The sequence below is a fragment of the Manis pentadactyla genome, chromosome 17, assembly GCF_030020395.1.
Source record: "Manis pentadactyla isolate mManPen7 chromosome 17, mManPen7.hap1, whole genome shotgun sequence".
Lineage (NCBI taxonomy): Eukaryota > Metazoa > Chordata > Mammalia > Pholidota > Manidae > Manis > Manis pentadactyla.
In genome coordinates this window covers 31,951,530-32,023,618 of record NC_080035.1, presented here as the reverse complement: position 1 = coordinate 32,023,618, position 72,089 = coordinate 31,951,530, and positions in this window count along the sequence as shown.

The following is a 72,089-nucleotide window of genomic DNA, read 5'->3' as shown; positions in this document are numbered from 1 at the left end:
AAGTGTTAGTGCAAAGTAATAATAATAGTAGGAGATACTATTGATTGAGGGTAAATTAAATGCTTGCTTGCATGTTTTTGCTACAGCACCATGTTTTGAATTGACTGTGTTATCAAGTTCTCAAAACAGTCTTATAAAATAAGTTTTATTCTTAGTCTAACTTGAGAGATGAGAAATCTGAAGCACAAAATGTTTATATAAGTCATCCTGGGACACACAGAGCTGTGGTGCCAAGGGTAGATAGCAAAAATCAAGCACAATCCTTCTATGGAGACATGACCAGTGATAACATGTAGGCTAATTCTATGCTTAGATTAAAATAAAATGGTAAGTATTTTGAAATAGTATGTAAATGGCCTGTTCTGACAGAAGCTCTTCTGTGTTTTTTTCAACAGTATTTCCCCAAATAACTTTAACTTAATTACAAGTACACATCCTTAGTTTAGTATTTGAATAATATTCCATTGTACACATCACTCATTTATTTAACCAGTTTCCTGATAATGTAAAGTAATTTATAAATTTTCACTTTTGTAGAAAACACTGAAGTTAATACTCTAATATCAATATTTTTTCCTCTACTGTTTCTGAGTGAAATAGATTTGTTGAATCAAGGGTTTGAATTTATTGATACATACCACCAAATATTCTCTAGAGCACTGGAACTGATTTATAAGAGCTTTTCAAATATCCATTTCCTGTATCTTGGTTGAATCTCATTATTATAATAATTATTTGTGCTTATAAATCTTAATGTCGATAAAGAAGAGATGCTGGACTTATATCTCTTTGGTATTAGAGACTTTAAACATTTTCCCATATGATAAAACATTTTTTTTTTCATTTGCAGTAGCTCTTGGTTTATTAGAGACTAAACCATATCTCTAGAAATTACTTGGCAAATATATTTTATTCTTTCTATTTTCAACATGTTTGTACAGATGTTTTAAATGTATGATAAAATATATCAGTATTTACTTTTATGACTTCTAGTTTCCATGCCATAATAGAAAAGACTTTCCTTAAAATGTTATGATAAAAGTTGACCCATGCTTTATTTTAGTGCCTTTAGCTTATTTACTAGATTCACATATTTGATAAATCTGGCATTTATTTACTTTGGTAAAATATATGAAGTCGTAATTCACATTTATTAAATCATCATGTTTTCCTCACTGATTAAAAACTGACAATTCTGTTTACTACATTTTTACCTGTATGTGGAATAGACTTTGATTCCATTTCCTTAATATGTCTATCTATTCCCAATTCTGTTAATTAAGAAAACTCTACCCCTAACACCCAGGTCACCATTACTCTTCATTTTATTAGGGATATTTTGACTGTATTTTTCAGGTGAGCTCTTCCTCTCTATTTCTCTTTCTATACACATATTTTTTACCACATACAAAAATATTGCTTTTAAAGACAAATTCTTTATGTAGAAATATCATATTTAAAATATTGAATATTCTCCAGTAACATTGGTGGAATTTTTCAAATTTATTCATCATTTCTTTGATACTATTCAATAGAGTTTTATCTTTTTGAAATAGAGATCTTACACATTTCTTGTAAGTTTTATAACCAGGTATTTTTATACCAGGCCAGGAAGGAGGGTAGGTTTAGAAAGTGACAAAGAAAACATTCTAAACTGAAGAAACAAATATGCAGAACCATGTGCAAATACATAGAAACAAAAATATTATGGGGCAGTATGGGACCTTCAAATTGATAAGCGTGATTGCTGGACTGGTCAGTTGAAGGACACACTTACTTTTTTCCCTGGCCGTGACAGGCCAATAAGGAATGTGATATGTGATCTTCGTTGCAGTTTAGGTGCACAGAGTGCCTGAAAACCTTGGAATTTCCTAAGTGATGAGAGCTTAATGGTGTCTTGCTATGTTAATAAGGTAGCTTTTAAGAACACCTAAGGATGGGGGCTGGTTGCCAGGGGACCCAACCTTGTCATTATAAGGTTGGAATTTTTAGTCCTGTCCCATTGATCCTTGGGGAGGAGAGAGGAGCTGGAGATTGAATCAATTGCCAATGGTCAATGATGAAATCCACCATGCCTATGTAATGTAGCCTCTATCAAAACCCAAAACGACAGGTTCTCAGAGGTCCTGAGTTGGTGAATGTAGGAAGCGGTGCTGGGAGAGTGGTGCCCTGGAGAAGGAAAGGAAACTCCATGCACTTTCCCCACACTTTTTCCATGCATCTCTTCCACCAGGCTATTCCTGAATTATGTCCTTCCATCTAGTAAATAAAATGTTTCTGAATTCTGTGAGCCACTCTAGCAAATGAATTGAACCCAGGGAAGAGGTTGTTGGAACTTAGTCAGAAGTACAGGTTAACAACCTGAACTTGCACCTGGCATCTGAAGTGGAGGTTGAGGGGCAGTCTTGTGGGAACTGAGCCTTAAACCTGTGGGCTCTGGCTCTGTCTCCAGGTAGATGGTGTCAGAACTGACTTGGGGGGCACCCAGCTGGTGTCCGGAGAATTGCTTCCTGGTGTGGAAGAAGCAGCCTCTCCCCACCACACACACACATCAGAATTGGGTGCAGAACGCACATAGGGAACTTTTAAAAATTTTCCATCAGAGCAATCCAATTTTGCTCAGGTAATTATGTACTTCTGTATTAAACAGGCTGATTGAATTGTTGATGTTTGAACACTGACAGTTTTTAGATCCCCACCCCCCCATTTCCAGACTGCCCTACAACCAAGAAGGCCCTCACCACTGACCCTGCGAGAGGGCGGGAATGTCAAGTACAGCAGCGGCTGCCCGCAGACGGGAAATCCCACTCTGGCTCCAGCCCAGAGCCAAAATAAAAGCCCCAAACTACCCCACCCTTTTCTCCCTTCTTCCTGCTCCTAACTCCCTGCTTGAGCCCTTCCCTTTCTGGGACTGCCTGTAGGTTCTAAGTCCTAAGTACAATTTTGTAGTAGTTACTGGGTAATATTTGTGGCATCTGCCTGGACAACTAAGATAATTAAATTTATGGTAGTTAAAAGTATGCTTTAACTGAAAATTATTATTGTTTTTTTTCTTTAAAAATGTATTGTGGTAAATTCCCTTGGAGTTAAGCTCAGGTGGAGTAGAGGTATACTCTCATTTCTCTTTACTGTTACACGACTTTGGGATTATTTCCTGAAAGGGGAGTGAGCAAGTCATAAAGAGTTTATATTCAAAATTTGCTTAGTCTCACATCAGTAATTGTAATAGAACTTCACTTTTAAGAAAGGAAATTTGAAAAATAAACAGTTCAAATCAAGGGAGAAAAATGTGGTAATGAGGTTTGTGCTGGCCACAAAATGTTGGAAGAGTTTGTCTTTGACTTGCCCCAGTCTGGCCATTTTACAAATTGCACTTTTAACCCCCCTGTTCCTTCTCTATCTAAAGAGCCTCTTTTAGTTCTAAGGTTCTATGGTGCCTCAGATAATCTTAACTAACAAAAATAAATGAATAAACATAGAAAAAAATGTTACTGGCTTTCACAGTTCACTTTCATCTTTTCTTCTTTAGTATTTCTTGAGTTGTGAAGCAAAGAATATTTTTAAATGGCCATTGTAAAGATGATAGTATACACAATGAAACTGAATTTTAAGGAAACTAGATGCCTGGCTTTTAAAAATAAGCACTTAAAAGATTTTTGAAATGGCAACTAAGGTTGTCTGTGACTATGCATAAAATCTGAGCATTATGTTCCCGTATCTTTTGTGCAAAGAGACTTCTATGTGCATGACAGCTCTTGGTAATAAATTCTGGGATATATATAATTCTGGTTACTTTTATTTTTATCTTGCCAAAGTCAACAAAAAACGATGTAATACTCCATAGGAAGGCATTTCTAATTGTTTCCAAAAATCCCTTATGCAGAAATAAATCACTGTCAGAGTGTTAAATAAAAAGGCTTTTTAATTTTTAAAATATAAGACTGTATTGAAATCAAGAAAAAAATATGATAAACAAAGCAATTCTGACCCCAAATCGGTCTAAACCTATTTCTCATCCAAAAGACTTTGCTTATTTTTTCAAGGTTAGCATTAATATGCATGAAAAATGCAAAAGACCTTGATATTTCACAGGTTTTGACCTTTTTGAGTGTGCCTCATGAATTTATTCCCACATCTTACCATTTAGGTTCACTTTCTCATATCTTGAGTCCACATATTTACTGACCATCTAAGCTACCAACACCTTTCTCCGTGAGAGAGTATTTGTGTCTTTGCTTCTGTCTATAACTGACTTTACCATTTTTTTTCCCCATTCTAAGAATAAATTATTGGCAATTCTCTGAGCATGATTTCCTACCTGGATCATACTGGAAACAAGTTCCTAAAACTTCATTCAGGCTCTGGAGTATAGCAGCCTTTCCTATTCTCTAATATTACCCTAAAGTTGTAGAGCTTTTGTTTTTTTTTTATTTTGGCTTTTTGTTTGTTTTACCAAGCACCTTAGATTCAGAAAATTATGTTTAATTTAGGCCCTGCCAACTTATCATTGTATGAAATCGGGGACTTAGAGGCTTTGAGAATTTCACAACAGCTTTACTTAGATGTCAGCATAGCAAATGAAATGACAGTATGTGAGTAGATTTCTGCTATAAAAATTAGCCATCATTATTATTAGTCACAGGGTCCAGTGATGTTCTCATTAAAATTATTTCCCAGTCAATAAATAAGTTCATCACTAGGATCATTAACAAAAACTAAAAGACAGTAACACTGTAGTTTTAGGATGGGCTTGCAACAGAAAACTGAAAAATTGTACTCAGAATCCAATGATTGCAACCATGGTAGACTCTTTGAAATAACCGGGGACTCTGGAAGAAGGCAAATTTCTATAATCCTTCAGAAAATTAATATAAATGTGATTTTATTATTTCGGTCACTGGCTGGTAAACCTGACCATTATGTTTAAGTGCTAATGCTATCAATTTTATCCTTTTCCAAATAATATTAATACTGCCATTATTGTAATTGCAAGAGGTAAACATCAGTTTGAAGACACACTCTTACTAAAAGCACCAAAAAGGGTACTTTCTTATTAAGAAGCAATAAATATGATTTTGTCACTGAGGACAGAACTAAAGAAGGAAAGGAGAGAAATTAACACATAAGAGAGTTTTTTCTGTTCTGCTCGGCACTTTCAACTATACAACATCATTCTCTCAGCAAGCCTTTTTCCCATGGTTATAATACATACTGACTTCACAATAACCCTGCAAGGCTTCAGAATAACGTTTCAGATGGTGAAATCACAAGGGTGTCTTGCCTCATAAAGCTGGTTTGTTATGGAGCCAAGTTCCTCTAATTGTAAAGCCAGTGCCATTTCCATCCTACCATGTTGACAGGGGCACCTTGCCCCATCAGTCTTGTTTATTTCTGAAAATAACTTTAAGGTGAATGTCAGTTATTACACGAGGTTATTCTTTCCATGAAACTACTGTGGATGAAATTGTCATAATAATGCAATACATTTATCCCTGTGTAGTTAGTATTTCCTTAGATCAGTATGATGTACAGTTTTTAAAATTTTTGTGAATTCAGTAATGTATTTTTCAAAGTTATGAAAGACCCTCATATATGATTTTCAAAATTGTAACAAAACACTTCATTAGTGTTTTAAGATTACCTCACTGAGATATTATCATTTAGAAATTATTTAATTAGTAGACTTTCTTGAAAAGACCTAGGACATTTTGATAATTTGTGAGAAAGAACACCAGACTAAGATGGTAAAATTTCATTGATTTACTTTTTTCAGGCATTTAAAAAGCCTGGAAGTTTTAAATTACTCATAACCTATCTTTTCTCTTTATTTTGAAATATCAGAGAAACAGCTGTTGTCTGCATGGGAGAATTACATGAGATCACCTGTGTTTTGCTCTGACACCTTTCCTTCAAATTTCATTTTAATCATTAGCAATATTTTTCTGCATGTGATTTTTTGTGTTATCAGATAAAATATCATTTTACTCTTGAATCAAGAAGTATGTAATTAAATCTAAGATACTTGATAATAAAACAGATGTGTTTTGATTCTATGTGTATATATCAAGGAATGCACATCACATGTTATCAGATTGATAACTCAGAAGATAACAATACATTAATATAAAATTATTTATTTCATCTAACAAATTTTAGTTTAGCACTATTATATGCCAGTTACTAGATTCATTGCAGAGGTCATAAACAGTGAATTAGAGTCTTTGCTCTGTGACTTCTAAAAATCTAGCCTGCAAAAGTGGCAGCATGAGAGGAGAGACAGAGGCTTCCTCCTAAAAATGATACAATTAGAAAATATAGTTGGTGCAACTAATCCAGAGAGAGCAACAGGAAAGAGGATGGCATCAGACTACACATACCTGGAGAAAAGAGCAGACCTCAGTGAACGGGGCACCAGTACCGCTCCCCTGTGACCCCCGACATTGCTTCAGGGACTGAGAAGCTCCAGAGACTAGTTTCTGGACACTAGAGGGCTCCATATACAAACATGAAACGCCAAAGGAACCTTATGCAGAGTAAAATTGTTAATACAACTCCCGAGAAAGATTTAAATGATATGGACCTCGTGACTCTTTCTGAAAGGGAGTTCAAAATAAAAATCATCAATATTCTAATGGAGGTACAGAAAGACATCCAAGAACTCAGGAATGAATTCAGGTCGGAGATCCAATCATTGAAGAGCATGATGGAGGGTATTAAAAGCAGGTTGGATATGGTGGAGGAGACAGTAAATGAAATAGAAACTAGAGAAGAGGAATACAAAGAAGCTGAGACACAGAGAGAAAAAAGGATCTCTAAGAATGAAAGAATATTGAGAGAACTGTGTGACCAATCCAAGCAGAACAATATTTGCATTATAGGGGTACCAGAAGAAGAAGAGAGAGAGAAAGGGATAGAAAGTGTCTTTGAGGAGGTAGTTGCTGAAAATTTCCCCAATCTGGGGAAGGACATAGTCTCTCAGGCCATGGAGATCCACAGATCTCCCAACACAAGGGACCCAAGGAAGACAACACCAAGACACATAGTAATTAAAATGGGAAAGATCAAGGATAAGGACAGACTGGTAAAAGAAGACAGAGACAGAAATAAAATCACATACAAAGGAAAGCCCATCAGGCTAACATTAGACTTCTCAGCAGAAACCCTACAGGCAAGAAAGGAGTGGCATGATGCATTACATGCCATGAAGCAGAAAGGCCTGGAACCAAGATTACTTTATCTGGCAAGATTATCATTAAATTAGAAGGAGGGATTAAATGATTTCCAGATAAGCAAAAGCTGAGAGAATTTACCTCCCACAAACCATCTCTACAGTCTATTTTGGGGGGACTGCTATAGATGGAAGTGTTACTAAGGTAGAATAGCTGTCACCAGAGGTAATAAAACCACAGTAAAGAAAGTAGAACAGCTAATTATGAAGCAAATGCAAAATTAAATTAACTAGCCTCAAAGTCAATCAAGGGATAGACAAAAAGTGCAGAATTTAAAAGCTAATATATAAACAATAAAGGAGGAAGAAAAAGGAGGAGAAATAGAAAAGAACCTTTAGAATATATTTGTAAGACCATACTAAGTGAGTTAAGTTAGACTCTTAGATCGTAAGGAAAGTAACCTGGAACCTTTGGTAACCACAAATCTAAAGCCTGCAATGACAATAAGTACATACCTATCGATAATCACCCTAAATGTAAATAGACTGAATGCACCAATCAAAAGACATAGAGTCACTGAATGGATAAAAAAACAAGACCGACCTATATACTGCTTACAAGAGACTCACATTAAACCCAAAGACATGCACAGACTAAAAGTCAAGGGATGGAAAAGGATACTTCATGCAAACAATAGGGAAAAAAACCATGTGTTGCAGTACTAGTATCAGACAAAATAGACTTCAAAACAAAGAAAGTCACAAGAGATAAAGAAGGACATTACATAATGATAAAGGGCTCAGTCCAACAAGAGGATATAACCATTATAAATATATATGCACCCAACACAGGAGCACCTACATATGTGAAACAAATACTAACAGTACTAAAGGAGGAAATAGAATGCAATGCATTCATTTTAGGAGACTTCAACACAACATTCACTCCAAAGGACAGATCCACCAGACAGAAAATAGGTAAGGACACAGAGGCACTGAACAATACAATAGAACAGATGGACCTAATAGACATGTATAGAACTCTACACCCAAAAGCAACAGGATACGCATTCTTCTCAAGTGCACATGGAACATTCTCCATAATAGACCACATACTAGGACACAACAAGAGCCTCAGTAAATTCAAAAACACTGAAATTCTACCAACCAACTTTTCAGACCACAAAGGTATAAAACTAGAAATAAAGTGTACAAAGAAAGCAAAAAGACTCACAAACACATGGAGGCTCCTAAATAATCAATGTATCAATGACCAAATTAAAACGGAGATCCAGCAATATATGGAAATAAATGACAACAACAACACAAAGCCCCAACTTCTGTGGGATGCAGCGAAAGCAGTCTTAAGAAGAAAGTATACAGCAATCCAGGCATATTTAAAGAAGGAAGAACAAACCCAAATGAATAGTCTATGGTCACAATTATCAAAATTGGAAAAAGAAGAACAAATGAGGCCTAAAGTCAGCAGAAGGAGGGACATAATAAAGATCAGAGAAGAAATAAATGAAATTGAGAAGAATAAAACAATAGAAAAAATCAATGAAATCAAGAGCTCGTTCTTTGACAAAATAAACAAAATAGATAAGTCTCTAGCCAGACTTATTAAGAGAAAAAGAGAATCAACACACATCAACAGAATCAGAAAGGAGAAAGGAAACATCACGACAGAAATACAAAGAATTACTAGAAAATACTATGAAAACCTGTATGCTAAGAAGCTGGAAAACCTAGAAGAAATGGACAACTTCCTAGAAAAATACAACCTTCCAAGACAGACCAAGAAAAAAAAACACAAAATCTAAACTAACCAATTACCAGCAAAGAAATTGAAGTGGTAATCAAAAAATTACCCAAGAACAAAACCCCTGGGCCAGATGGATTTACCTCAGAATTTAATCAGACATACAGAGAAGATATAATTCCCATTCTCCTTAAAGTTTTCCAAAAAATAGAAGAGGAGGAATACTCCCAAACTCATTCTATGAAGCCAACATCACCCTAATACCAAAACCAGGCAAAGACCCCACCAAAAAAGAAAATTACAGACCAATATCCCTGATGAATGTAGATGCAAAAATACTCAACAAAATATTAGCAAACAGAATTCAAAAATACATCAAGAGGATCATACACCATGACCAAGTGGGATTCATCCCATGGATGCAAGGATGGTACAACATCCGAAAATCCATCAACATCATCCACCACATCAACAAAAAGAAGGAAGAAAACCACATGATCATGTCCATAGATGCTCAAAAAGCATTCGACAAAATTCAACATCCATTCATGATAAAAACTCTCAACAATATGGGTATAGAGGGCAGGTACCTCAACATAATAAAGGCTATATATGATAAACCCACAGCCAGTATCACACTGAGCAGCGAAATGCTGAGAGCTTTTCCTCTGAGATCGGGAACAAGACAGGGATGCCCACTCTCCCCACTGTTATTCAACATAGTACTGGAGGTCCTAGACATGGCAATTAGACAAAACAAAGAAATTCAAGGAATCCAAATTGGTAAAGAAGAAGTTAAACTGTCACTATTTGCAGATGACATCATATTGTACATAAAAATCCCTAAATACTCCACTCCCAAACCACTAGAACTGATACTGGAATACAGCAAAGTTGCAGGATACAAAATAAACACACAGAAATCTGTGGCTTTCCTATGCACTAATAATGAACTAATAGAAAGAGAAATCAGTAAAACAATTCCATTCACAATAGCATCAAAAAGAATAAAATACTTAGGGATAAACCCTACCAAGGAAGTGAAAGACCTATACCTTGAAAACTATAAGACACTCTTAAGAGAAATTAAAGAGGACACTAACAAATGGAAACTCATCCCATGCTCTTATCAAGGAAGAATTAATATAATCAAAATGGCCATCCTGCCCAAAGCAATATACAGATTTGATGCAATCCCTATCAAATTACCAACAACATTCTTCAACTAACTAGAACAAATAGTTCAAAAATTCATATGGAAACACCAAAGACCCCGAATAGTCAAAGCAATCCTGAGAAAGAAGAATAAAGTGGGGGTATCTTGCTCCCCAACTTCAAGTTCTACTACAAAGCCACAGTAATCAAGACAGTTTGGTACTGGCACAAAAACAGACCCACACAACACTGGAAAAAAATAGAGACCTCAGATATTAATCCAAACATTTATGGTCAATTAATATACGATAAAGGAGCCATGGACATACAATGGGGAAAGGACAGTCTGTTCAATAGATGGTGCTGGCTAAACTGGACAGCTACATGTAGGAGAATGAAACTGGACCACTGTCTAACCCCATACACAAAAGTGAATTCTAAATGGATCAAAGACCTGAATGTAAGTCATGAAACCATAAAACTTTTAGAGAAAACATAGGCTAAAATCTCTTGGACATAAACATGAGTGACTTCTTCATGAACATATCTCCCCAGGCAAGGGAAACAAAAGCAAAAATGAACAAATGGGACTATATCAAGCTGAAAAGCTTCTGTACAGCAAAGGACACCATCAATAGAACAAAAAGGTACCCTATAGTATGGGAGAATGACAGATCTGATAAAGAGTTGACATCCAAAATATATAAAGAGCTCATGCACTTCAACAAACAAAAGGCAAATAATCCAATTAAAAAATGGGCAGAGGAGCTCAACAGACAGTTCTCCAAAGAAGAAATTCAGATGGACAACAGACACATGAAAAGATGCTCCACATCGCTTGTCATCAGAGAAATGCAAATTAAAACCACAATGAGATATCACCTCACACCAGTAAGGATCACCACCATCCAAAAGACAAAGAACAACAAATGTTGGCAAGGTTGTGGAGAAAGGGGAACCCTCCTACACTGCTGGTGGGAATGCAAATTAGTTCAACCATTGTGGAAAGCAGTATGGAGGTTCCTCAAAAAGCTCAAAATAGAAATACCATTTGAGCCTGGAATTCCACTTCTAGGAATTTACCCCAAGAATGCAGCACTCCAGTTTGAAAACGACAGGTGCACCCCTATGTTTATCGTAGCACTATTTATAATAGCCAAGAAATGGAAGCAATCTAAATGTCCATCAGTAGCTGAATGGATAAAGAAGATGTGGTAGATATATACAATGGCATATCATTCAGCCATAAGATAAAAAACAGATCCTACCATTTGCAACAACATGGATGGAGCTAGAGGGTATTATGCTCAGTGAAATAAGCCAGTCAGAGAAAGACAAACACCAAATGATTTCACTCATATGTGGAGTATAAGAACAAAGAAAAACTGAAGGAACAGAACAGCAGCAGAATCACAGAACCCAAGAATGGACTAACGGTTACCAAAGGGAAAGGGACTGGGGAGGATGGGTGGGAAGGGTGGGATAAGGGCAGGAAAAAAAAAGGGGGCCTTACGATTAGCATGTATAATGGCGGGGGGTGCTTAGGGAGGGCTGTGCAACACAGAGAAGACAAGTAGTGAGTCTTCAGCATCTTACTATGCTGATGTACAGTGACTGTAATGGGGTTTGTGGGGTGGACTTGATGAAGAGGGGAGCCTAGTAAACATAATGTTCTTCATGTAATTGTAGATTAATGATAATAAAATGAATTAAAAAAAAATCTAGCCTGGAATCTAGTGGTGAAAGAAAAACTGTAGCGATCAAATACAATTACACATTTTTATACATTGTAAGTACCGTCATGAAAAATTAGCTACTAGTTTGCTCAAAATAGACCTGGCTTATTCCTCTTGTGCTGACAGAGACTTTTTTTTAAATGACGTTTTGTAGTTTATTGGAAAAATACCTAATTTGCTACGTACATAGAGAAGAAATAAATTCTGGATGGTTTGCTGGTCTAAATCTTAAAGTTAAATAATGATTTATAATATAACAAAGGAGAATTTCTTGATACAGGTATAACTTATGTAGTATATAAATATAATAATATATAATATAATATAATGCATGTACAAATGGAAAAGTAACTCATTTTAAAAGTCTTGGTTTGAAAACTGTGTAATAGCCACTGTAGTTAATGTTGAAACACCTTCACTGGAATCAATCTCATTTAATCATGGTATGTTTTTGTTGATGGGATCTTGTCTTCTGTTTGTTAGTATTTTTTTTAATTTTACATAAGAGAAGTGAATGCTAAAAATGATTCTTTGTGCCATCTTGGTATCAGCAATTCCTCTGCTATTCCTAAATAGTGCACTTTGCTAGTAAAATAACTGGCCATTTTATTTTTGAGGATGATACTTCTCTTTCTCTTAATATTGGCTCTCATAGAGCAGAAGTTGTTGTACTTGCTTTCTCCAACCTTTCTGTACCCTTTTGATTATTTGGGTTTTACATTTAGCAATATTTAGCTGTAAAATAATTTTGAGTTGGGGGCTGCTCTTTGACAACATCACCTGTTTGTTTTCTATGGAAATACCTTAGTTTCCTTGTGGGTGGGGTAATATTTAGTAAATTATAGTTTCCTAAGACATTACCAATGTATCCAGATTTTCAAAAATATTTATATAAATGTATAGAAAAATATCCTTATAGTTTTGTTTTTCTTTTTTGATAGCTATTTTATTCTTATCATTTCATGTTTTCTGAATTCTCTTTTTCTTAACAGTTTGTTATTTATTATTTCTGAGTGCTTTGTTTCCTTTTCCTAAAATATAGATTTTATATTCATATAGTGATATTTTTCATATATTCTTTTTATATATTCCACATTTTTATAGCACTGTTATGTAATCTGATTTTTTGCTTTTAAAGTGTAAAAATTCAAATGTGTCATGAATCAAATAATTGATTTCCCTCAACAAAGCAAGAGTCTACTTCACTCTTTAGAAGTTCTCTTTTGCAGGTGACATTGGGAATGTAACAAGATTTTACTACGATGAATTTAAGTACCAAGAAAATCCATAATGTAATTCAGCAGCAGTGCTCAATATATAGGAAACAGTATTTCCAACAAGACACTAAAAGTAAAACTTGCTTTTTTAAATTAAAGTACATTTAAGTCTAAAAAAGTAGGTAAAATGTGATCCACTATATCACGGTTCCCATTTTGATTTTAGTTGTTTATTCCTCCAGTCTTTCATAATCTATGCAATTAATCAAAACAATAACATAAAAGCCAATTTTGGTGATTCATCCTTTTTAGGCATCAACATACATTTTATCATGAAAAACTTCTACTTCTAGCCTCTCATCAAATTTAGAGTAAATACACATGACTTTGCCGCTAACGTCATCATCCTCGTGTGTTACCATCAGTTCTGGCCTGTGGAGTTGTAATAGATCCTTGGTTTGTATCCCTGAATTAATGTTTTTAGTGCTCACAACGTTCTTGCACAGTAGCCAGTATGATCTTTATAAACGTAAATCTGATAATGTCACTCCAATGTAAAACATCCCAATGGAAAAACTCCTAGACAATCACATCGGGGAAGACCTAAATGACCTTGGGTGTGACTGTTGAGAAACAGCACAAAAGCCAGGATCCATGAAAAACATAACTGATAAGCTGGACTTCATTAAAATTAAAAACTTCTGCTCTGTAAGAGACAACAGCAAGAGACTGAGAAGCATCATCCTTAAAAATAAAATGGCCAGTTATTTCACTAGCAAAATGGGTTATTTAGGAACAGCAGAGGAATTACAGTTGAGGACAAGTAAACTATGGCCAACCACAAGGCAAGTTCAAAGAGTCAAAGGGAGGGTCAGCTTTTACTAGGTTTTGGGAGGAAACTGGGGAGTTTTTTGAACAGAAGCTCATTGGAGAACAGTAAGAGTTTGAGGTTTTGCCAGTTTCTCTCTGTCTACAATCAGGGGGTAGTGCTTCGTTGCTAAGGCAAGGAGGGATCTTGCTTCTTTTTCCTAAAAGCAGGAGATAAAATTCCTAAGTGGAAAATGTACTTCCTTGTCAAGATAATTCTTACCTTCCTTCTGCCTGCTAGTTGTACAGGCTGCAAAGAGTGATATGACCCTTATCAGGGCTTCCCAACTCCACTATAAATGAGGTTTCCTCTATTTTCACAGAAGGAAAGCCATAGACTGGGAAAAAATTGTTTGCAAAAGATAGAGAACCATCATCCAGAATATACAAGGCACTATTAAAACTCCGAAATAAGAAAACAAACAACCTGACTGAAAAATGGACCAAAGATCTTGACAGGCACGTCACCAAAGAAGACATACACCACTTTTTGCTTAACTTTGGTAATTTTATCAGTGTCCATACATGGCAAGCTCTTTTTCCATGTGTCAGTCTTGCGCATGTGGTTCAGTTAGCCTAGAATATTCACACCTTTATCTCTTTCTCCTTTACCAGGTATCAAACTTTGTGTCATTTTTTTCTTGGAGAGGATATTGTAGCCATTCAATCACTTTATTTTCCTTTCATATGATTTATCACAACTTGTAATTAGATATTTAGTGATATATTTACATTTCCTTCACTGTTGGTCACAGTTGGAGAGTACTATGTCTGTCTGTCTACCAGTGTATACCCAGCACATCCTAGTATGATCACTAACCCATAGTCACCAAAAATGCTTTTGATTGACTGACTCTTACTTTACTGTTAGTAAATTTCTTTCAGATCATTACCTTAGTATCCTCATAGCAATCCTGGTTGGCAGGTTATCATTATTTATATGCTGCAGATAAAGAAGGTGAATATTAAAAAGCATTCTAAATCTCAAAGTAATATGAATTCAGGAAGCAAACCATATTTAAATTCCCCTTAACTTCAATGGTATTTGTTTATTTGTATTTTAGTGAAGAGCTGTTGAATTGGACAAATCAAGAGGCCCATGGCATTCAGTGGTTGGGCTGTCCAAAAAAAGGATTTATTTTTAAGAATAATAGGTCCTAATTTTTATTATGAGTGGCATAAAGACTAAATTTTGAAAGCTCTTCATATTATAATTGCTATTTATTTATTAGTTATACTTTAGTTATACTGCCATCTATGCCATAATTCTTTCAATATAAATTTTTGAAAGCATATAAAAGATTTAAGTGTACATAGTTGTGCAAAGAAAATAAGAATATGGAGAATAGGAAAACAATAGAATATTTATAGATTAAATATCAAGTAATATGCAAAATATATCCTAGAAGTTACCTTTAGATTAAACAAAATTCATAAGAAATGCAGTGCTTTATGAGAGAAATGGCTGTTACAGGTCACAGAGTGAGGACACTATTCCAGTTAATGAGTGACATACTTAACAACAGTGCTACGGTAAATACAACGAAGAGTTTCGTGGGGATGGTATTTAGTATCCTTCAATATAAGCTGATGGAATAAAAGCTAAGGATGTGTTCTATGTGGATCAAAAATGATGTGGCTGCAATAAACTCTCTGATGCAGAGTCACTACTGGGGTTTTAGTTAAATCGTCTTATTTAAACAAATGTTGAGTGCCAAGTTAAATAACAAGCTTAAGATGATCTTTCCAGCTACATTATCCCAAGCAATAGATCTCTTCTTCTCTGAGAGGAAGTCTCAAATATCAAATTGAAGTAATTATTTCTGCTTTGAAGATAATGATTTTTGTTCATTGTATATAGTATAGTGTCAAGAACAGCTAACAAAAATAGACCAAAATTACCCTTAGGAGGTTCATACAGCAAATATAAGATTCTCTCAGAGCCAGTCATACCATAGCTGCTTCAGTTTTAAGATGTTGAAATTCCTTCATAGGTGGTTTTCACCCTTAGTTATAGCCTGCCATGTTTAACCCAGTCCCAGTAAACTACAATTCTAAAAAGCTATTTCAAAATCTGATATTTTCATTTAGCATTAACCTTGTGTTGAAATGACCCTTTGGTTTTCTGATAAGGAAGTTATATTATACTGTAAGGTCAAAACTACAGTTTTTAACCTGAAGCATTGTAGCCTCATTTTTTCCCTGAACTCTCAAACATTTTTACAGAATCCTGCAACATATGTAACAGCAGCTAAATTCTTAGACTCAATTTCGAGTCAGATACAATTTTATAAAGTGACTAGGTTGAAAAGTGACTAGAGTAATGAATTGAATAGATAATACTAGATGATATCATGCACTATCTGAAAAAGCTATAAATTAAATGACTCAGTAGCTTCATCAGTCTCCCTATTAAGGCCTCAGAGGCTAATGATCTCACGCAGACCTAGAAGATAAGGCAGAGAAAGGAAGAAATGTTCTTTACAGTGCTGTCACCCTGAAGCAATGTATATTATTATTAAATAGTTATTTATTGACAAGAAATGTTAAAAGATAAAAACTTTACTCTAGTTTTAGAGTAAAACCTTACCTCTGAGAGTCAGATTGCTAAAACTTGAGGTGTTTGGGTTTGAATTGTATAAAAACATCCCACAACTATTATAATACAGAATGAAAGCTGTTTCTGGTAAGTTATATTTTTTAGAATATTTGGCTAGAACTTGTCATAGTGGATTAAATGTAGTTTAAATTGAATGTTGAAAAAGCCTTTAATAAAGATGTGAATGAAAATCATTTAGGAATAAGGAAAATAGGAAACTAAGCTAAGGTTAATTTTAGCTTCCACCCATCATTTTAAATTATTTTTTCCTGGAATGAGAACTATCCAACAAGTAAGGCTTTTCTGATGTCTTGTGCAAATGACAAATAGCAACGTTTCCAAATGTGTTTGCAAACAGTGACAAACAATAAAGACAACTTCCTGTAATCCTAAAGCCAACAAAGAAGAAAAATTATTTGGCAGCATATGGCAGAAGTAGATTTTTTTCTGTCACAGACAAAAAAAAAGATGATTGACAATAGATCCAATTTATGAACATATGCATGGAAAATGTGTGATAACTCAGTAATTAAATTATAGACAAAAGTACATTCCCAAGAGGAAGGTAGCACATAATGTTATGAACAGCTCAGTGAAATCATCCAGCTCGACATATCATCGGGAATATGATAAAATAGGTAAGGATAAATTAATTTTTTCAAGCTGCATAAACAGAGGATAAGGAGCAAAATAAGAGAATATCATTATTCAATAATTACTGATATTTTTCATTTTTAATTAAACAATTTAGTTGCCCATTCTTTCTAAGAATAACAAATAAATGGAGAACTCACTATCAAAATAATATTTTTTTTCTGGTTATCTATGTGGGCAGAATACTTCCATGGCTGGAAAATTAATTTGTTTAATTAGCCAAGATTACTCAAAGAAGGTTTCACAGTGGACACGCTAAATGTGGAGCTCCACTGGCTTTGGCTATTGATTCTACCGTTTATTATCAGAGGAAACTGGAAGAATTGACTTAAGTCTCTGGATTCCATCAATAGTTTTCTCATCTTAATATGGAGATCAAATGTGTCAACAAAATATATCAACAAAAACAGACATAGGGTTGTTGTGAAAACTAAGACACTAAACCTTTGTTATACACTATTTGCTCATTAAATATTAAATCCATCTTCTTCTATTCCTACATGCGCAAATAATAAGCCTGTGAAAAAGTTACGCTTAATTTGTTGTAAAAATGACCAGTTTGTTTAGTCTATCTGTTCAGGCTAGTTTCTGTGTAATTACATTAGTAGGTCTCTGATAAAATCAAAGAATGCAAAAGAAACAACACCAAAGTTAAATTGGAGACCATTCTTATTATGACATCATTCATGCATGTGTTTTCTGTAGCCCAGAAGATCAGCTGCCTGTAGTTCTGGTCTTTTTTTTTTTTTTGTCAGAGTGGTATTTTTTTGGTCCTTTGGTGCCACTGTAGTTGAATTTTTTTCTCAATGGGATTCTTTAACTTGAAATCTTGGAAAAAGTAGAATTAGTTCATAAAAATCTAGACCATGATGTATAAGTGATTTACATGCAAAAGGATTATGATTATTTTTTGAAACACAAATTTATTCTAATTATACTGTAATTGTACTTCACACTTGACAGTGAATATAACCTCATCGTTAGAATTGCATCTACACATGAACAGCTACTGTCCTAGTATTACACTCTTAGCTTTCACACTTAGATTTAACCAGCTGAGTGTCTTTTGATATACACAAATTACAGAGAGTTTCTGCATTAACAGTTTCTCATGTACAAACATTTTTTACTTAAATTTGCTTATTACATATCCCTTTAGACATCTGTCTTTCTTTACATGTAGAAATTGTCTTTTTTTCATATTGCTAGGCCAAGATGACTTCTTGTTAATAGGGTATATAACACATATCTCTATTGCCTAAGAGTTTCTTTATCACATTGATCTATGTTAACTTTATCTCCTTTTTTTTGCCAACAACAAGCTCATCAGCAAATCCTATGACTGTTTTCTTGAAATACACGCAGAATCTTACCAATGTTGCCACCCCCACATTTGTCAGATCAGCCATCACCTCTGAAAATTGCCTCCTGACTGTATTCCTTGCTACAAAATGGCCTGAGTGATCCTTTTTAAGTGTAATTTACATTATGCCACTTTTCTGCTTAACATACTTCAATGGCTTCCTTTTTTTTTTTTCTGAATGAAAGTCAAACTCTTTACTAGTCACTAAAGAAAATTGTCCCAACTTTTGGGCAAATTCTTTCGATCCTGGTTCTCCCTTTGATTGATCAAATGAGGTACTTTATGAAGTTACATTTCTTTTGTTTTTAACAAAACCATTAGAAAGAAAATCCAACGATATTAATGGGAGGTAGCAAAATAAGCACATAAAACTACTAATTAGTTCTATAGCATATACTCAACTTGTCAGTGCAAAAAATAACCAAATATAGATCCCATCATGCCATTTTTTAGTTATTGTGAATATTAAAAAAGATAATTTTTGAATTCCAATTAACACTTTTGGCCCTATTTTCCTTGTGCTTAAGACATGGTAATTTCTAGATGATTTCTAAATTTCCTTCATAGGCCACTCTTCTACATCTCTCTATGTATGTGGAATATTTTAGGTAGTCCTCTATTTACTAAAAATAAAAATAGAGCAATTTTATAAAAATACTAGAGGCAGAATGACTGAATAAAAAATCATTTTCAAATATTTTACAGAAAACACAAGAGGGAGATAAAAAAAATGGAGTCCTATGTGTGAAAGTAAATATGGACCTTTAAATATAAACATCAGGTGCTTCCAAAAATCTAGCACCAAGTTTGGAGTTTACGTGTAACCCTACTGTGTTTTTCAACATTAAGGATGAAACTCTTATGTCAACATAGTGAGGTCAACTAACCCAAAATAAATATGCATGAGCATCCAAAATAAATAAGCATGAATATCTTGGATGCTCATGCATAGCAGAAAATAGAACATTAAAGAAAATATGAACATAAGAAAGTGTTTTCTAATTTGCATAAATGCGAAGTGCTATAGAGCAGTATTTTCCAAGTACTGAAGCTCTGTCTACTTCTAGCTAGAACCATTTTTCAACTCAAACCCCTTTGTCAGTATTGAAATACATCATGTCAAATAATTCTCCTTTAAAAGGGACTTATTAAATATTCATATTCTTACACCATAGGAAACTTTTTTTTCTATTTGCATTTATTAAATCACATATTCAAGTAAAACTCCCATATTCAAATAAAATCTGAATATTTTTATCTTTTTTTTCTTTAGTATGTATGGGGAGACAGGAGATTTGCAAAGGTAATGCTGTTGCTTACAGAATATATATATCATTCCTGATTCTCTCAATAGATTTAAATTCTTTCTGACATGCAAATCCCTGAGGTTAAAATCCTATTTAAAGTTCACATTTGAGTTTATAATGGTTCTGCTTCTGTGCTGATGTAGATTTAATCACAAGGTAAGTAAAAAGAACACATGACCTTTCACATCTAAAGCAGATTACATAATATTTGTAATTAATAAGGATCACTCCATGGACAAAATGGCATTCTGAATGACAATTTATAGCACCATTAATACCAATGGCAAATGTCAAAGTACCCAAATGTCAAAGCATTTTCTTTACCTTACAAATACTCTTCTTAAAACAAATGGTGTGGCACCTGTGAATTGATGATAAGTCATCTTTGGATTTGAGAAATAATTCACATATATATGATGAAGAGGCTAAATCACCACCCTTACTTTCATGGGTCTTTCCTGAATAATGTGTCTCAGAAAGTTGAATATTCAGCCTAGTCAGTAATGTCATTTTAGGGGCAATTAGGGTATTGTAATGTTTAAATATTTTTTTGCTAGTTAAAAAGAGGACTGACCTAACAAGCTGCTGAGGATGGGTTCAAGACAAGCTGCCAGGTGTGACGGTGTAGCTGATAGTTTTGTGGAATGAATGCTCAGTTGGAAAAGAGACAGAGTTAATCACCCCATGTTTAGAACTTCCATCATTTTACATTATTTCACTTCAATAACTGAAACTTGATTTCTCTAATGGATGTCTCTTTGTATATTCTCTAACATTGGCTATTTCTGTCATCCTTTTCAGATAGTCCTGCCAAGAGAAAACATTAGTGTTTTCCATGCCACCCTCTCCTCAGTCTCAAAACTTGTGCTGCTGCTCCCACTTAATAACCAGTCTCTCTTTTGAAGATCTGTCAGGACATACCCAGCCCTACCTACCATTGCAAGGAACTTTATAGTCTTCCAACCACCTTCCCTCCTCCTTTCCTTCCTTCCTTTTCCTGCCTTCTTCCTTTCCTTCATTCGTTCTGACTTTTTGTCTTTCCGGACTTTTTAAATTATTGCTGTGTGTTAGGCATAGTGACAGATAAGAAGGCATTCAATGAGGTATAGTTTGTATTTTCAAGATTTTAACCTTCACCCCGCTCCATGTCACTGTTTTTAGAAGATTCCTCATTCACACTAGAGTGTCTTCCGTGATCCTGGTTTCCCATTTTCTTGGTCACTTCTCTTGCCATTTCATATCCACTTTGGTTTTTCATGCCCACTGTCCACATCCATCAGAATCTCATCTTCTGCTTAAGTCTTCAAAGTTTATGTCAGATACTCCTTTTCCGTAAAAAGTTGTTGAATCTCAACTCTTAAACTCTGCAGCATTTTCTACCTATTTTATCAAAACCTACATACCTAAATTAAGTATCAATTAGTACCTACTTTGTACCAGTAAAAAAACCTACTTTGTACCAGTAAAAAAAAAAACTTGCTTTCATTATTGGCTTATATACTCACCATGAATTCTTCATATGCAGATTCACCTCAACGGTCCTTGAATCTGCAGTTCTGCTTAGCTGAGTATCTTGTTAGCTGTTCAATTAGTATTTCCTGAAATATACTTATCTTGCTTAAACTAATACAAGTGGTGGTGTGGATATTATCACCCATTCAGTTTGTTAATATGCTTAGCATGGTTCAAATTATCCTAAAACAAGGCTTTATCACTCACATCAAGCAAAGTAGATATCTAAAGTCCCACAAAAAATCAATATTATTTTTGTCACAAACATTCATATAATGAAATAATATGCAACCTAATAGCATATCTGTCACAGTTATTTATAGTCACCAAGAGCGATAGCCTTATCATGTTGGAAAGGTGATATTTGATTTGTAAATTTCTGCTGCCATATGTTCCAGATCAATTAACTTTGGCTGTGACAGATTGCTAAGGTTGGAGTAACTTTTGTCTCTCACAGGCTTCTGTAGAACTTCAAATCTATGACAAAATTGTAGTAGATCTTACTCTGGTTCTCTTTTCATGAAGCTTTCTTTGATGATGGCTTATCAGCCCTGAAAAATCACAAGCCTTCTTTCTTTATTCTTCAAAATAGATAAAATAAACTACTCACAAAGAAAACAATAAAGTATTTAAAAAGTATGTTCCTAAGAAATCAAGTAGCTACCATCAAAATTCAAGAAATGGAAAATAGATACTCTTAAATTGCTACTTCAAGTGGGCACATTCTTAAAAACTTGACAATCAGTACCAAGAATTGTGCTATATTTTCCTTGTAGAAGTCATAGGAAATAGGTTGCTGCAAGTAGAAAACAAATTCATTTCTAAGGTAAAAAAAAAAAACGTAAGGAAAACGATAGGCCTAATTCTAGGTCTTTCGCTATGGACATATTTAATCATAATATTTAAATGCAAGTTTTATTTTTCTATGTTTAAATTTATTACTGTTTATATGTTACAAGTTAATATGGGCTCATTTTCTTCTCTCTGCATTTACATTTCATTTTCTCACACAGTGAATTATTAAGTTATTTGTCCATGGTCGTGCAACAAAAAGATTCTACATTTGGCATGTATTTTAAAATACCTACATCCAAGCTTCTCCTGGTTCACCCTTTCCTTTGAGAAAGGGTGTCACAAGCAAAATCAAGCTATTCTCCTCAAGCCGTCCCTGGCGTCCGTAAGACCAACACTCTGCCCTGTGCTGTCTGATTCCTTTGACTGGAATCCCAGATACTGCTTTCCTTTATTATGGTATCAAGGAGGCTTTGAAGTGATGTGGGCGGTGTAGAAGGTAAAAACTGTATGTCTTTGGCATGTGAGTTATCTAACTAGAAGGACAGAATGTTAGTTCCTTTACTAGAGGGGTAGATAACTCTAAATTGATAGGATTTTGTTGACTAATTTCATAGTAGCATTGATTATGTGAGAAAACATAGCCTGGGTTCCAGGCCACTGATTATTACTGGCGACTGCTAAGTAATAAGCAAATGTGAAGTGTTGTAAATTGGAGAGTGTCTGGGCATAATGATAGATTTTAAAAACTCCTGAAAATATAACGTTTATTGGGTATTAGTAATACATAGTAACACTTTTTGAAAAGTTAAAACTTAAAGGTAGATTTTCATTTTCATGTTCTTTGAAGACACTCTGCCAGTGGGATAGAGTATATGTAGATTTAAATGGACCAATGGCTTTTTGAACAATCTGAAGTAACTGGATATGAAGTTTCTACTGAGTTTCATCACTGAACTGGAAAGACTGTGTTCCCACCCTTATAATAACAGCAAAACAGCCATAACATCTGGGAGTTCACAGACTTTCTTCAGCTTATCAGAGAGATAAGTTGCAGGGCAGCCGACTAGCGTGTAGACTGAGAGGCAGTCAGGGGAGGGGAGATGCAGGATGCGGACACGTGCTGACTAGGGGCTGAAACAGTCAAAGCCGAATCAGTAAGGAAAAGCAGCAAGAATAGCTAAGAAGTGTATGGAAACTGCTTGGAGGCTAAGGGAAGAGTGTGGAAACCCTGGAGGCTGCAAATATAAAGGGTGTTTGTAATTTTTTGCAGGCTTTTTGGCCACAGATCTGCAGGCAAGATCTGCCTTAGCAAGATTCCCGAGAAAGCTCCCTTCATGGGTAAGGAACTGCAGCTGCAGGGAAAGAGAAACTAAATTATGTCCAAAAACTTTCTCTTTTCTCTCCCTATTGATGAGAAGCAGTTTTCCAGAGGCTCGTTCTTTTCATGCATTTTGCTAGAAGAGACACAGAAAGCCTTTTGTTCTAGACTATTTTTCTAATATCTGCATAGTGAACAGCCTTGGAAGATAGTCTCCCTCAAGAGTAGAAGGCAGATACGTTTGCTGTCAGCTTAACAGAGATACAAGTTCTAATGGGACAAAGGTTAGGGTGGGTTGCTTGCAGCCCCTTATAAATCACTGTAGCTCCCAAGGCTTCAAGTTCCTTGCCTAGCCCAACACTGTTGCCCCATGGGACCCAGGAGCGAGGAAGGCGAAAGGAATTAATGTGGCCATGAAGCTCAGGCTCCCTGCTCTGTCGTGAGCAAAGGTCTCTTGTCCTTGGCCCAGGATTCGCGCATTTTCTGCCAGCATCCATAGAAGTGAAGCAGTGTAACATGTTCGCTTTCAGCAAGGTACAGTTTCTGATTTTCCCCAGTTTTTGACACATCTCTAGGGAAAAAAATCCTTAATCTACAGAGTAAAAGAAACATACCTTGTTGCCTTTAGGAGTCTGGTGAAAACACATTGCAGCTGAAGGAAACAAATGAAAGTAACTTCAGCCCTGAGGAGGATCAGGAATACATGCAGGGCCCAGAACTTTAGCTCAGGAGGGTTCAGGGCCACTGAGAAGGTCACACCCCTGATACTCAGGATCACAGCACCTACCTAAGCTTGTGGTTTAACCGTAACAACAGAGATTTACTCCCCACACTAAGCTAGCAAACACCAAATCAAAGGTAAGAGTGGAACACTGCCAAGAGAGCTGCATGAGCATAAAACCTCCTTAATGCTGAAAACAAAGCAGTTAAAGCTGAAGATGAAGGTGACTGAGAAAACTCCACTGGCAAATGCACCCGTATCCTAAATTCATGGTAAGTGGAGGAACTTCAAATTTGTGCTTCACTGAGGTTCACCATACAGCAATAAACCTAAAACCCAGCCACATTTCTTACCAGATGAACTCCAATCCTCACACTAAAAGCCCTAAGGGAGGAATGATATGCCTCCTATTGAGCTTAAAATCAATTTACCTCTTGATACACAGTGGAAAAAAAAAAAAACACATTACAACTAAGCAAAGATAATAATTACCATAGACCCATAGCCTTCTCATCAAAAAAAAGCATGCAAGCCATGAAATGGCATGATATCTTTAAACTGCTGAAAGAGAAAAAAAATAACCTATTAATCCAGAATATCCAATCAAAATATCTTTCAAAAATGAAAGAGAACTTAAGACTGTCTTGGACCATCAAAACCTGAGAAAATTCATTGCTAACAAGTTCTACTACAAGAACATTTACAGTTTTTCATGAAAAGGTAATGTGAAATCAGGACAGAATTTTGGATTAACATGAAGAAATAAAAAGCACTGAAATGACATACATAAAGATAAAATCAAAGTCTTTTTTATTTAAATCTCTCTTAAAGGTAAGTGACTATCTAAAGTAAGATTATCAAAAATTTATTACAAGTTTATAGCATTTATAGAAGTAAGCATATATGATAAAAGTGTTAACACTCATGCAAGGTAGGAATTGGGACTATAGTGTAAAGTCTTTATACTGTGTGTCAAAGGTTATAATATTATTTTATGATAGACACTGATTGAGTAAAAATGTACATTCTAAATCCTAGAGCAATCATTAAAACATTTTTTGAAAAGAGTATAAAATGTAAGTCTACAGTGGAGATAAAATTGAATCATAAAAAATGTTCAAACTATGAAAAGGCATAAAACGACAAGAAAATATATAAAGAACAGATGTAACTAATAAAAACAACCAGCAAGATGGTAAATTTCAATACAATCGTATCAATATGCACAGTAAATTAGAATTATATAAACACACCGATTAAAACACACAGATTGTCAAATTTGATTTTTAAAAAATGCAAGACCTGATTATACACTGTCTAAACCATCTAAAAAAAACTGATTAAGATGTAAAGATAGGTAAAAATAAAAGGATGGTATGAGACATATAAAGTTGTCAAAATCACAGAGACAAAGTAGAATGGTGGTTGTCAGAAGGTAGGAGAGGGGAGAATGGGGTTCATTGTTTAATGGGTATAGAGTTTCAGTTTTACAAAATGAGGAGAATTACGGAGGTGGATGGTGGTGATGCAATATTATGAATGTATTAATATCAATGAACTAACTGTTCACTGAAAATGATGATGGCAAATTTTATGTTACATATATATGTTTGTATGTGTGTGTGTGTATTCCACAATAAAAATATTTTAAAAAATGAAAAGAAAGCTGACGTATCTACATTAATATCAGAAAAAGTAGACTTCAGAGCAATGAGAATTATTAGGGGTGAAAACAAGTATTAAATAACAATATAGGGGTCAAATGTCAAAGAAGATATAACAGCTCTTAACAGGCCTTTATCTATCAATAGAACTTACCTGAAGCAAAACTGTTAGAACTGGAAGGTAAAATAGCCAAATCCCAGTTTTAACTAGGGACTTCAACACTGTTCTTTCAGAAATTAACTGAAAAAGAAGACAGAAAATTGGTGTATAAATAGAAGATCTACACAATACAATCAAACACTATAATCTAATTGCTATGTACAGATGACTTCATATGACAGCGTTATTTTCAAGAACATATTAAACACTCTATGAGGACACATAAAACATACACAAGGATAGATCATATTAAAAAAATATTTAAAGGCATCAGAGAATAAAAAACATGCAAAGGATATTTTCTGAAAATAATAGAATTAAACTCAGAATCTTTAACAGATACCTGGAAACTCCTAAAATATTTGGAAATTTAACAATTCTAAATAAACAATGGGTCAAAAAGGAAAAGTCAAGGGAAATTTTTTAAAAACCATGTCGAGCCAAGTGAAAATAAAAATACACAGTATCAAAATTGGTAAGATGCAACTGTATCATGGCTCAGGATTAAATTTATAGCATAAATGCTAAAATCAGAAAAGATAAGGATCTTAATTAGTAATCTGAACTTTTAAGAAAGTAGAAGGAAAAACTAATTTAGCCAAAAGCAAAGGTAGTTCAAGATTTGAAAATTGACTGTTGGGATCATATTAACAGACTAAATAAGAAAATATGATTAATCATCTTCAAAGATATAATAAAAATAATTTAACAAAACTGAGCATCCATTCATGATAAAATCCCTAGCAATTTGGAATAGAAGGGAATCTACATTTAATAAAATGCTTAATCGTAAAGATGGAATGCTTTCTCAATAAGATAGGGAACAAGACAAGAAAGTTCTCCTTTATCACATGGATTCAACATCACACTGGAATTCGTAGTCGATGCAGTAAAACAAGGTAGACCAAAGGCATACAGATTGGACATGGAAAAAATAAATCTGTGTCTATTCACAGAAAGCATGAATACCAGAATAGCCCTCTATGTACCTTGACATTATCAAGGCCCAGAGATTCCCCTAAATGAAGCTGTCACTAAAAAAAAAAAAAGAGTACATTTAATTATTTTTGTTATTTATCTCATGGCCTAAACTATGATTGGTTTTGCATTCAAAAATCAAAATAATCCACTGAGCACAAAGAAAAATATGAAGAAATATCTCTGAGGACACTTCTCTATTAGAATCTAACTTCTATTAGAATCTACTAGAAGTTAGATTTGATTGCTATTCCTATAATGCAAGATATCCAGATTTTTATGCTAATCTTCTCCTAGAATCCTTGATAAGAGCATGATCTTGGCTTGACTATTTATATACATATGTATTTTTATTTCTCCCTACACACACCCTGATGAACATGGAGATTTGAATTGGCATTGCTTTCCAAGAATCATCACCGAAGTGACACTCCATCCCTATGTGAAAACTGGATAACAAGATTCCACTTTGTTTCTGAAAAACAAATGTTATATATAAACTGTGAAAAGCACAATCCATCATTTGAGTTGTGAAGTGGAGTAAAACAAGAAAATTCTTGAAAACACCAATGAGAAGGGAAGATGTCATCTTTTCACGGGCTTTGATTATTGCCACTTCTGAGTAATGCCAACAGCCTCAGCAACACCTGTGAAGTGTGTGCCATAGTCCAGGCCAAGCTTGCACAAATGGAATATTTTTATGATTAGAAACTTGACTGACACTTTTACTATGCTTTGAGTTGTCTAGCAGAGCTTTGACTTAAGATATAATGAGCAAAATGGCTGTAAGGTGTCAGCAATTGAAAGGTGTTATATAAGGGAGGACTTTTCTTACACATCCATTTTAAAGGCATATTTGCAAGAGGAATTTAAAAATAGATTCATGTCACTTTTGTGTGCTGAGATTCGATCCTGTTACAGTCAAGAGAAGCAGATAAACCTTATAGAAAGCATACCATAAACTGTTACCAAATCTTTAGATTTGACATAATACCAGCAACAATAATCAATACATAAGTCAGCTTAATGGATTAGATTTTAATCATGGTGAAATACACCTAATTCAGAAGCACATGCAAAAATCAAGAAAATATAAATTCTCATTTAGTTATTGTCTTTTAGGTTAGACCACGTTTGTTCATACTCGGCTATTTTGAGACAGAATAGTGAAGCCCACAAGGAGATATTTATTTTATTTAGTCATTCATGTTGAGTTTTTGTATCTAGAACACATGAATGATCATGGTAAGTATCATTTACTATTTGAATTAGATAGGTAGTGGATAATGAGAAAGGAAAGGAAAAATATTGAGTTTTAAGTGAGGAATATACATAAGCGAATTTTAAAGGGCCTTTTAACAGTTCTTTTAGACTCACTGGCTTAGAGAAAACAAAGTAAAGGCTCCAGTCACCTGTCCAGCCCTATGCACATGCACATGCACCCATGCTATCTTAAATGCACCCACATGAAAACACATGCAGTGAGTCTTTCTGATTTATTCCACTGAGTGTGCATGTTTGCCTCATCTTCCATGCTTGCCTTCCTCTAGTCATGTGCCTTGCTGCCTCACAAGTTTCATCATAACCTTTCTCCCATCTTTACCTCGCTAGGGCTCAACAATTCAAAGCGGCATCTTCAACTTCCTGATTTAAATTATGATACTGTCCTCCAGTTATTTCTTCTTACCATAGTTGCCTATTACTTATTCACTAACCTGTTATTAAATACCAGTAGCTGTCTCTAGATTGTAAGTGCCATCCGATAAAATTATTGTGTGTGTTTGGTTAACCATTTTGTGTGTGGGGTCAGGCGGCATTGCTGGCACATCGGAGATGCTATCCTCAACACCCGCTTCTTGCCTAATCTTCCTCATTTTAGGAAAGAGAATCAGGCCAAAGAATGTGCCTCCTCCCTTTCTTTTTTATTTCTTAGCTAAACCATTGACAATTCCTGCCTTAAAATACGCATTATAAATTATGCATCTGAATACTTTTCACTCCCTTTATCACTAATTAAACCCTTTATTATTTACTGCCTGGGTTATTGCAGCTACTCTCTAAATGTACTAGCTGCTTCCCCTTGTCTGCATCTCTAGAAACTTCTTCCAGGAACCAGAGTGATCCTTTAAAAATAGAAATATAATCACATTGCTCCTCTACTGAAATCTTTTCAGTGTCTGCCCATCACACTTGGAGCACATCCAACATCCTTCCAAAGGTTAATAGATCTCTCAGTGGTCGGCTTGCTAATCTGGTTCACCTCTTAGAACTCTTCCTTTTGCTGTCCACTCTGGCATGCTTCTCAAACAGACAAACGGACCCCCTTGTCAGGGCTTTTGCAGTTACTGTTCCACATGCTGTGCAGCAAGACTCATGTACTGGTTAGGTCTTTGCTGCAATGTGACATCATCAGAGAAGTCTTGCTTGTCCATCCTTTCCAAATGAGTTCCTCCTCCCACAATTGTTTTTTTTTCCAGTTTATTGAGATATTTATGACACATAACATATGTAAGCTGAAGGTGTGCAGTATGACCGCTTGATTTTCCATGATCATTTTCTAGCTGCAGACTGCATCTTTTCTTTTTAGGTCATCCAACTTCATAGCATCTGCCATATGAGTATTGTTCTGTTTTTGTGTCTTTTCACTAGAGTATAAGCTTGTTAAGAGTATGGACTTTTTGTTTGTTTTAATTCACATCTAATTTCTAAGCAACCATTATGTTCTCAGTGAAGGTATGGATAAATAAATGTTCAAACAGATAGTTTTTTGAAATGTGAATAAATAAATTAATGAACTAATGAATGCATGAATGATCAAATTAAAACTGACAAGTGAGGTTATGCAAATAGTTATTCTCTTTTGCAGGCAATAAGCTCTACTCAAGTAAAACGTATTTCCAGGTTGACTGTTCAATTGTTTTAAATATGCATCTATACTTCAAGTTTAACTCATAAGGCCATAATGTTTGTTTTATTAGTCAGTATGTTTTTTTATGATATCATTTGTCTGCTTCATTAAAAAAGACCTGGACATTTTATAGGTCATAATTCCCTGTCCGATATCTTTTGCCAAGCATTCAAGATCTCCTGTAATCTGGCATAATCTGCTTTTTCCATCTTAATATAAATATAATTCAATATGAAAATCTCTCAGATCTCTTTTGAATCATCCAAAATATTAAAAAGCATGCTGACAACAAGCCCCTACATCTTGGTTTCTAGTATTCTTCTGCAGTAAAAAGAAATTGGAGCCCTTTTGATATGACTAATCCTAAAACTGGAGCAGGGACTAAATAAAATGATCCTGGAGCATCTTGTAAGTTCATAAAGCAAGAAAATATTCAATAGAAAAAGCACTGCAATAATAGGAATATGTCAAAGGGGCACAGAAACCAACTAAAATATCCCCAATGGCCAAAGTTGGAACAATTTTTGCAACAAAACAGATTAGGTAGAATTGGATTATAACCCAAAGTATAAAATAAATATCCTTGAGTCCATATGTTGATAAGAAATGAAGGAATAAACAAACAAATGGGGAAGAAGAGACAAATCCCCTAGGGCAGAAGAATTCCAAAACATTTATGTATCTACTCTACCCTCAAGAAGGTAGAACATAACTTCACTACTTATTAAGACTAGGCTTTACATAGGGATTTATTTCCAAAGAATGCAGGGTAGGAAAGGGGGAAAGACTAACTTTACAGTGGAAAAACCTGGCAGACACTGCCTCAGCCAGGTTAAGGTCGACATCAGCAGCATAAGGCATGTTACAATTACGCACCCGTCATGTGATGTGATAACAATGACATTTCACATCTGCGCCTTCTTTCCCAAAACCCATAACCTCAGTCTAATCATGAAGAAACATAAGACAAAGGGAAATTGTCTACAAAATACTCCTCAAAACTGGTCTCATGGTCATGAAAAAAGGGAAGTCTGAGAAAGCGCCATAGTACAAAGGAAGCTAAGGAGACATGGCAATGTGTTTTTCTAGGGGTTACTTAATTAATAAAAATGTATCAGAACTTTTTCATTAGTTGTGACAAATGTACTATAAGATATTAATAATAGAAAATTGGGTGTGAGTATATGAGAACTATACCATCTTCATGGCTTTTCTGTAAGTCTAATAGAAAAACACATTGAAAACAAACTATCTGATATCACTGGTACATGATAAAATGTTAGGACTTTGGGGCTAGTCGTGGATTTAGAGCCAATGATTTTATTCATAAAGAAACTGAGGCCAAAAACACTTCCTCAGCTACCTGGAAATTTTTGATAAATCTTTTATTTCTAAGCATTTCTATGTAATGTAAGCAATTTACTTTGACTTGTATTTATCTATGTCAGTTCAAAGGATGTTCCCTAGTAAAAGAATACTAGGTAACAGTCACATTATATGATGCTTGAAAGGTTAGAAAATTGATCTTTGAGTAGTTCAGGCTTGGGGAAATATACCTAAGGTACTGCCTTGGTGGTATTTATGTGTTGAATCTTTCTTAATCAAATAATATTCCTCCTCCTGCCACAGTTTTACTCACACAATAATCTTTGAAAGATCCATTAATGTTTCTTATTACTTTGAAGTAGAATATCCTACTTTGTTCTGGAGGAGCTTGGTTATTATTCAAACTATACATAGAGCAGAAACTTACTTTGTGTCTAAAGTCCAATATCTTTTACTGCTGAACTCTCTGTCATTCATGTCACTGGAATGAGCTCTTAGAAAATTATCTTTGTCCTTCACAGCTTTGTATCAACTGTTTGTTTTACTTTGACCATGGAGACCCAGTGACAATGTAATGTTTGACCAAGGAAACAACTTGGTTATTTTTATTCCTTCTTTAGAGAACTGCTTTGTTTCTTGTACTGGCAAGAGAGGAGAATGCTGACAATATAGTATTGAATCAGACTCAAAGCCAGACAGTTTGGGTCATTAGCTAACGTGCCAAGCAATAGCTTCACATTTGGCCTGAAAAAAATTTCTTTAACCTCCCACTGCGAAATTTATTTAATAATTTATTCTCCTCCCTTATCATCATCACTTAACCACTGAAGAGATGCCACTTTAATGGGCCTTCAATTTCATATTATACTTGAAAAAGTTTGGCTCTAAATAGCAATCTTAATCATGCTAAACATAACTAAATTCAAGAGGTATGATATCTAAGAATTTTTACAGTTAGCTCCTTTTAATAAGGTTTATGTGATCTAGGGCTTAAAGTGTGTTTTGAATGTATTATTTATAAGTACCTATTGAATTATTGAAAATTATTCATATATATAAAATTATTGAAAATATATTTATAGAATTATTAAACAGGAAACAATTTCTAAGTGATATTCACAAGATTCATATAAACACTTGTGTTTCCCTAAAGATGTTTCTAGATAGAGTTACACATTTATTTAATGTACCAAATTACATCCAAATCTCCCTGCCAGAATGTTAATGCTTTTATGCTTCTAGTGATCTCTTTTAATTTGTCATAATAGCAGAAACAAATGTGTTAGCATGTAATGGTTCTTTACTATGTAACAAGCAGCAACGTTCTAACTTTTTCTTATCTGCTGAACCATTGATAGCTACTCATTCATTCTGACAAGTTTCATTGTTTTTACAGTTTACATTATGATGTTTTTCTATACAGGAATGCACATTGCAAGATCACTTTTAATGTTAACTGAAATTTTCAATATTCATTTCCCTATAGTTGTCAGTAGCTAATCCTCTGGATTATAATTGATTTGTATGGAAGTTCAAAGATATTTATTGTACTCCAGAACTCTTCACTGATTAAATGCCATACAATGGCTTTACTTCTATTTTTAGAAACTCTACTAGTTAGTTGAATGGTCATAATGGTGGACAGGGTAAGCTTATTTTTTGGTTTCTTTTTATACATGAGCAATGTTTAAAGTATATGGCACATCATTTTTTTTTTGAAAAATATTAAATTATTTAAATATCTTTTCAGTCATTCATCAGCATCACCTATGTTTCTGTAGTGCTTTAGAGTAAACATTTTTCAATAGCATTTTAGTCATTTGGCTCACAGAGGTTTTACAGCCAAGTGGCAAAGTAGTAATGGAGCTCTAACTGTCTGAATTCCAATCTTTTCACTACATGTTGCCTCTTTTCAGAAAAAAAAATCTTTGAAATATGTGACTTATATAATTTTCATGCCTAGTTTATATATAGGGGTTTGTGGGAAACTAAAATAAGTTGCCACAAAGGATCTTGCCTACTTGTTCCATATAATATGTGACGTCAGGGCCATTATAACTGCATCTCCACCCAAAAATCGCTCTACTGGTTAAGTTGATGCTGCTGGAAATGGGGGCACTATCTTCCTTGGTGCTTACATTCAAGAGATGGCTTTGGGTCCTTGCGAAAGACATTCTTGAGTTATAAAACTGTTAAGAGGCTTTTAAAAGGACTTCCATCTTGAAGAGACAGAGAAATAATTTACAAGTTTTCTAAAATGTTCAAAAAAAAGGAAGGTCTGGGCCTATAGTCAAGAAGAGAACTACTTAAAAATTAATTAATCTTAGGGAAATGTTAGGATTTATCAATAGATAGATAGATAGATAAATTAGTTTATAGATGATTCTTACATATAGCAAGGGTTGAGGTCCACTGCTCTAAAGCAACCAACTTATCAGATGGTTTTCTGAGGATAGATTTAGATTCTTATGGTGACAGAAATGGTGAGCAACCTAAGATGAAGAGAAGAAAACATTTTAAAAAGTGAGCTTAATTAAACAAAAAGTAACTTTGACCTTTTCTTAAAGATGGAGTGACTTCATAAAAACTGGAAATGCTACTCTCCTAATTCAGTTTTCTGAGGTTGAAATCCCACATAGGTTCTTTTTTATTTTTATTTTTTCCCGTTTTCCTTTCCTCCCTAGTGAAATCTAAATACCCTTTTGGGAAATAATAGGTCCTATCAGTCATTTATATCCTCCACTAAATGAACCGATTAGATCATTTCTTGAGATAAAGGTTTGACGTGGTAAATACATGGACAGAATAAAGAATAAAGTTTACCATTTGGGCAACACAGAGCTCTTTAGAATGGGCTACTTGAAGATGATTCCATAAATGGGATTCATTTTCTGCACGTATTTTTCCTAGTATTTAGATTCTGCTAATTTTGGTGATTTCATCTCAGAGTAATTGTTAGTGAGTTATTACAGAGATTAAGTTTTTGCATCCTAAACCCCTTTGTCATAGCCTCTGTGAAAGAACCCCTTTATCAAAGTATAAAACCACCCTTTGCTCTTTACAGTTCCTATAGCTTGGTTCACTGGACTTGTGATTCCCCCAGTTCTTTCACTTAACCATCCATACAGTACCATTTGGTTTGTCATTAGGACACAATGATAGCAAACAAGGAAGTGTCCCTAACTTTTCAGGATCCCTAGGAAAGCCCTCTTACAGATGAGTCGTTCTTGACACAGTGTTATGATATTATAATCAATTATGGGCAAAGAGCCCAGTAAAAGAAGATTGTATTTTTCATTTAAGAATTGAATTACTAAAAATTTAAACTGGGGTAGATTTTCAGTTAGAAGTCCAGGGAGACAGAGTATCATAATCAGAAGAGATGAAATGGGCAGACCAGTCAGGAAAGGACATGATTTCTCAAGGAATCCATAGTAGCTCATCTTGGCAGACTGTTGTAAGGCTTTTTTATTTCAGTAGAGATAAACTCTGTCCTCTATGCTTTAGTTATCAGTTAGAAGTTTAAATAGGATTCACAGAAATAAGACAGAGAACCCCTAAACTATAGGGCAGGGGGAAATAGCTCAGGTTTTGCATCTACACATATTTCATTAGATTACCGGCTTTATCATTTTTAGACAGAGGCTCTTAGGTAAATTACTTGATCTGAGTGTCAGTTTTCTTCTGCCAAATGGAATGTTATAGTTCAGGATTGTGAGGAATAAAGTGTATGTGAAGGACTCAGTAAGGTGAGGGACTAGCGTCAGAGCTCAGTAAAAGCTGAGTGCTGGACTGACCACCACTAAGTAACCTGGAGTTCTAGCAGTCGGGATGTGGAATATCTGGGGCAAGTCATGACAAACTGTTACTAATCGCAGTTTTGCCAAAGGCTTTCCTACCTGTAAGGAAACCACTTTCAATTTATATGTGATTAGTAAAAGTGTGTATGTGAGGGAAAAGAATAATTATTTTAAAACCTTTCTTTAATACCATTTTCTTCAAAACATGAGTCTCACAAATTAGAAAAGGACTTTATCCCTGCAAGTGTCTATCAATTTAAATTTGTTTAAATTCTATGAAGAATAGACTCCAGTAAATACCTTATATATGAGAAAGAAAACATAATATAAAGGTCCAGATAAAAGAACTCTAGAGAAAGACATTTAAAAATAAAAGATCATATTGATTTTACTTTAAACAACCTTTAGAGTTAAGTTTTATTCTAAGCAATAGTAAGATTTTCAAGTCCTTTTTTTTCTAATTAAAGTACTAGGTTTCACATTCTTTGGACACTTCCATTTATACATTGTGAGACTGCAATCTTAAATCCTACAAAAACTTAATTAACTTACCATTTACTTTCAGTAAATTAAAACATTGGAGCCCTAGTGTAATGGGATAGTTAGTATGTCTCACCAATTGAACAATTTACTGACTAATAAGTGACCCACTGAATTGAATGAACATGCAAATATGTCTAATTAGGTGACCACATTTGCACACTATTAATATTTTCATGGTTTAGTCAATATCTAGAGTTTTTAAGGGCAATATAAATCTACTTCTCCTCTAAAGCTATAGGTACTTTCAAAAGTGATTTTACATTAATTTATTGTTCTAGCAGAGTAAAATGTGGTTAAATATACTTTAATATGCAATCAAATATTTAGAAATACAGCAGTCTTCTCTTCTCTGAGGTTTCACTTCCTGTGGTTTCAGTTATGATGGTCAACCACTGTCCAGAAGCAGATGATCTTCTTTCTGACCTATTGTCAGAATGTCAAAGCAGCCTAATGCTGTGTCAGAATCCTTACATCATTCACCTCACTTTACCTCATCACAGAGGCATTTTATCATCTCACATTATCACAAGAACAAGAGTAGAGTACAGTAAGATATTTTGAGAGACCACATTCTCATAACTTTTATTACAGTATACAGTTCTTATTACCAATTATTGTTAATATTTTACTGTGCCTAATTTATAAATTAAACTTCATCATAGGTGTGTATCTGTAGGAAAAAACAATATGTACAGTTGACCCTTGAATTACATGGGTTTGAACTGCATGGGTCCACTTAAAAGCAAATTTTTAAAAATAAGTGCAGTGGAAAAATGTTTTTTGATGTCTATAGAATCTATAGCAATATCCACAGCAGCTTATTTCTGATATAAGTGATTTATGTTTTTTCTCTTTTCCTGTCAGCCATGTTAGGGATTTGTCGGTTTCATTGGTCTTTCCAAATTAGTTCTTTCTCTATTATTTATCAGTTTTAAATTTCAGTGATTTTTGCTGTCATATTTTTTTAATTCTTCTGTGAGGTATTTTTCTAGCTTCTTGTAGGAACTTAGATTACTGATTTAAGACTACTCCTATTTTCTAATATATGTACTTAGTGCCATTAATTTCTCTCTCAGCACTGCTTCTGCTGTGTCTCAAAAGTTTAGAATGCTGTGTATTAATATTCACTCAGTTCAATGAATTTTTAAAAATTCTCTTGAGATGTATTTCACCCTTGGATTACTTAGAAGGGTAATGTTTAGCTTCCAAATGTTTGGAGATTTTCCTGTTATTTTTTGTTACTGATTTCTATATTGATTCCATTGTGATTACAGGACAGGACACACTGCATGATTGTAATGATTTTAAATTTGTGGTTGTATTACATCCTGTTATAAATTCTATAAGTATTTGGAAATGTTTATTTTGCTCTTTTGGGGTAGAGTGGTCTATAAATGTTGATTAGATCATGTTGGTCAGTGATGATGTTGAGTTCTTTCATACCCTTGATGATTTCTCATAATTGTCCTATCAGTTATCAACAGAAGGGTATTAATGTTCCATTTTAGTATTTGAAAAAAGAGCTCATTAACTGTGAAATTGGATATATGTTTTTTTTCTAAGTTGCTGTATAACAGAAGAGGAAGTGAATTTTGACTGGTAAGGAACATATATAAAAAACTTTAGAAAGAAATTCTTCAAAATATTGAGGTTTAATTGACGCTTGCTTAAATCCCAAGACTACCTGCCTAACCATGAGGCTAAAATGACACCTGCCAGTAGAAGTTGTCAATTTTTGTATTCCTAGTAATACAAAAGATCATGTAACCTCAGTTAATCCAAGCAGATGTATCCACGTGAGGTAGAAGGCAGAAGTGAGTAATGTGCCATGGTAGCTGCACATGAGAAGATGTGCTAGAAGCATTTGTTTCTCTCAGGGTAGTTGTACCTAAGAATTTGTTATTCTGTCTCTGATGCTCTACAGGTTTAAGTAGCAGGCATTAACTCAGTGAGGTTTCCACTAGGTCGGTCTGAGTTACAACTGGGTACGTCTTGCTAAGTTATTCCAGGATTGCTACCTTGTTGTATAAGATCCAGGCCATGCTGTTAATCCTGCTGTATGCCTTTGCCAAGCTATGTGCTCATAGAGTTGTGTTGCTCAGAGGTAAATCTTTTTCTAATTTCTACAAATTTCCCCTAAAGGCTTGTTGGGATACTTCATTACTAACAATATAGCATCCAATTTTGTTTATCTGATCTTTCTAGAAATGTTGTAGGAAAATTAATACACTGTAAGAAATCCTTTCCTGTTTAAAAATATTACGTTAAACTCTGTTGTCTGCAACTAAGTAAGCCTAACTGAAATGAAGCACTTGCCCTCTTACTTCACACCTAGTAAGTGATGCGGCAACTCAGTGTGATTCTCCTTTGTGTGTGTTTTTTGTTTATCTACTTACAATATCTATATTGAAAGAAATATTTACACCAAGAGAGAACAAAATTGGAATTGATTTTTTGGTACTCATTTTCTCTTTCCTATAACTCAGGGAGAAAAACATTCAGTATAAAATATTGTGTAAATGTTGACATTTTATGTCTCACATATTTTTATCTAAATTATCTTATTTTCTTTGAACTAAAACCAAGCATAGAATCCTACATATGTGAGACCAAGCCAAAAATAGCTATTTTTCTTCAGGAAACATTTTTTCCAGTAAGAGAACATGTAAAGCATCCAAAAATGTCTCCTTACGAAAGCTACAGTTTCTTCACTAGAACTAAACCAATAAACTTCCGGCTCAAAACTTACATCAAAACTCCCACCTTGCAACCTCCCTCCTCATAACTCTTGCAGAATCCCCATAAAGGCCCACCTTTTTTTTTTTTTTTTTTGAGAGGGCATCTCTCATATTTATTGATCAAATAGTTGTTAACGACAATAAAATTCTGTATAGGGGAGTCAATGCTCAATGCACAATCATTAATCCACCCCAAGCCTAATTCTCAACAGTCTCCAATCTTCTGAAGCATAACGAACAAGTTCTTACATGGTGAACAAATTCTTACATAGTGAATAAGTTCTTACACGGTGAACAGTACAAGGGCAGTCATCACAGAAACTTACGGTTTTGATCACGCATTATGAACTATAAACAATCAGGTCAAATATGAATACTTGTTTGATTTTTATACTTGATTTATATGTGAATCCCACATTTCTCCTTTATTATTATTATTATTATTTTTTTTAATAAAATGCTGAAGTGGTAGGTAGATGCAAGATAAAGGTAGAAAACATAGTTTAGTGTTGTAAGAGAGCAAAAGTAGATGATCAGGTGTGAGCCTGTAGACTAAGTGTTAATCCAAGCTAGACAAGGGCAATAAAACATCCACGGATGCAGAAGGTTTCTCTCAAAACAGGGGTGGTGAGGTTCTAAGCCTCACCTCTGTTGATACCCAGTTTCTCACCTGATGACCCCCCTGCGACTGTGCCTGTCTTAGGTTGTTCCTCCCTTGAGGAATCTTACCCGTCTCTGGCTAACCAGTCATCTTCCAGGACCATACAGGGAAATGTAAAGTTAGTAAGTGAGAGAGAAGAAATATTGTTTGAAAAGGTTAGCTTTTTACTTCTTTGCAGATTTATGCCCTGTGGCTTTTATGCCCAGTATTTGTCTTGAGGTATCTTTACCACTTGGAAGAATTATGATACTCGGTAAATTCGATATAAGGCACGAATTCTATTTAAGGGATGTAGTTAGGAAGGAAGAAGAAAAGCTATAGAAGTAGCAGATGGAAGAAAACATGGGAAGATTGATTATTTCTTTGACATATCTTCTTGTAGAGTAACTTAAGCATGTATAGGTTTTAAACTACTAATTAAATTGCGCACACACATTAACATAATAGGAATACAGTTACATAACCAAAGCAGACCTATAATTACCAGCCATCTCCAGTGAAATCAAGAAAACCAGTTAGGCACCCTAGGCATTTGTGAAAATTTATCTATGATATGATGGATATTGTCCAACTGAACTTGAACAGTCTGAGAGAAATCAGACAAATTAGAACAACCCATTCCTGGGAACTGTTCACATCCCATATGTTCTTTTAACAGTAGATAGTCTGTAGTTGTAAGATTTTGGAGTGCTACAACTTGCACTTCTCCTAATTCTTGGATGAGTTCCAACAGTATAGATCCAGTCAAATTTGTTGTTTTACTGTATGCCCAGGCCAGCTTAGATATCTCCTTCTTCATTCCCATGGCAAGTCCAGGAACCGGTGGATTGAATGCAGCTACAACTGTAGCAGCGCCTGGATCTTTGTTGAGGTTTTTTGATGATCATCTTCTGGTATGACTCTTCCAGAGAGTGCTGATGTTGGAAGATCTTCTTCATATTGTATCTTAGTTCATTTTCTGGGTGGAGAAATTAAGCTTTGATCCTCTGTATAAACACAAACAGACCCTTTGCCCACACTTTGATATGCACTTTATACCATTGTGTAGAACTCATTGGAGGTCACCACACAGGAACTGCTTTTTTTTTTTAAGAGCAAGGAATATTATCAGAAAAATGTACCTCCACAGCCGATCATCTGACACCCTTTAAGTGATCAAAATTAAGGATATTTAAAGCATGCATTAATCGTTGATTTACAGTTAGTTTTATCCTATCAGGGAGTAATCCCCCTTTCCATTTTTTTTTTGTTATCATTAATCTACAATTACATGAAGAATATTATGTTTACTAGGCTCTCCCCTATACCAGGACCCCCTATAAACCCCTTTACAGTCACTGTCCATCAGCATAGCAAAATCCTGTAGAATCACTACTTGTCTTCTCTGTGTTGTACAGCCCTCCTCTTTCTCCCACCCAACATTATGCATGCTAGTCTTAATACCCTCTTCATCTTCCCCCCCCTTATCCCTCCCTACCCACCCATCCTCCCTAGTCCCTTTCCCTTTGGTACCTGTTAGTCCATTCTTGGGATGTGTGATTCTGCTGCTGTTTTGTTCCTTCAGTTTTTCCTTTGTTCTTATACTCCACAGATAAGTGAAAACGTTCGGTATTTCTCTTTCTCCGCTTGGCTTATTTCACTGAGCATACTACCCTCAAGCTCCATCCATGTTGCAGCAAAAGGTAGGATTTGTTTTCTTCTTATGGGTGAGTAATATTCCATTGTGTATATATACCACAACTTCTTTATCCATTCATCTACTGATGGACACTTAGGTTGCTTCCAATTCTTGGCTATTGTAAATAGTGCTGCGATAAACATAGGGGTGCATATGTCTTTCTCAAGTTTGATTGCTCCATTCTTAGGGTAAATTCCTAGGAGTGGAATTCCTGGGTCAAATGGTAAGTCTGTTTTGAGCATTTTGATGAAGTTCCATACTGCTTTCCACAATGGTTGAACTAATTTACATTTGCACCAGCAGTGTAGGAGGGTTCCCCTTTCTCCACAGCCTCGCCAACATTTGTTGTTGTTTGTCTTTTGGATGGCAGCCATCCTTACTGGTGTGAGGTGATACCTCATTGTAGTTTTAATTTGCATTTCTCTGATAATTAGTGATGTGGAGCATCTTTTCATGTGTCTGTTGTCCATCTGCATTTCTTTTTTGGAGAACTGTCTGTTCGGTTCCTCTGCCCATTTATTAATTGGATTATTGGCTTTTAGTTTGTTGAGGCATATGAGCTCTTATTATATTTTGGACGTCAAGCCTTTATCGGATGTGTCATTTTCAAATATATTCTCCCATACTGTAGGGTTCCTTTTTGTTCTATTGATGGTGTCTTTTGCTTTACAGAAGCTTTTCAGCTTAATATGGTCCCACTTGTTCATTTTTGCTGTTGCTTTCCTTGCCTGGGGAGATATGTTCAAGAAGACGTCACTCATGTTTATGTCTAAGAGGTTTATGCCTATGTTTATTTCCAAGAGTTTAATGGTTTCATGACTTACATCCAGGTCTTTGATCCATTTTGAATTTACTTTTGTATATGGGGTTAGACAATGGTCCAGTTTCATTCTCCTACATGTAGCTGTCTAGTTTTGCCAGCACCATCTGTTGAAGAGACTGTCATTTCCCCATTGTATGTTCATGGCTCCTTTATCAAATATTAATTGACCATATATGCTTGGGTTAATGTCTGGAGTCTCTATTCTTTTCCACTAGTCTGTGGCTCTGTTCATGTGCCAGTACCAAATTGTCTTGATTACTATGGCTTTATAGTAGAGCTTGAAGTTGGGGAGTGAGATCCCCCCTACTTTATTCTTCTTTCTCAGGATTGCTTTGGCTATTCGGGGTCTTTGGTGTTTCCATATGAATTTATGAATTATTTGTTCCAGTTCATTGAAGAATGTTGCTGGTAATTTGATAGAGATTGCATCAAATCTGTATATTGCTTTGGGCAGGACGGCCATTTTGACAATATTAATTCTTCCTAGCCACGAGCATGGGATGAGTTTACATGTGTTAGTGTCCCCTTTAATTTCTCCTAAGAGTGACTTGTAGTTTTCAGAATATAGGTCTTTCACTTCTTTGGTTAGGTTTATTCCGAGGTATTTTATTCTTTTTGATGCAGTTGTGAATGGAATTGTTTTCCTGATTTCTCTTTCTATTGGTTCATTGTTAGTGTATAGGAAAGCTACAGATTTCTGTGCGTTAATTTTGTATCCTGCAACTTTGCTGTATTCCGATGTCAGTTCTAGTAGTTTTGGGGTGGAGTCTTTAGGGTTTTTTATGTACAATATCATGTCATCTGCAAATAGTGACAGTTTAACTTCTTCTTTACCAATCTGGATTCCTTGTATTTCTGTTTTGTCTGATTGCCATGGCTAGGACCTCCAGTACTATGTTAAATAACAGTGGAGAGAGTGGGCATCCCTGTCTAGTTCCCGATCTCAGAGGAAAAGCTTTCAGCTTCTCACTGTTCAGTATAATGTTGGCTGTGGTTTTATGGTATATGGCCTTTATTATGTTGAGGTACTTGCCCTCTATTCCCATTTTGATGAGAGTTTTTATCATGAATGGATGTTGAAATTTGTCAGATGTTTTTCAGCATCTGTTGAGATGATCATGTGTTTTTTGTCTTTCTTTTTGTTGATGTGGTGGATGATGTTGATCGACTTTTGATTGTTGCACCATCCTTGCATCTCTGGGATGAATCCCACTTGGACATGATGTATGATCCTTTTGATGTATTTTTGAATTTGGTTTGCTAATGTTTTGTTGAGTATTTTTGTATCTACGTTCATCAGGGATATTGGTCTGTAGTTTTCCTTTTTGGTGAGTTCTTTGCCTGGTTTTAGTATTAGGGTGATGTTGGTTTCACAGAATGAGTTTGGAAGTATTCCCTCCTCTTCTATACTTTGGAAAACTTTAAGGAGAATGGGTATTATGTCTTTCCTGTATGTCTGATAAAATTCCGAGGTAAATCCATCTGGCCCCGGGGTTTTGTTCTTTGGTAGTTTTTTGATTACCACTTTAATTTCGTTGCTGGTAATTCATCTGTTTAGATTTTCTGTTTCTTTCTGGGTCAGTCTTGGAAGGTTGTATTTTTCTAGGAAGTTGGCCATTTCTCCTAGGTTTCCCAGCTTATTAGCATACAGGTTTTCATAGTATTCTCTAATAATTCTTTGTATTTCTGTGGGGTACGTCGTGATTTTTCCTTTCTCATTTCTGATTCTGTTGATTTGTTTTGACTCTCTTTTCCTCTTAATAAGTCTGGCTAGAGACGTATCTATTTTGTTTATTTTCTCAGAGAACCAGCTCTTGGTTTCATTGGTTTTTGTATTGTTTTATTCTTCTCAATTTTATTTATTTCTTCTCTGATCTTTATTATGTCCCTCCTTCTGCTGACGTTAGGCCTCATTTGTTCTTCTTTTTCTAATTTCGATAATTGTGACATTAGACCATTCATTTGGGATTTTTCTTCCTTCTTTAAATATGTCTGGATTGCTATATACTTTCCTCTTAAGACTGCTTTTGATGTATCCCACAGTAGTTGGGGCTTTGTGTTGTTGTTGTTGTTTGTTTCCATATATTGCTGGATCTCCATTTTGATTTGGTCATTGATCCATTGATTATTTAGGAGCATGTTGTTAAGCCTCCATGTGTTTGTGAGCCTTTTTGCTTTCTTTGTACACTTTATTTCTAGTTTTATGCCTTTGTGGTCTGAAAAGTTGGTTGGTAGGATTTCAATCTTTTGGAATTTACTGAGTCTCCTTTTGTGGCCTAGTATGTGGTCTATTCTGGAGAATGTTCCATGTGCACTTGAGAAGAATGTGTATCTTGTTGCTTTTGGATGTAGAGTTCCGTAGATGTCTATTAGGTCCATCTGTTCTAGTGTGTTGTTCAGTGCCTCTGTGCCCTTACTTATTTTCTGTCTGGTGGATCTGTCCTTTGGAGTGAGTGGTGTGTTGAAGACTGTCAGAATGAATGCATTGCATTCTATTTCTTCCTTTAGTTCTGTTAGTATTTGTTTCAGATATGTTGGTGCTCCTGTATTGGGTACATATATACTTATAATGGTTATATCCTCTTGTTGGACTGAGCCCTTTATCATTATGTAATGTCCTTCTCTATCTTTTGTTACTTTCTTTATTTTGAAGTCTGTTTGTCTGATACTAGTATTGCAACACCTGCTTTTTTCTCTCTGTTCTTTGCATGAAATATGTTTTTCCATCCCTTGACTTTAATTCTGTGCATGTCTTTGGGATTGAGGTGAGTCTCTTGTAAGCAGCATATGGATGGATCTTGCTTTTTTATCTATTCTATTACTCTGTGTCTTTTGATTGGTACATTCAGTCCATTTACATTTAGGTTGATTATTGAAAGGTATGTACTTATTGCCTTTACAGGCTTTAAGTTTGTGGTTACCAAAGGTTCAGCGTTAGCTTCTTTACTATCTTACTGTCTAACTTAACTCGCTTGTTGAGCTATTATAAACATGGTCTGATGATTCTTTATTTCTCTCCCTTCTTATTCCTCCTCCTCTGTTCTTCATATGTTGAGTGTTTTGTTCTGTGCTCTTTTTAGGAGTGCTCCTATCTAGAGCAGTCCCTGTAAGATGCCCTGTAGAGGTGGTTTCTGGGAGGCAAATTCCCTCAACTTTTGCTTGTCTGGGAATTGTTTAATCACTCCTTCATATTTAAATGATATTCGTGCTGGATACAGTAGTCTTGGTTTGAAGCCCTTCTGTTTCATTGCATTAAGTATATCATGCCATTCTCTTCTGGCCTGTAGGGTTTCTGTTGAGAAGTCTGATGATAGCCTGATGGGTTTTCCTTTGTAGGTGACCTTTTTTTCTCTCTGGCTGCCTTTAATACTTTGTCCTTGTCTTTGATCTTTGCCATTTTAATTATTATATGTCTTGGTGTTGCCCTCCTTGGATCCCTTGTCATGGGAGTTCTGTGTACCTCTGTGGTCTGAGAGGTCATTTTCTCCCCTAGTTTTGGGAAGTTTTCAGCAATTATTTCTTCAAAGACACTTTCTATCCCTTTTTCTCTCTCTTCTTCTTCTGGTACCCCTATAATGCGGATATTGTTCCATTTAGATTGGTCACTCAGCTCTCAGAATTCTTTCATTCCTGGAGATCCTTTTATCTCTCTCTGCATCAGCTTCTCTGCGTTCCTGTTCTCTGTTTTCTAGTCCATTAATGGTCTCTTGCATCTCGTCCATTCTGTTTTGAAGTCCTTCCAGAGCTTGTTTTATTTCTGAATTCTCCTTCCTTAGTTCTTGCATATTTCTCTGCAAGTCCATCAGCATGGTTATGACTTTTGTTTTGAATTCTTTTTCAGGAAGACTGGCTAAATCTATCTCCCCAGATTCCTTCTCAGGGGAAGATGTAGCAGATGCCGAAGCTGTCTGTGTTAGTCTTGTCTGGATCATATTTTTTTGCCTTTTCTTGTTGATAGGTGCTATTGACTGTCAGCTGGGAGAGCCAAACTTTCCACTTACTACTGGTCTTTCTTTACTGGGACAACTGCGACCCCTAATGGCTTGTGTTGGGCAATTGTGTGTAGACTGGGTCTTTGTGTCTTGCCCGGACAGAGTGGAGGAAGCTCCCTTGCTGAGGGCATGGCCAGGCTCAGGCTGCTTCTCTGCTATGGCAGCGCCCCAGAGGGGTAATGGAAGGGGGGCTGTTTGGCTGTTTACCTCCATGAGGGGTCTCAGAGCTGTTGCCCAGGGGGTTAGTGTGCCCGGGTTTCCCTGGAATTTCCAGCTGCTGTACTGTGACCCGGGTTCTTTCCGTCCAGCTGTTGCGTCCCTGTCCCTTTAAGACTTTCAAAAAGCAATCGCCTTTCTTTGTCACAGGGGCAGCAGCTTCGGAACCCTCTCACAGGTCTTGCTGTCCTGTTTCCCTAGTTTCCAGCCCTCCACGCATGCAGTGTCTGCGCTCTGGTGCTGATGGTTAGGGCTCGGTGTTCAGCAGTCCTGGGCTCCCTCTCCCTCCCGCTCCGACTCCTCACCTCCCGCCGGGAGCTGGAGTGAGTGGTGCTCAGGCTGGGGCCTGTCTCTTACCCCCTTTGCCAGGTGCTGGGTTCTTACAGATGTGGATGTAGTCTGGCTATTGTCCTGTGTCTTTTGGTCTCTCTTTTAGGATTAGTTGTTTTTGTTGTATTTTCAAAAATATATGTTTTTGCGAGGAGATTCCCACTGCCCTACTCACACCGCCATCTTGTCTCCACCCCCCTTGGCACACCTTTTTAAAGTTTACCTTAAAATAATATAAATTGAGTATAATTTAATTATACTTGAAATTCTCTGGATAAGAAAGAAAATAATGTTTAGAATTTAATGCAATTATAAGATTATATTTCCTGATTCCACATTCCTTATATATTCAATACAACTAAGAAGATAAAGTTTATAGTAGCAAATATTTAGCAATAAAGCTTATAATCTGACTTCTTTTCTTTTATATTAATGATTATGGCCTGTAGACTTGTGAACATCAAGCCATTCCTTCACACTCTAGCAGTTTTTATTAATGTTACATATTTGTGAATTGGCTGGCTGGGTTCCAGTGTGTAAAGTAAATAAAACAAAGCTAATGGTCTTCTGTGAGAATCAAATATTTAAATCTTCCCACATTCACACATGTTCTAGCCTGACTATATACTAATTGGTTAATTGGTTATACAACTTTGAACAAAAATTGTGCTTATTAGCATAATATTCCTCTTTTGCTTTGTCTCTAAGCTTTCAAGGATTAGACAGTTATATGTGTGTGGTTATGGTGAAATATAACCTAGTTTCAAAATACTTTCTGAGCATGATTTCATAATATTTAAGCTAAAAAAATCTTTAAAACCAACGAATTGACAGATAACAATGAGTAAATATAAATATATTTTTAATTATCAGCTCCAATATCATCCTTGAATTTATAAGGAATCCAAGAATCCATTTTCACATATTTTCTTGAATTCAACATCAGAATTGCCTTGAACTATATATAGCCAGTACACTTTTTTATTGAGTTAGCTAACAACTTCTTACCTTCTTACAAACATAAAATCTATCCCTTACCTGAGACCAGATTTTCTGGCCAGACATACAAATCACTGAGACACAAATAAATGGAAACATATCTGTGTTCATGAATTGGAAGAACTAATATTGTTAAAATGTCCATACCGTCCAAAGTTATCTACAGATTCAATGCAGTCCCATCAAAATTCCAATGGCACTTTTTGCAGAATTAGGAAAAACAATCCTAAAATTCATATAGAACCACAAAAGGCCCTGAATAGCTAAAGCAATCTTGAAGAAGAGGAATAAAATGGGAGGTACCAAACTCCCTGATTTTAATTTATATCACAAAGCTATATTAATCATTAAGGTGGTATAAAAAAAGAGACATAAAACAATGGGAGACAATAGAGACCCCAGAAATAAACCTACTCATACATAGCCAACTAATTTTCTACAAGGGTGCCATGAATGCAGAATGAGGACAGGATAGTTTCTTGAATAATTAGTGCTGGGAAAACTGCATAACCACATGCAAAAATATGAAACTGTACCCCTCTCTTACACCATACACAAAAATCAACTCAAAATGTTTAAAGACTTTAAGGCAACACTTGAAATCATAAAACTCTTAGAAGAAAACAGGGGAAAAGCTCCTTGACACTGGTCTTGGCAATGAATTTTTGAAATGACACTTAAAGCACAGGCAAAAATAAACAAGTAAGATTATATCAAACTAAAGAGCTGCTGTAAAGCAAAGGAGACTGCCCACAAAATGAAAAGGCAACCTATGGAATGCTAAAAAAAAGTTTTGCAAGCCACTTATCAGATAATATATTAATAACCAAAATATATAAGGAACTCACACAATCAGTAGCAAAAAAAACAAATAACATTTTAAAAATGGCCAAAGGACCTGTATGGCATTTTCCCAAAGATACACAAATGGCCAACAAGTAAATGAAAACATGCTCAACATCAGTAGCCATCAGAAAAATGCACATTAAAATGAGAATGAGATGTTGTATAAACACACTCATCAGGACGGTTATTATTTTAAAAAATTAAAAAGGAAATGTTGGAAAAGGATATGGAGAAAATGTAACCTTGTTACTGCTGGTAAGAATGCAAATTGGTACATTGGACACTATGGAAAACAGCATAAAGGTTACTAAAAAAATTTAAAATAGAACTACCATATGATCCTGCAATATCATAACCTGGGTACTGATCCAAAGCAGTTGACATCAGGATCTCAAAACAAAACATATCTGGACTCCCATGTTTATTGCTATGTTATTCACAACAGGCAAGACATGGAAACATCCTAAATGGCCATCAATGGATGAATGGATAAAGCAAATATGGCATATACACACTATGGAATGTTGGTCATCCTTAAAAATATGAAAATTCTTCCCTTTGTGACAACATGGGTGGACCTGGTGGGTCATCATGCTTGCTAAGTGAAATGTCAGGCAAACAAAGACAAGTACCATATGATCTCATTTATATGAGTTATCTAAAATAGCTAAACTCATAGGAAAGAGTAGAATTGTGATTGTCAGGAGCCTGGGGTGGGGAATGGAGAGATGATGCTCAAAGGGCACAGAGTTTCACTTATGCAAGATAAACAAGTTCTAGAGATCTACTCTATAGTATAATGCCTATAGCTAACAATATGTATTTTATACTTACAATTTGCTAGGGGGGTGAGCCTTATGGTCTTATGTTAAGTATTCTTACTACAAAAACAAATGAACCAAACCCAATAATAATGAAGGAGGTGGGAGGAAATTTTGGAAGGTGATAGATATGTCCTTGGCCTTCATTGTGGGGATTGATTCACAGGTCTATACTTATCCCCAAACTCATTGAGTTGTATACATTAAATATACATTGCATATATAAAAAAATAAAGACAAAACATCTACATGAGACAGTAATATAGAAGCTTCCCTAAACCTAGTATAGAGTTAAAGGTACAAACAAGACATCTCACTTTTCTAAAAAATAAAATAACAAATTAATAATTTATTAATAGATATGCTTCAGGAAAGTAGATTTGAACATCTTCTGGAAGAAAATCTCCCTAAGCTCACTGTAAAGATCATTTAAGATGAAATATAAAATTTCATCTTAAAATGTAAAAATTTCAACTCTCAAGGAAAAAAAATGAATATATCCCCAGAAAATTAGTCATGAGTTTTGTTGAAGAGATATTATTAAAAACAGTCTTCTCCCAATCCAGAAAATCTCTCCACAAAGGTTGTAGATAAAGAAAACAGTTTGTGGTTGAATAAGTGTTAAACCTGAATAGCAGGCAATCTGCTAAAAGGTTGCAGGAACAGAGAGAAATCTCACCCAAGCAGATACAACCCATTACATACATGTTTTAAAGATACATTATAACTAGTCCTCCAGTAAGAGGACTTGACAACATCTTTTGTCACACATAGTTTATCCTATCTTTACTTGGTAGTTAGGGTGACCATCTATGTTGAATAACTGACTTTATCTAGAAGTAAAACAAACTTGTTATGTCTTTATGACAGGAGATAGTTTTGTCACTTGAAATATTTTCCCATTGAAACTGGGGTCCTATCCACCTATGGAAACTGGGAGATCTGGATGCTGTCTCCCTTGATGTTGGCACTTCAAAGAGATGGCTCCCAGGCTCTTGAAAAAGAAATTTCTAGGTCAGACCATTGACAAAAGACCACCTGAGGGAAGGCCTATCTAGTTTTTGGAAGAATTCATATGTATTTCAAAGAGATATTATGCATAGTCATAAGTTTTGTAAGGTGAATACTCTGAGAAAATAAAGTGTAGAGTGGAAAATCTCTTCCCCAATGTTCAACATGAAATATGAAAAAACTTATTTTTTATTGAAGTATAGATGATATACAATATTATATTGCTTTCAGAGGTACAACAGTGAGTCAACAGCATTATTAAATGCTCACCATGATAAGTGTAGTTACCATCTGTCATCATACAAAGATACTGCGATACATTGGCAATGTTCCCTATGCTGTGCTTTCATCCCTGTGATGAGATAAATGGATAAAGATGTGGATGGTACATATATACAGTGGAATATTACTCAGCCATAAAAAAGAATGAAATCTTGCCATTTAAGACAACATGGATGGACCTAGAGGGTATTGTACTAAGTTAAACAAGTTAGGTAAAGAAAGACAAATATGTATGAATTCACTCATATGTGAACTCTAGAAACAAAACAAAACAAATGAACAAATAAACAAGCCTCTTTTAATTTATACTTGTTCTTAGACTTTACATTTACAATAGGCACCTATATATGGCAGCATATAGAACCAAGGGTCAGTATGCTAGCTTACCTTTATAGTAAGAAAGATTAGAAAGATGAAAAAAGGGCGGAACCACCGGACATTTTCAAAACATATAAAGATAACAAGAAGGTTTGTCTTAACTATGTTTTTTGGAACAAAGCAGAAGAAAGGAATTATTTATTTCTTGATAAATATAATCATGCTAAAGGTATTCCATAGGGAAGGACAAATATGCAACCATAATTTCATGTTGATTTTTTTTTATTCATGAAGAAATAATCTTCAAAATCATAGAAGACAACACGCAAGAGATTAAGATACTTGTCTGTCTTTACAGCACTTTATCTCTAAAACATTGCAGATCAACATAAGATTTAGTCTCGAAAAAAAACCTTTCAGAAGTTTCTGTGGTAGTGGATTTTAAATAAATAAGATAAAGGCAGGAGAAAAGCATGAGGAACTTTGCAGTGAGGAGTGCAACTCATATTTCTGGCTGGCTACTTAGCCTGCTAAGATCTAGGTAAAGCTGTCTTAGATCCTGAGAAACACATGTGGATTTCTGTGGGCTAAAATTTCTCCTAGACACCTTGGGCTCTGATTTTTTGCATCTACTGAATTCTCCTTTTCCATTCTTTATTTTATGGCTGCTTTTTTCATCTCTGCTATGCTATTGACAAAAATATTAGTCATTGCATCAGTCAACATTCAGTCAGAGAAGAATTGTGTTGTGTGTGTGTATACACATATATGTATAAAGGGATTTGTTACAGGGAAGTGGCCATATACAATCAAGGAATCATGGGAGCTGAATAACCAGGCTCTGTAAGGTTGTTTCCACATCTGATTCTTGAGCTCAACATTCACAGGGCATGCAGTTCAGGGAAACTTGATGTGAAGTGGAGAAGATCAAGGTCAGTCTGAAACCCTCAAGAACAAGCTTGATCCCCATGAGATGAACTGAAACCCTTTTCAGTTTTTGGTGCCTCTGACTTTGGTGGTAAAACCATCCTGGAGAAGTCAGGGTCCTTCATCACAAAAGTGATCCCCACCTGTATGTGACCCAAGAGTCAGAGAAGCTGAAGGGGAATCCAGGGGCAGGTAGAACAGGTGCACACCTAGCTGTTGCTTCATATTAGCAATGTGAATCAGCAGATCAGCAACAGTGTGTGAGCTTAAAATGACTGCTCCTTCCTTTCTGTCCTACAAATCTCCCAGGGATCTCCCCTGTGGCTCATCTGAACTGGAAACATACAAGAAAGTGAAGTGTGAGAAATATTGTTCAGCCTAGTGCACTACATGGATCTTTTTCCTCTTAATTCCCTCACTCCTCTCCCACCAAGGACACTCATATGGGGCAGCTGTCCAGAGTAGACTTCCATTAGAAATTTTTTGAAAAAAACAAATTACATCAAAAATTTATTCAACATCTTATGCTACATTGGGTTCTCGATTCCTTTTCTCTTATATTTCTCATTCACAGTCTTTGAACAAATATATGTACACTCACACCCAACCATAAACAATAACCTCCAAGATCAAATAAACACCCTTTAATTAATGTCTTTTCTTGCATACATGTTATAGTTAAATCAATACTGCTGCAAAATGCAGCATTAACTTTTTGCAGCAACCATAAATTAAATAATAATTTTAAAAATTAAACCTATTCTCTATCACTGTAAGAAGAAATATGGTTCCCTTGAAGGTGCTAAATACATCTACAAAGTCAGTATTCAAGGTTGTCCAAGGAAAGGCTTTTTTAGCTAACCCTACAAATAATCATTAGGTGGCACAATAAAAAATGAAATAGAAGAACAAGAATACATTTGACAGACTAAATAGCCTTTATTCTTTGCCTTGAAATATTTTCTTCTTACAACTTTCCTTAGGGAAAATGTGTCCTTGTTGCATATTCCTATTTAAATGTTCTAGAAAATGGTATGATACTTGCTATAGACTAATTTGACTAGTTCATGCTCACACAGGTAGAACTGATGTAATAAATCTAAGATCTGCCAAATGTCCCTACTACTTTGCAACTTCCCATGCTACTTTGCAACTTCTTCTATTATTTTTCTTTAAATATTCTATGTTCTTGACAGAAATCCAATAGTGCTTGCATGGTTTGATGATGTTTGAAGATTTCAAGGTCATTTGCCATGGTCGATAGGTCATGATCTCTGTAAATACACATTTTTTAGCTCTGATTCTGGTGTCCTGTGGCTGTGCAAAATTAGAGTTTGTTTTCAGTATAATCCTTGCTATTACAACCAATGTTTCCTATAACAATGATTATTATTCAGGAATTTGTTTCCTTTACGAAATTTAGAGTGAAACAATAATTTCTGAAATTGGATACATCAAATTCAGTAGTTACAAACTAGAGTATTTCAATGGCTTAGACAGTATCTCAGATAAATGAAGTAAATAGGTATTTGATCTCCAGTGGGGTTAGTTGATAGATATGGATATGGATATATATTATACTTTTACAAGTACTTAAGTGATGATATACACATAAAGGAATTTAAGTCATAGGAAATGAAAACTGTTTGATGTTGATATAAATAATGTAATTTTTCTCTTACAAAACCCATATCAAGTCACATTCCTCAATTTCTTTCTTTCAAAAATCCATGGCCTGTCTTTGTAAGGATATGTCCATGTTTTGTGGAGTTTGTCTGCATGACTCTGTAAGAAAATAGAGGAAAGAGAAGGCAAATATCTCTAAAGACCAACCTCAGACTCAGAAATCATCCTGGTGCCTCTTGTCATCAATATTGACGTCAGTCTGACATCCAAAACATACTTCCCATGGTACCAGTTAAAAATATACAGCAACTGTTGTTCTTTGATTTTTTTAAACTTCAATCTTACTCTTTCTATCACCCCACTTCCCCAAATCCAAAACAAAACAAAACAAGCCCCCAAAAAACCTTTCCTTTGAAAGGAATTCAACATTCTCAAATACCTACCCCAAAACATTTTCTTTGTATTACTATGGTTCTCTGGAAGATCAAATATCCTAATTCAACTAAAGGATAGAAAAATAAAATGCTCATAAGTACAACTTTCTTAGGAAGCAAATCTTATGGACTTGGCCATAGGAGATTCAATAATACTCTGCCCTGGGGTAAACAATTTAATTGCCTCTTTGTTGTTCAACTGGACTCTTTCCTGTGTATGGAAGGGTTTGATGTTTAGAAAAAACAATGCATACTAAAATTGATGAAAATCCTGTCCCTGAGAAAAAATGAGAGTAAGGATATGAAACAAATCTTCAGTTAAATTGGTTCCATATAATATGAGAAAATCGTATGTGTGGATATAAACACATAAACAAAGTAGTTAAAAAGACCCAAGGCATGTTTAATTCTTCTATTACTCCAAAAAGATATTCTCACTATGATGACATACATGTAATACAAAATGTTAAAAATATTAATAGATTCTAAGAAAAAATATTTTCATGTTGGAATAATTTATATCATTCTTAATTTTAATGTCTACTACATATTTACAATAACATAGATATATAGCTATAAAACCATGAACAACAATTAATGATTAAAATACAAAGACATTTTATCTCTTTTGGAGTTAAATTATGTGAAATCATTAAAGTGTCCAAGAGCCCAAAGTACTATTAAATGATAAGGGAACAGCATATTAATAGTAGAAGGCTCTACAGTTTAAAAGATTATTTCAAACATAAAAGTAAATATATGCAGTGACACATAAAGCTAGATGCCTCAAACAGCAATATATTTATACACATTTTTAAAGGATCATGTTGTTTCAACCAAAAGATGACAGTGGGCTTTTCACCCCTATGTAAGTGTGATTGAGAAGTAATCCCTGTGACTAGCAGTTCTTGCCATAGACCCAGACAGATTATTTGGTTTGCTGTTAGGCTTTCTGGTGGTATACTTTGAAGCTAGTTTCAATTGTCACACTATTTCATAGGCTGCACAATGCCTTTATTCCAACTAAGAAAGGTATTGCATGCCAAATTAGCTTCTAACCCCTTGAACAGTGAAAGAAACATGCTTTGCACTCTGAGACAGTGTCTTTACTAAGTGACAAATCATTCTCCCTTGGAATATCTTTATTTTTATATAAATATGTACACATCTTGAAGTCTCAGTGAGTAGCTAAGTAGTTATAAATAGATCCCAGGAGTTCAATTATAAACCAACACTCCATTCCTTACTAATGAAAAAGACATTTTGAATTATTGATACAAATTCTATGAGAATACATTATTAGAAGTAAATTCGAAACGCTATCTTGGCTTGCAAATACTTCCTTCATTAGAAGACTATACCTGGGAATGCCTAGCCCAACTGGTAATGTTTAATACTTCATAAATTAGCAACTGTCACTGCTTTGAACTATATCAATTTTTATTGCATTAAAAAATTCTGTCTTGTTGGTTTAGGTCATTAAGCATTTATACGCTTAACCTTCTCAGCACTAAAATCCATGATTCTTTTGGCAGTCTCTCAACAGACTATATAGTGTTTAATATTTTTGTCCTCATAAATTGGAATATAATTCAGTCATATAAATTACTTATCTAAAATTGATCTGACTCTGGAAGCTAACAAACTAGGCACCTCATTTAAATGAGTTACTGCCTAATATGTCAGAAGATTTCATTCATTTTCATAGTCTAATTACATCAATCAGTTGCATCTAATAATTTTTAAAGCCAGCTTGCTATAAATCATACATATATGGAGAACAAAATTGCATCAATCAAATTATCAAGAGGCCCAGTTTTATGAACTGATGTGCCAGAATTATTTCATAGCTATTTTAGTTAATATATAATTAATAACCTATTTTAAATTTGCCAGATTAAATTTATTTTTACAGGCTTTACAGATTCATCAGCAAAGAGGAATGCATTTAATAAGACTACCTGGGCATCATATTGCAACTTAAATTTTTGATCTTCACAATAGACCAGTAATTCAGCTTGGAAAATGACTTGATATTGGAACAAATGAAATAAAATGAAAACCAAACAAAACAAAACAACCCTTGAGAGTTTTAAATGCTTTTACCACACTCATTTGAAAACCTGTCTTTACTTCTATGCAAAGTTCTTCATTCTGCATGGATGCCTGCAATGTTCTTTTTTATCTTAATCATTGCTATACTGGCACCATTTTCATTGTTGTCAACAGGCTTGTAGAAGCAAAGCTTCTAGATTTCTAGCAAAGCTGCTAGAAAGGATGTGGGCCACTTAGCAGGAGCCCTCACAGGTATATTTTTGGGAGAATTAATTTGAATTATCTTGGAACCTTCTTTTCTCCTTGTGATTCCCAACACATTTTCCTATTACTTGACACTTTTCTCCTTTCCTTATTTGACCTCTCATTATTTATTCATGATTTGTTTCCTTTATTTTTTTTCTCAGCAGCTAGATCCTAAGCTGCTTGTTGGCAAGGGTAACTTTTTTAGATCTAAGTGCACAGCACAGGACCTAGATGTAAGTGCTCAAAAAATAGCCATTGCATTCAAGAAAATCCTTCTGTTCATATTCTTCCATTTCTTGCCTACAGATGCCAGATAAAATACCTGGATTTTTAACCAGTATTTTCCCCACTGTTTTCATGTTCTATGACTTCAACTTCATTGTGAGGATAAAGCATGGATTAGGAATTTTCTATAACCCTAGCTTCTCTACCCTCACTGTGAAAGGGAATAAAGTAGAGCTACCACTGCTGCTTATCACACCCGGCTATGAGGTGGTCTGTGCCCAACCAGCAATGACTGGAAAGTAGAGGGAACAGCCATATGGTTATAGCTTAATAACAGCCATATTAAGATGAAGCTGAATTTTTGGAATAAAGCAGTAAGTGAGCCCAAGAGCACAATAGAGGGTTAAATGGGAATCTGTATGTTTATTAAGAAGAGTTAGTCATGGAACTTTGGGGTATGTTGTGTGTCTTGTTATTTATTTGGAATTAGATTTTAGCAAAATAAAATGCAGAGTAGCAATTTTGGATGAGTGGAATGCAGTGCAGAACAATTTATGGTTTAGAGATGGGGCAAGAGCTACTAACAGTGTGGAGGCTATAACTTGTTGGGGACAGGACCCTTACTGTGCTTCTCCCAGGAGAAAATGGGGTTTCTTCTGTGCCAAGCTCTATGAGAAGGTGGATATATTTATATCACTAAGGTGTAACTTGTGTTCCCAATGCCCTTCTCCTTTTATATCATAGCACCCTCATGTGAATTACGTCCTGCATGTGGAATATACCTGATTAGGCAGGCACATGCACTGTTGTGCTGCAGTTAGGGTTCAGGGAGGGATCTGGGAAGGTAAAGGCATAACTCATGGAGCATTGTAGTGTCTGAGGTGGTCCAATGTGAAAGAAACGGTATTGTTACTGAAAGTCTTTTGTTTTGGTTGGTCTTTGGCCAGGCTTTAATCATGGATATATATTATTGCAACTCTCTTTACCTAGTGTGGAAGAGAACATAACTCATTGAGAAAGGCTACATTACCCTTTCATGCCCAGTTTCGGAGGGAAAACCAAGTTTCTGTCCTTGAACACTCTATACTGAGAGTCAATCCTAGGTTTATACTTGAAGGAGAAATCATTTTGTAATGCTTATAAGAAGAAGCCAAACCCCTTAGCATTTCTGTACTAGTACATAGAAAGACCATGGGAAAAAATGTTCTCTTAGACACTGAGAATGAGTTTTCTGAAACAATAAATTGACTGCCAAATTCTAGACATTGAATATGAAACATAAGATGTGCAGAAAATTAATATAGAACTGAAAGAAGAAATCACTTGTGGTGGGCAAAATTCTAAGGATTACTTCTCTAAGCTTCCCATACCATGGCTATTCAGTGAAACATAAATCTAAGTACTGCTGGGAACAGATTTGGCACATGGAAATAAAATTACTAATTGTATCAATTGACCTTAAAAATCAGGATACTATCGTGAGTTCTAGGAAATTTATTGCAAAGATAATATCTGGAAAGTCCAAACACATGTCTGATACTTTAGTCTATATTCAAAGTAATCTCTTTAATTTTCTTGGTTTTTAAAAAATACTTGAAACTATTAATGCATAGTATGATTCTCTTTCATTGTTTCATTGCACTTGTTTCTTACTCTTTCCTATCCTGAAACTTGTTTTTTATATTTTCTTCACCATTTTCTATTATTTTACACTTTTATTTCCTTAAAACTATATAATTTACTTCTTGGTCTTTTCCTTTCCATCTCAAATACATTTCTTTGGTTTCATGCAACTCTATGTCTTTAACTATTACTTCTTCTAGCTACATACATACTGTGCATACTGCAACACAAATAGAAGCAAAATTAAATTAACGCATCTGTATTTTTATTGATAAATCTAGGCATGCATTTCATCTACTTTTTCTACACTTCCTCCTAGATTTTCCAGAAACATCATAAATTGACCATGCCCCAAACCCCTTTCCAATGAATGTAATCAGTTCTTTCTCTTTACTTTCCAAAATCTACAAGTGGAACTATCCCTTAAGAAAAAATTGACTAGATTTCTTTTAATGATCTTTGATGCTTTAAGAGATTCCCTTTATCCAATTATTTTCAAATTGTTGTAGATACTACACCTCTATTACATCTCTCATATATAATGCCTCCTTTCCATTCTGATCATTCTCATTCCAAAATTATTGCAGATCTTCTAATAAACTCCACATTTCTCCATCTCATCCTGTATGACGCTGTACTTAACGGAATGGATTACTGCTTTTGTCACTCATTTAATCAAGAACTTTCCAGCCACATTGCATATAAATTCTCCTGTCTCCTATTTCATGCCTCCCCCACCACTCCACGAATATTATTTTAAACTTTTCTTCCCTCCAATTTCCTGTATAATCACTCAAGTAAAGCACTTCTGTAGTTTCCTGCCATCAGATTTTTCCTAATTTGATACTATCCACCAGCAATTCCAACTTGGTATCATCAGCACCGGGCTACATTTTATCTTTACTCCATGAAAATTTCAGTTTGATTTCAAAGGTAAATGATGTTATGTTTTAGAAAACATTCATTAACATTTTTTAATGATACACAGCTTACTTTACATTTAACTTTCTCAGGTTTATACCTCATGTTCTCCTACCAAACTGTTAGCTCTTTGATAAAATAATGGTATCTTATATATCTTCATATGCAGCTCCCAGCCCTTTACCTTAATTCCAGAAGATAAATAAAACATGTTTACCTGTTTAATTTGTTGAGTTGAAGGAAGAACTAAGACAAAAATTGCTAAATTTACCTTAACAATAAATAATGCATTTGCATTCATCTTTGGAAAATATTTTACTTTTCACTCAATAAATGGGATAAACCACCTGTTCATTTACAGGATTCCATAAAAATTTCAGAAGGACGGCAGGACAAGTGAAATAATTATTGATATGTCTTGACTTTCTGTAAAGTAGAGTAATAAAAGGTTTATTATTCTGTCAATTATTTCCTAATAGTGACCATTCTTTCCTTGAACTCGTTTATGTGTATCCTAACAATTCTTATATAACCTGATACTAAGTGGAACTAAATGATGGAATAAACTAGTTTTAGAAAAAAGCATCATGCTGCTGTTGACTTATTCACTGGAACTGGTTCATAAATAAGATACAAGGGCTAGAATTCACATTCCACAATATGATATTTACTTCAATTATACTTTATCACCTTTGGGGAGAATATTTTATAAGATAATGTATAACATAGGGCAGTAGCATATATATAATCAACATACTGACCGCACAAAATAATTTACTCTTTAGACAATCTTTTAAAAGACTCATTGGTTATCTGGATTCCTCACATATCAATTTCATTTGGTTTTCGTTAGTTTTGTAGCATGTATGTTACTCAATACTAAGCTAGTCAGATATTACCTGAGGATACTCAGACCCCAATTCAGCAGATCTGGGATTCTGGATATTTAATAGCCCTCAGTTAATGCCAATGTTGCTAATATGAGGACTGAACTTCAAAAAGCAAGGAACTAAACTGTTAAAAGAAATGAAGTGTTAATCAGGTTTAAAAAAAAAAAAGGAAAAAGAAAAAGAACCCTAAATATATCTCTGAGGTAAGGTGAATTTGGATAGAATTTGAAGGGATAGCCAGAAAATCAATGTCTCATGTATTTTGAAAGAAAGTACATTCCACTTCATAAAGTGATTCTTCACCCTGGCTGTACGTTGTAACTATGTGGTGTACTTTGAGAAAACAATGTGGCCTTTTGTTCTGGCCATGATGAACTTTCATCCTGTTAAACAATTGGAAATTGAATAAAATATATGAAAAAAATAATTTTCAGTCTTTGTGCAATAGAAGCACCAGACTGTGAATCCTGAGTGGAGAGAACTGTGAAGGTTCCACTCTCTGTCAGGAGGCACATTCTGATCTCTGGTTCAGAGCTGGATCCTCAAGTGATCTTTGTGGACTTGCTAAGGTGAGGACACAGAGAATGATGTTCAAAATTTAGGTGGTGGAAGTTGTATGGAAGAGTTCTTGACATGATAGAAGCATGTACAAAAAAGGAGTTCCAGAAATTTGCACTGGGAGGACTAATTATTGTTAGTGAATGAAGTGAAACATAGACAAGAAGAAACTAAATAAGCCTCAAATACCCTGTTTACAAGGAAGCAGAAGATTTAATGATAATTCTAAAAGTTTGAAGAAAAGAGAGAGGGAAGGGTGAGGCAGTGTAAGTTAGCTAAATTCTCAGCTTTCTCTTATAGTCAATAAATAGCCATTAAAGTTAGACAAATAGAGATAAAGTTGACATGAAACGTTATTTAATAGTTTCATGAGAGCAAATGTGAACCTCTTCTACCAGAAACAACCAAAAAGGATAAGAAAGGAATGTAAATAAGTAAATTGTCTCACTTGAAGATGTATTTGAATCAAATTGGATCTTCCCTTATTAACTTACAATAGAGCAGTCAAGGAATTTTTACTTAATTTGCTGTATTTTAACAAACATTATTATTATTACTATATTAAATATATCAAGCAAATATTATAACCTAGCTGCTACAATAAGATTTTTTTAAATTAAGCATAGTTTACTTTATATAATCAATACTGGAAATGCCTGACCCTGAAGGTTATTATATATAAAATAAGGATATGCCTACATTACATAAAGGAATATAGTAAGGATGGAGAAGTATAGTTGAAACTTTGTTCAAAAATGAAAGAAAATGTTCCTAGTTCCTTTTGATTTTATCACTCATGTGCAGTAGATTACTTTATATCACAATCTTTTTCCTGTGCCTTTCATTTTTTTTACTTCAATATTTTCTCATATGTTATATTGTCAACAACCAAAACAAACATTAAAAAATCAACTACCAACTGTATGATCCAATACCTAAAACATAGTTTATGTATAAAATTTCTTGAATGGATAGGTTGCAGCTTATATCACCTTAGATATACATCCTACTTAAGTGGTGTTATGCAATGGGTAAACATCCTCTGATCTTTTTGTACTAAAGAGAAATCTGTTGGGAAGGAACATTATGCCAAGTAAGTGCTCATTTCACAAAAGTTGGACAAATTAATTGTTAATATTTCCTTTGTTTGAAAAAGGAAGAGAAAAAGACAAGTAAAAAAAAATCATAGTTAAATGAAAGAGAAACTTTTGTATATTTCTTTCAAAACTTTGCTCTTTTCTAAACATAACTTCTATTTCTAATTTTGGATTACATAGTGAAAAAAATCATTCAATTTCATTATTTTAAATGAGGTTGTAGAAAAGGCTATTTATTATATTTTATATTCTTATGATTTAATGAATATGAAATTTAATTTGCATTTCCCTAATGACTAGTGATGTGGAACATCTTTTCATGTACCTCTTGGCTTTTTGTATATCTTCTTTGAGGGTATACCTATTCAGGTTCTTTGCCCATTTTTTAATTGGCAATTTTTAATTGGTAACTTTTTTGCTGTTGAGTTGTATTAGTTCTTTTTATGTTTAGAAATTCACCCCTGTCAGATATATGGTTTGTAAATATTTTTCCCATTTCATAGGTTGTCTTTTCACTTTTTTGATGGTTTCTTTTGCTATGCAGAAGCTCTTAGTTTGATGTAGTCCCACTTGTTTTTTATTTTGTTTCTTGCATTTTAGGTGTTATACCCCCCAAAATCATTACCAAGATCAATGTCAAGGAGCTTTGTTCCTGCTTTCCTCTAGGAGTTCATGTTGTCTCTTCTTATATTTAAGTCTTTAATCCATTATGAGTTAATTTTGGGGAATGGTATAAAATATGGGTCCAATTTCATTCTTTGACATATGAATATCCACTTATCCCAACACCACTTATTGAAGAGACTGTCTTTTCTCCACTGAGTATTCTTGGCTCCCATGTCAAATATTAGTTGGCCATATATGCTTGGGTTTGTTTTGGGTCTCTCGATTTGTTTCCTTGGTCTATCTGCTTTTATGCCAGTACCATACTCTTTTGATGACTATAGTTTTGTAGTATAGATTGAAATCAGGAAGAGTGATACCTCCTGTGTTGCTCTTCTTTCTTAATCTTTCTTTGGCTCTTCAGAGTGTTTTGTGATTCCATATAAATTTCAAGAGTGATTTTTGTTTCTACTTATGAAAAAAGTTCCATTAGAATATTGATAGGGGTTGCACTGAACCTATAAATGGCTTTTGGTGACACTGACATTTTAATGATGACAGTGAGCTATCATCTCATACCTGTTAGAATAACAATCACCAAAAAGAAAAAAAAGATGGCATAGATATGGAGAAAATAGGACCCTTTTACACTGTTGATTACAAATTTGTGCAGCCTATATGGAAGACAGTATGGAGTGTCCTCAAAAAATTCAAAATCGAGCTACCATATGATCCAGCAATTCCATTTCTGGGAATATATCCAAAGGTAATGAAAACACTAATTCAAAAAGATTTCTGTACCCTCATGTTCACAGCAGCATTATTTACCATAGCCAAGGCATGGAAACAACCTAAGTGTCCATCAATGGATGAATGGATAAAAATATTTTGATATGTGCATATATACAAAGCAATATTATTTAGCTATAAAAAGTGAAGACATCCTACCATTTACAGCAACATGGATGAATTTTGAAGGCATTATGCTAAGTGAAATAAGTCAGACAGAAAACGACAAATGCTCTATGATCCCACTTACATACAGAATCTAAAACAAACTCATAGAAAAAGAGATCAAACTTATGGGTACTTAGTGGGGAGCAGGATTGGTGGAAGGTGGCCAAAAGGTACAAACTTCCAGGTACATGATAAAGTACTAGGAATGTACTGTATACCATAGCATAATGACTACAGCTAACACTGCTGTATACTATGTAGAGAAGCTAAGAGAGTAAATCCTAAGATTTACTCATCACAAGAAAAAACTTTCCTCATTTATTCTTTTCTTCTTTCTTTCATTTTTATTGTATCTATATGAGAAGATTGATGTTAGCTAAGCCTAGTGTAGTAACCATACACAGTGTATGTAAATCAAACCACCATGCTACACACCTTAAATCTAAATACTGAGGTATGTCAATTATTTCTCAATAAGTCTGGAAAGAAATAAAGTTTAAAACAACCTAACCCATTTTCAGAAATTTAACTCAAGTATTGTTTCTTTTCCAATAAAGGATGTGAGTTTTCACAGTCCTCTGCTGTGTTCTTTCATACATCATAATTGATTTCGTTTCTGTTTTCTACTTTCCTGACTGCTTTTATCAACCCAGTACTTGATACAGGTGAACAGCCCTGACATTTAATGTAGAAGAGCCTGAATACCATGAACTTGGCATTCAGAACTACATTTTCCAGCTGGAAATCCCCAACCCCAATGCCTTTCTAAGGATTAAAAACCATTTATTTAGAAAATCATACAAAGTAGAATTTATTTCTTTGAATTCCATCCTGTTTTCTAATAGTATGAAATATCTAACACAATAGAAATACTTTATTTAGAGAATTATTTAAACTTAGACATTGTGGTTCAATACAATAAATTATTCATTTTCGTTTGTTAATTCAATACTTACAAAGATATTCCTATTTTTTTCAAGTCAATATAAAATTATAATCATATATACATTTTAGGTTAGTTCCTCTCTTTAGGAGGGTGCATACTTTGAGTAGTATTTCAATAGTTTAAAAATTAAAGAAACTTCTGTTTTTGATAGCATTTGATTATATTAGATGATATTATTTGATTTAATGTGCAATAGTAAATGATATTATATTTTTTATGTAAAAATTAGTTGAAGGGTCTAATTTGGGGGAAAGTATTATGTTCAATGGATAAAATGAACTGCTTTAATTTGCTAAAGATATTTAGTTTATTAAGCAATCTATAATTAATCATATCCATTGCTTTATTGAGAAAATATTAATTGTAATGGAAGGAAAACAAATAAAGAAAGGCTTCCTCCTATCTGTCCACATTTCTTCTTTATGGCATAAATGTATGGGATTTGTCTAATGGAATACAGAATAAAGTAAAATGTTTAGCTATATTTATTTAGAATTATTGAATGCACTGTAGTATATAACTCAACTAAATTAATTATGATAGTGTGTTTTATTTAGAATTGCTAAATATATTCAAATAAAAATGCATATTCAAAATCAAAGCATGAATTACTTTAGAAATTATTCATGTCATCTTTATTCTTCACTGAAGGGAATGAGAATATTTTGCACAACAGTGACATGCAGTTTTAAAAAGAGTACATTTCCTTCTGCTGACTGGCCCTATATTTATTTTATTCTTAATATTTTTAGGAATATTAAGCAGTACTTACATATTAATTCAAATCATTTACATTAAATTAGATTCCAAACTTAAGAAAATAACCTAATTAATTTTTAGGATTTAAAGATAATTAACAGTTTATTGTAGATAACTACATATAATTAATGTTTATAATTCAATATGTATTGTAAATATAATCAATAATAAGCTATTTTCACTCCAATCTTGCTCTTTGCCTAAGGAGACCAATGCATAGAAAGCCCAGATGACCATATTATGATGTGTCCCTGACATCATCTTGTTGCCTGGAGCAGTGGCTCTCAGAGTGAGGTCCCTGGGCCAGAAGTATCATCTCACCAGGAAACTGGTCAGAATTGCAAATCCTCAGGCCCCAGGTGATAATGATGAATGCTTAATTATGAGAACCACTAGCCTAGACTATATCAGTGGTTTCTTCCTCTTTATTTCTTTGCAATCAGTTCCAGAGATCACTATAAAAATCTCCTTAGCACCTATACAACAAGCACACCTTCTCAGAATTATGGTTTGTCTCACATGAGAAACAAAGAACAAGGAAAAAAAAGCTCATTGGTGTCAAAAATTAATCTGTTACATTTAAAATATACATTAGTTTTCGTGTAATTCAGAATACTAATAAAGTTGATGCCATGAGAAAAAATTCTTTTATTTATTTTATTTATTTGTTTATTTATGTATTTGTTTATTTATTTAAACCTGGATTCAAACCCTGACATCACCATTTACTGGCAGTCTGATCTTAAAGCTCTCTTAACTGTACTATCTGCAACTATAGAAAGCGATTAATGGTATCCAGGGCTTTTTGTGTAGATTAAATGAAGATGGATTCAGTGAAGTACTTTGTGTAAAGTGCTTGGAACAATGTAGGTATTCAACACCTACATTCCCTTTCTTATGCTTTCTTACCCCCTATTTCTTCTTCTTCTTGCAAATAATGTCTCAATGATTCTCAAAGTAAAGTTTCAAAATATTTCTAAAAAGACAAATTTTACTCCAGTAGTTCCAATGTGTATAAAGCATGCCACTTTTACCACTCTCTGAATATGTAGCCCTTCCTAAAATGCTTCTGTTTTACTCAGTGATATTTATCCATGTCTGCAATTCTGTCTGATCTGTTTTGTCTTTCTATGGCATTACCAAGAACGTGAGAATAGAAAGCATCATTAGCTTTTGTCCTCAATTCTACATTTACATCTCCTAGTAAAAAGCTGCGCAGAGAGCATGCACTTATTTAGGGTACACCACTTAGCCTCATTTGTACAATGTCTCTTCACCTTGGAAGAAAAAATGATGATTTAGGCATTTTTTTAATTACCTTCATCTAGTTCTGCATTAACACAATCTACATGTGCTAGTAAATTTCTTTTTTGAATTTTAAATATTAACCCCTTTCATTCTGCCATCACAAAGATCTAGCTTATTTTTCTTATAGTGGCTTAAACTGTTGTTACTCAGGAACTTATTTACCATACACACCTATTTTCCAATGTTACAACAAATCCAAAAGTTGACACTAAAATTTATTTATTGCCTGTCACATACACCTGAAGACATTCCACTATTCCACAATTTTCTGAAGTTATAACTTATTTTATATACTCAATGACTGTGTTATCTAACTTTTCTTTTTCTCTTGAGTTCCAACTCTTAACATAATGTGTCACTGGCCTTCACACTAACATAGTTTCTTATTTCATATTTTCTCATAATGTCTATTTTATTTCCTTCAGGGCCATTTTCATGGCCTAGACTCACTATTTCAGTATCTCTTGTATATATTAACACAGAAACACATTGAGTAAGTATGGAGGACACAGAGCTGGTATGACTTTATTTTGTTGAATTTTATCGTCAAGTATGTAATATAACGTTTAAAATTTCAGTAAAAGTGTTCCTGTGAAAGGGATTCTTTTACAGTGTTAATTCTGTTATTAAATACTTATTCTTTTGCAAAATTATTCTGTATGTGTATAATCAAGAAGAGCTACATTTAAATCCTAACCCTATGATTTGTATATGAGCTTGGGCAATTTATTCAAGCTCTCCCTCCCTCTGTTTTTTCATCTATAAAATGCGGGTGATAATAAATAACAGCACCTATTCTCTAAGACTGTTTTGAAAAATGAAATGTGTCAATGGTGATACAGTCCATGGAATATAGTTGTCAGTACTGTTGTAATAATTTTAAGTATATTTTTTTAATTTGAAAAAGAACATAGGGCCCCCTATTAAGGATAAAGCTTGTATAAATACATAATTCTAGAACTTATAGCCTTATTGGAAAAATATGCCACAGACCTAAAGAAATTAAGAAGTTTAGATGTCCTATGCTAAATTACATAGTTAGGACATGTAAAAATTACCATTGGAATGTAATGCAAATTTATATTTTAGTCTTAGTGGGGAATAAAACCAGAAAATTTATACTTAATAGTCTTGTATTAACATCCTGACTTTGCCAGTTATCAGATAACTAATATCTAACAAGTTATATAAACTACCCAAGATTTAGCCTTCTTATCATAAGTAGAAAGAGTAACTATTATCTTTTACGATTGTTTTGAGATTTAGATGTAATCAATATAAAGTACTGAGCATGCTAAGTAATGGGAACCCTCTTGTAAATAACTGAATTTGTTATAATTCTATAAAGAACACAGAACTAAGATTTGAATTTATAGAATTAAAAAAATGAAGTTATTGATAATGATCCTGGAGCACATAGAGAACTGAAGAAATATATGAATAAAACAACTAGTTCCTGATACTTTTGGATCTAGATATAGCACCAGGATTTCAACTATCAAAGCAAAAAAATAAAATCATTATTGTTAGATACTCTTATAATAAATATACTCACCTAAATAACTAAGCTTTAGAATTAATATGTAATTCACTCTAATACTGTATCTAATATGTAAGATATTGTTCAAAATTCCACAAATACATTTATAGGTAGCAAATATTATCTTCAAATTTTGATGGAAAATCTATTATAAGTTCTCAAATACAACTTATTACTGACTATAATTAAGTATATCTAGGAAAAATAATCAGTAAATGACTGGTTATACTGGCATATTGATTCTTGTGGATATTTATAAACTGTCATGGCTAAATTTGTTTTCTTCATTTATTGCTTCTAATCTATCATAAAACTCAAAAAACTCAAAAAAACTCTCCAGGATCAAATTATGTTAAAGTGATGACTCTGATATATTTGCTTCTGTTTATGGAAAGATGTGAACAGATACTGCTAGAAATTGTCTGCAAGTGTGAAAAAAAAAAGAAAAGGGATGATTTTAGGCAATGGACCATCTAATTTCTCTAGAGAAGGGCTTAAAATTCATTTTATCTTAATTTTTTCTGATCTTTACCTAACATATATTTATAGTCAATTGCTCTCTTAAATCAGTTTAATTATGTATTTTACATTATTTTAGTATATTCCTGAATGAATTTCTAACATTACCTGTCAGATTGTAGATTTCCCTTTTTCCATTATATTGAAGTATTTAAAATACTCAACCAAAATTGTTCAATAAATATTAATTCCCATCCCACTAACTTTCCAATCCATTCTCTCTTAAGTTATCTATGTCTCTTCTTGGCTGTTGCAATTATTATCTAGATTTGAAGTAATGGGACCTTGGATACCTAATAATTGCATGTTATTAGTAATTGTGAACATCTAGAGACATTTACAAATAGCTACTAAAATGCAATATTGTTTAGTGATCAACAATAATTTCAAAGATTTTTAAAGAAGCTGTTTTAGAAATGTCTCAGCCAGAACTGCTTTGATAATATAGATTTTAATAAAGTCTCCTCCAAATGCATTCTCTTTAGTCAGAAAAATCAGATAAAAGGCCCTGAGCTGGACATACACAGGTCCAAGCCAATGAAAAGCTTCTGGTGAAGGGAAGTGGGATAACTTCTGTGTCAGGGGATCCGTGGATGGAAGGCACAAACCGCATAATCACAGAGGCCTGAGTTTCAACCAAAGCCAAACCCCCCATAAATTTTTGATTAATTGGAGACTTAGTACTAACTAAGCATTGCAGGAGAATTTTCCTGATTGTCCCTTAGACAGAAACAGGGGGAAAGGAGTGAAAATGCCTTGCACTAAAGGACTTCCCATGTTCTAACAGGTGTCACACCTTATTCATATACAATTTTAAAGCAGTGAAAGTTTAACAGTGTTTTCATTTAAAAATTGTATTTGTAGATTTGAAACAAAGGAAGTCAGCAGTGAAATTTGTAAAATAAGGAAGATAGAAGAATGAGAGAAAGTGAAAAACAAGCATTCTGAGGAATTGTCTGTCAAAATGTTTAATTTTAAAATGTTTTATTTATTTTATATATATCTGTGTATGTGTGTGTATAAATATATTTAATTATAACACAACTTATGTGTATGGACTTTACATTTCCAGCCTGTTTTGGGGAGACAGGGCAAGGTTTGTCATTGTGCTATTGTTTTTAAATGGCCAAGATAAACTTTGATTTCTTGGCAAAAAGTAAAATTCTGTTTCCAACAATCTTATGGCCATTTAAATAATTAAAGAGTAGTTCATATTATAGGAAACTGACCAAAACATCTGAAAACAGTCTAAAAATATTTTCTCTGTAGATAGTTTAACTTGGAACCTGTTAAATCACTCGGATATCTCACTAAGAGGTTCTGATACTTTAATCTCCATTCCTTACCCAGTATTAATAAATAAAATACCCTAAATTGTATTTGCCTTTCTATCCTCCCTTTCTGTAATTTTCCTTTGGTACGCTCTATCTCACCTGAGAGTTTCAGCCCCAGGCAAGGTCACTCTGGATTTGATGAGACTGAAAAATGACAACAGGAACATTGCTGGTAAAAAGGGGCTCATATGAAGCTTTATCCTCACAGTAGCAGGTCAGGCACTGGAACCCTGCCTGCCTGTGCCCCTGCAAGCCCACCTCAGTCTCTGCTTCCTGCTCCAGGCTCTGCCCCAGGCTCTGCCTCTGCTCTCTGCTCCCCAGGCTCTGCTCTCTGCTCCCCAGGTTCTCTCTCTTGCTCTCTTCTCTAAGTTTCAGCTTTCCTGCTTCCCTCTGCCCTTGGCACTGGGAAGAACTCTTCTTATATCAATACCCATAGTAATCTTGTACTATTCATCTACTGATGGACACTTAGGTTGCTTCCATTTCATGGCTGTTGTAAATAGTGCTGTGATAAACATATGGGTGCATATGTCTTTTTGAAACTGGCTCCTGAATTCTTAGGGTAAATTCCCAGGAGTGGAATTCCTGGGTTAAATAGTATTTCTATTTTTAGTTTTTTGAGGAACCCCAATAATGCTTTCTACAATGCGCCTGTGCAGTAGGCTAAGTATTGCCTCATCGCATACACAATCAGTGTCAGGTGAAGATCCTGGCCATGGAACTTCCATTTTCCCTACACACTCCTAGAAGCATCCTTAATTTTCTCTTGTCTTCCCTTCCCTTCTTTCCCATCTCTACTCTCATTTACTCTCCTCTCCTCCACTCCTCTCTTCTCCTGTCTTTTCCCTTTCTTACTTTTTTTCTCTCTTCCTCTTTTCTATTATCTTAATTATTTTCTATTCTCTGGGACTTTGTATTAAAGTTTATTTTTGATTTCTTTAATTTGCCAGAGCTGTTTCTTTGTATTAGCAGTACAACTTGTTATAAGCTTCTTATCACTATTTAATGGACCAAATATCTTTCAATTCTGAGTACATTTGTTATTATGTGCTTTTTTCCCCTTGTTTTCAAAGAAATCTTCTGTTCCCACTTTAGATTCACCTTCCTTTGAGTTTTTTTGTGTGCTTGTTTGACCCCTGCCTTTTATTATAGAGGCTTTCCTCAAATATCAGATGATTTTTGACATTCCCCTTATATTTAAGAGTGATCTACTTTAAAACTAATTGAAAACTCTTGGTAATTAGTGATGATAAACCACTAGTGAACTTCACTGTGAGCTGAGTTAATTAAATTATTTAACTGATAGACAATTCTCTGAGAGCAACTGCCATTCTTTTTCCCTCGATCTGGTAAGAATTTTTTTCCTTTTAAATAGATTTCTTTTTTAGATCAATTTCAGGTTCACAATAAAATTGAGTAGAAAGTACACATATTTCCCATACCCCTCTCCCACTCAGGCATAGCCTCCCCTATTACCAACATTACCCACCAAGGTGGTACATTTGTTACAATCAGTGAACCTACAGTGAAACATCATGATCACCCATATCTATGGTTTCCTTTTGGGTTCTCTCTTGCTGCTGTACATTCTGTGGGTTTGGAGAATAATGGTATGTAACCACCATTAAAGCATCATACACAATAGTTTCACTGCCTTAAAAATCCTCTATGCTTCATCGGTTCATCCTTCCATCCCCTGGGAAACACTGATCATTTTAAAATAAAATTTTATTAAAGTATAATTAACATGCAATATCCTATTAGTTTCAGGTGTACATCATAGATTTGATATTTGTTTTTACTTTTTAAAAATTTTAGTATCATTAATATACAATTGCATGAGCAACATTGTGGTTACTAGATTCCCCCCATATCAAGTCCCCACCACATACCCCATTACAGTCACTGTCCATCAGCATAGTAAGATGCTGTAGAGACACTACTTGTCTTCTCTGTGCTATACTGCATTCCCCGTGTCCCCACAAAACTACGTTATGTGTGCTAATCGTAATGCTCCTTATTCCCCTTATCCCTCCTTTCCCACCCATTCTCTCCAATCCCTTTCCCTTTGGTAACTATTAGTCCATTCTTGGGTTCCGTGAGTCTGCTGCTGTTTTGTTCCTTCAGTTTTTGCTTTGTTCGTATACTCCACAGATAAGTGAAATCATCTGATACTTGTGTTTCTCTACCTGGCTTATTTCACCGAGCATAATACCCTCTAGCTCCCTCCATGTTGTTGCAAATGGTAGGATTTGTTTTCTTCTTATGGCTGAATCATATTCCGTTGTGAATATGTACCACATCTTCTTTATCCATTCATCTACTGATGGACACTTAGGTTGCTTTCACTTCTTGGCTATTGTAAATAGTGCTGCGATAAGCATAGGGGTGCTTCTGTCTCTTTCAAACTGGACTATGGCATTCTTAGGGTAAATTCCTAGAAGTGGAATTCCTGGGTCAAATGTTATTTCTATTTTGAGCTTTTTGAGGAACCTCCATACTACTTTCCACAATGGTTGAACTAATTTACATTCCCATCAGCAGTGTAGGAGGGTTGCCCTTTCTCCACAACCTCACCAACATTTGTTGTTGTTTGTCTTTTGGATGGTGGCGATCCTTACTGGTGTGAGGTGATATCTCATTGTGGTTTTAATTTGCATTTTTCTGATGACTAGCAATGTGGAGCACCTTCTCATGTATCTGTTGGCCATCTGAATTTCTTCTTTTGAGAACTGTCTGTTCAGCAACTCTGCCCATTTTTTAATTGGATTGGTTGCTTTTTGTTTGTTGAGGTATGTGAGCTCTTTATATATTTTGGATGTCAAGCCTTTATCGGATCTGTCATTTACAAATATATTCTCCCATACTGTAGGGTACCTTTTTGTTCTTTGCTGTACAGAAGATTTTCAGCTTGATATAGTCCCACTTGTTCATTTTTGCTTTTGTTTCCCTTGCCTGGGGAGATATGTTCAGTAAGAAGTTGCTCATGTTTATATTCAAGAGAGTTTTGTCTATATTTTCTTCTAAGAGTTTTATGGTTTCATGACTTACATTCAGGTCTTTGATCCACTTCAAGTTTACTTTTGCATATGGAATTAGACAGTAATCCAGTTTCATTATCTTACATATAGCTGTCTAGTTTTGCCAAAACCAGCTGTTCAGGTGGCTGTCATTTCCCCATTGTATATCCATGGATCCTTTATGGTATTAATTGACCAAATATGCTTGAGTTAATATCTGGACTCACTATTCT